Below are 72089 nucleotides of genomic sequence, written 5' to 3'. Positions count from 1 at the left end.
TGTAAAACACCAATAAATAACAGAACCGTTAGTACATAATGAAGGAGAAATAAAGTAGCCTTAGAGTTAAGAAACTTCCGCAAAGCCATTCGAGAAGAATGCATTTGCTGTAGAATTTCATGCGGTGGACTCGATAACATCAGATGAAGAAGCAGACCAAGCAAAGAGAGTCAGAAAACTGAGATCATTAAAAATGGCAGCAGAGACATGGTGAGAAAATAGTAGCCATTGTGACAAAACAGTGACTAAACCGAGAGGAATGGATAGTTGAAAAGAGCAAATGATGATTCAAAATAACAAACAAACATTGTGAAAAACAATAGTGTGTTATAAAGAAATGAATACACGGCCAAAAAAGACAGAAGAAAAGGGTTAAATTAACATGATGTGTTTGAGCATAGGAGACATACACAACAGTAGTGAGAAATGGGATGCTTTATATGGTTAGTGAGCATTTTAGACATAAAAAATTAATGTATAATAGCAAAAAATAAAACAGCAAAATTAGACAGAATGAGATGGATATGAATAGGGAGAAAACAGAGTAGCCATTGCAGATTATATATTGTGAAAAACAAATAAGAAGAAAAAAATTTGATGCACATACCAAAGAGCAATGAAAATAGACCAAATATGGAACACAGTCGGGAAAGGAATGCAAGAAGGGGAAGGGCCAAATATATAGTAAAGGGAAGATAGTAATAAATAGGGCAACAAGCATATTAAAGATGAAAGTGAATCCCATAAAATAGGGGATTTGACAAACAAGGGTGACAATTGAATAGAAGTTACAGTCAAACTTGAAGAAAGTAGCCATGGTCATATTTTTCAACACAAGCACACAGTAGGCATGACATACACATCTTCAAAACAGAATGGCAATGAATACAAAATTCAATCACAAACCAGAAGGTATGTAACAACAAGTGAATGCAACCATGGAAATGGAAGACCTAAAAAAATTCATACATGAGAGCATTAAAACAGAGTGTAACAAGGTTTATAACCATACGAAAAAAGGTTCTTCAGATGCAAGGTTTATAAAATGGAAACGGGGATGCAGGACACAATTTATCACATAGGGAGGCAAATCAAACGAAATTTTTTTCAGAACACAATAATAGAATCATATCATATAGTGCCCAACATTAAACTCATCATTGGTAATGGGAAAAAATTGTATATTGGAACCAAACAATAAACAAATATGAAATAAAAATCAGAGACACCACAAATTTACTCATCATAGGCTGATCATACCTTCGGTGTAGACCGACGACCCTGCCATGCTCCGCCATGCCCCTACTTTGCTTCCTTTCACCATTTCAGTATAGCATCTGTCACCCTAATGGCCGTTCAGTGGAAAGAAAAGTGCAATAAACTAATTTTGGGATCGGCAAGGGATAGGAAGCGACAAGGGTTCATTGGAAGACCAAACGTATGGATGGAGAGAGGATGAGAAACATTTCGGAGGTAACGACATGTATCGCAATCGGTCAACGAAACAGAAGATGGATATCGATCGAACCGTTTTGGAGGTAGCGTCGAAGCGCAACCGTCGTAAAACGAAAATGAGATTCAAGGGCATGGACAAAAGAATCAGAGAGAGTAGAATGTGAGTCGAAGACGAACAACACGACCTGATGCTTCGAAAAAAGGAGGAAAATATTTCCTTTTGCTTAAGACTGAAGAGGAAGGAGAAGAGATCAGAAAAGGTGAAGATAATCGGAGGGAAAGGGAAGAAAAAGGAACGGAAATGGAGAAGAAAACGGGGATTTCAGCCGGCAGATCGCTAGGGTTACGAAGGGTGTACGACAGAATGAGGGGTAGAGAAATATAGGGTAATGGGGATTAGGATAACCCTAATCCCCGTTTTACACAAAATTGTTTGGCCCAAAATCTTTTTCTTTTTCCCCCTAAATCTGAAGCCCAAACACACCCTTAAAGTCTTTCATTTAATTTTTTTACCTACAAAATCATTAAAAAAAATTATGATTTCACATTTATAATTTCATAATTTCAAAAGAAATATGATTTTGATGGATATTTTATCATTTCGTTATAACTTTTTTTAGTCTTGTTTTAGTGGTAATTTTGTCATTCACATAGATTTAATATTTGTACTCATTTTTATATTCAACAAGATATAGAAGTTACATTTCACTAACTTTTCATCTCCTTATTAATTTTTTTTTGATTCCATAGCCAATATTAGTTAATATTCTATGTTGTTAGGGTCATAATGTACCTTTTCCATTTTCTGTAACTGATATTACATAATGATATATGTTATTACATAACTAACAACATTTCTATCTTCTACTTTATTTGGATATATTAGATGGTTAGTTTGCAACGTATAAGCTCAAGATGTTAAGTAATAAAATTTGAATTATGCAAATAAATCAATTCAAATATACATTCAAAAGATGACAAAAAGGTCTCTTTACTAAATAAATTCATTTTCCACTCATTACAATGTGAATATAAAAATGAAATAAATATGAAAGTCATAAAATGACTGTTCAAATTTTATAAAATAGAGCTAAAACTATAATTTTTTCGTGTGTGATTTTCACGTGCATTGCACGCATTTTCTTCACTAGTATATTATAAAAGAGGGGAATGATTAGTTAGTATAAATGTACAACGTTTTATTTTCATGGATTTTCATATCGATATATATTATTGATACAAATTATCAATGCTTCATATGGAAAATAAGGACTGATTGGTACAAGATCCATATTCATTTTTATGTTTTGAAAAATAGAAATTTGTAAGAATGACAAAAACGGAGGTGACAGTTCAATGTACCAAAAATTTAGGGGAATAGGTTTTTTTTTTTGGCAAGAGTGAGCTGCACACATGTCGGACTATTTGAATAATTCAATTTTGCCCCTAGGTTTAGGGTATATCATAATTTTCGAATACAGTGTATTTTATAAATCATTTATTTTAATTCAATTTATCTTGGGTTTATAATTGTGACAAAGTAGCCGAATTTTTTAAAGACAGTATTTTTGTCCGTTGGTTCTAGAATTATAACATAATTGAAGTAAGATTTAAGTATCGGATTTTAGCATATATTTCATCTATATTTTGAATTTAAAATCAATATTAAATATGATATTTGTTTTGATTTTGTTAGATTACGAAAATATCTCTTAAATAAGTCTTATTTTAATTCATTGTATTTTGAGTTTATACTTATAATGGACTAAATGGATGAGGTAGCAAATTTTTTGAAACATAATATATTTTTATCAATTGGTTCTGGAATTATAATATAACTGAATTGAGGTTTAACTGCCGGATTTTAAAGTCATAAACTAATTTTTATACTATATCTTACATGTTTAACATACAATATTTTAGAATTAGTGGGATTGAACTAAGAAAGGATTTACCCTAATATCCTTTCCCTTTTTTATTTTTTTATTTTTTACTTTTTATTTTTTATCATAAGTTGTAACCTATTTATCTTCTCTCTTGTATCTTTTGTTAATATGAGAAATTAATAAGAAAGTTAATAGTGATTTTTCTCCCGGTACTCAGGTTTTCACGTAACTCGGTATTTACTTTACTTTACCGCTCTTAACATGATATTAGAGTGAGGTAAAGACGGAATCCTAGGCACATGCATGTGTAGATAAAACCCGAACAAATACAGTCACCGTCGAGATCGCTACCACAATGGAAAAGTTGCCCTACTAGCTTTAGAAGACGTTGGCAGTCATAGTGGGCCTACCCTCAGAGTCAGCCACGTAGCCCAATGGTAGAAACCAGTCGCACGCGCTTCAATTAACTACCCATGCGTCGCCACTGCTAGGTGCGTACCTTCACGCACCGCCGTGCAACGCCTCTACTGCTTAGTCGGTCTACTTCCACTTGCCTTCCCAAGTCCAGTCGAAATACCCTTCTAGCTAGAGGCACATCCATGCGCCACTGCTTCCCTCGATTTATGGACTACCATCGTTTCACACACCGCTGTTCTTTAAAGCTTTACACAACAGTTGCATGTCCATGGTACTAGGATCGATCAAGGTTTGAAGTTAGTGAATCTTCGACGCAATTCAAACCAACCGACTTGTTAATGTATTCCAAGAATCCAGTAACTTCGCTCCCTAACTTATCCTCAAATTATATAATGAGTTCTTTGGCACCATCTACAGGTACATTTCCAAGAGAGAAGCTGAATGACCATAATTACTTTTTCTAGTCTCAATTGATCAAGATGTTTGTCGTACCCTACCCTGCACACGTTCTATGCCAGATGCGACATGACTTGAGCATCCTTGATGCGTTTAAATGCCAAAGACACTTAGTCTTGAGGTCTTTAAGCTTTGTTAAATCGCCTACTCTTTTCTTTCCTAACTATAATCATAATTTTAGGCGATAAAACAACTTAACAAAGAGAATAAGACAAACAAATACTTTTATTAACTTGAATCAAACATTCTACAACTCTTTATATAAATTACATAAGTACAAAACTTAAGTTTAATATAAATGCCTTGGCAGCCTCTTCTCGTCTTCTCGCCTAGCAAGCCCTTTCACCTTTTCCTTACTTGGCCTTAACGCTTGAAACATGGAAGGTAAAACTCTAAAAATAAGCCTTAAAAGACTCGGTGAGGTTTTATGAAATCCTTTTCATAAAATACCTTTTGTAAACATCATTTCGCCAAACATATCAAATCACATAAATTCATCTCTTATATAAACATATCATTTCGCATATCACATCAATATACATTTCACATATCACACATTAGTCAAGTCATTCTTTTCGCCAAGAATCCCAAATCATTTTCTATGCAAGGACTCATCATCCCGCATTTAGACTACAGAGATGACCTTTTCATCGTCAACATCCGAGGATATCCTAATTCGTTCTTGTTGCTCAGGCCGCTAAACACAATGCAGTCTTTTTCTACCTTGGCCAACTTCACTCCACCATGTAGTCCTTTTCTATATAGCTACCTTTACTGCTTATATGCACATAACAATCAACTCATCTATTAGGAAGTAGACTAATGGTTTAAACACCATTTCATAATCATTGAAACACATCACATGCTTTAAAACATAATAAACATGCTTTAAACATAGAATAGACTTTAATTAGAAATCCCTTTAGAAACATTTGTATTGAAATCACCACTTCAAATCAATAAACACTTTAATAAAGAAGGCTTGAAAGCATTTAAATACTTTGAAGAAAACACCCACAACACTTTAAGAACTAAACCCGAAATGCCTTTCTTCTTCCTCTTCTCGCGTAGTCTAGCAGCAGAAACTTCAACACTTTGCCTTTTCCTCTTTAAACTTTTAGAATAACAACCCTTTAACATTCTAATATCATCTATTTATACTAGTCTTAAAATAGCTTAGTCACCCTTAAATCCACAATAAGTCGTTAGCTCCTCCTTCTTAGTGGTACACGTGTAAACTTAAGGTTTAACTTAATCATGCTTAACTTAAACCTTACACATGACCCATAAGTAAATTTAAAAAATTTCTAAGAAGTTTCCTTGTTTCTTCTCACCAAGTTTCATTTCATGAAAAACTCTAATCGCTTAACCTTTCAAAAGTCTTTTCGCATAACCTTTCTCGCGGAGTAACCTACCTCTTCTCGCATAGACCACCTAAAATGCCTATTTTAGAACACTTAGTCAAATTTTACTTTTGGTCTTAACTACGGATCTTACAATGTTTCTCGAGAGTTATCACCAATTCGATTTTCTGATAGGTGAGACTTTTCGTCCTCTACTTGGTGATGCATTGGAACATTTCTGGAGAGGAGATGACTCCTTTATTTGGTCCATATTGATTAATAGTATGGAACCACAAATAGGCAAGCTTTGCTTTATGTAGCAATTGGGAAGAATCTATGAGACACAACTCAGAAACTCTATTCAAAGCATCAGAACGCTTCTCGTTTGTATACACTGAGGAAACAAGTCCATGATTGCAAGCAAAGAACTCTGGATGTAATCTTCTACTTCAATAAACTTTCTCTACTTTGGAAATAGTTGAACTTGTGCAAAGAAAAAGTATGGGATACTCTGAATGATGGTATACAATATACTCGACTTAAAGAAGCTGATCAGATTAATTATGATTTCTTTGTAGGTCTCAATCCCAAGTTTGACATTGTTTTTTGTTGTGTGCTTGGATAGAGACCTCTTCCCTCCTTAATGGAAGTCTGTTATGAAGTTCGTCTTGAAGAAGATCGTATGAGTGCCATGAGTGTTCTGACTACTCCTGTTATTGACTCCTCTGCCTTCGGTGCTAGATCCTGAACCCATGATAGTAAGAAGAATAATGAAAAATCAATCCGTATTTGTGAGCATTGCAATAAACAGTGGCGCACTAAGGATCAATGTTGGAAACTTCATGGTCATCCCCTTGGAGGTAAGAAACGTTCCTCTAGTAATAAACATAATTTAGGGCGTGTTTATATGAGTGAGTCTGCTGACACTTCTCAACCATCTGGCCCTATAGTAAACCAGAATGGTCCTAGTTCACCCTCCACTCTAAGAGCCTTTGCTCAATCAGGTATGTCTCAGTCCTTTAGTCTTGTAAGTGTTTGATGGGAAGAATCCCTGAATCCTAGATTCGGGGGCTACAGATCACTTAGTAAGTTCATTTGAGAATTTTTTTTCTTATATTCCATGTGCTAGTAATGAAAAGATCAGAATAGCTGATGGTTCTTTAACTATATAATTATTGGGAAGGGACAAAATTTTCATTTTGATGAAGGGATATCCCTCTAGAATGTTTTTCATGTGCTTAAGATTTCCTATAATTTACTATTTATGAGCAAGATCACTCGTGAGTTGAATTGCAAAGCTTGACATAGTAGTCTCAGGGAGGATGATTGGCACTGCTTGACATAGTAGGGGATTCTATCTCCTCCCTCCAATAGTAGTATCTCTAGAATTAGTTTATTGTCTTCATATTTTTACTATTTCCGAACAAGATTGTATGTTGTGACATTTCTGGTCGGGCCACCCAAACTTTACATATATGAAGTATTTATTTTCCAATCTCTTCTCTAAAGTTGATGTCTCCTCCTTACTATATGAAGTATTTATTGTTTTCATTTACCACAACCAACTTCTTTCTCCCTATTTTCACTCTTTATTTTTAAGTCTTTTTTTTTTCTCCTCTCCATTTTCCACATTTCACTCTCTAGGGTTTTCATCTTCCCATATTGTTCTTAAGATATACTCTCTTTTTTATACTTTTTTTTTGCTTACATTCTCTAGGAAGAACAAAAATTTCTTTCTTAATATCCTTTTTTCTTCCTAGCTTGTGCTAGGATAACAATGACATGAAAAGAAGGAAAAAGTTATTGAGTAACTAATCAAATTAATTAGATTTTTTTTTGTTGGATTTTTTATTTAACTTATTTAGCTCTGTTTTGGAACATTAGACTTAGATTTATATTCAGGATTTTAGTTTTAATTAAACATTACAGTACACTTCTGCATTTTGTACTTAAACACAACTATTTTTCAATTTGTGCTCTAAACAAAAGTATGATTTTGCAAATCTTTTTTTTTGTTTCTTTGGACTGAGTCTTTATTAACATTTTTTTAGTTTGGTTTTGTTTTTTTTATTTCCTTCTTTTCTCGAAGTTTGATTCTATTTGATCCTAATTTTGAAATACTAGGATGTAAACGTATGATATGTCATCTTCATTTAACAAAATAGATTCAGTGTGGAACTTTGAAATGAAAACATTAAAAACACATCATTCAATTTTTATTTTAATTGAATTTTTTATTTTTAAATTTACATTTTTGATCACCAACCAAGCCAATATAAATTTAATATAAACTTAAACTCAATTCGAAACTTATTCGAAGAAAATGAAGTTAAAACTTATTTAAAGAGAATGAAGTTGAAACTTATTTAAAGAGAATGAAATTAAGAAAAGATTATCGAAGATACAAACTTAAAAATGAAATATACACTAAATTTGACGAACGCGGCTACTTGTGATAATTTTTCTTATTGCTATTTAACAATCATTTTTCTTTTTAGATTTAGCTAAGAATAAACCAATAAGAAAAATTTAAAACTGATCGATAAAAGTATGATATAGAACACATTTTTTTTATGATACACATATGTATAACTAAATTACGAGTTTAGTTAGAAATTGATGTTTACTTTTAGTGCATTTGAATCATATTCATTCCCGTATTGTTGAAAGCTGTTACAAGAAAGCTGTTACAAGTTTATTATCGACAAAGTCGGCACAAAGTTATTCAATATAATCAAGAAAATAGTTAAAAGTTCATTATTGACGAAGTCCACGTACACAAAGTTATTCAAAATAATCAAAGAGGGAAAATTTACTTGCTTGACCTCATAAGACCATCTCACACTGTTCAATGGATGGAGGCCGAGCTATAGGTGCCTTGAAAAGATAGTAACTTAAGTTGAAAGCCTAAACCAATCTTCCCAATCTCCATCTACTCAAAATTTAATAAACCTAACTGCATGTTTTGACCCATTTGACTCCAACATTTTGTTATATACATATATTTCAAACTTAAATATATTGGAACTTAGCTATATACTTTTTAATACTCAGCTTAATAACTAAAATAACAATATGGTAAAAAGAAAAACAAACGAAACAAATGAAATAGCACTAATAACCCAGCTTCGGTATAATCACACCTAAATTCGATAATCTATTGAAAAAATCATTTATAAATATTTAAAGGAACTGGTTTATCACACCTACCTCCGATAGGCTATATTCGATAATCTATTAAAAACATAATTTATAAATATTTAAAGGACTATTTAAAGAAACTGGTCCGGTACTCTTTAAAGATAACCAGTAGACGCTAATAACTGTGTAATCACAAAAAAGATTATTTATAAATATTTAATAGGATCATTTATAAATATTTAAAAAATCAACCTTGAATTACATGACGTTTACGAGATAAAAGTTATCGCACCCAATGTCCCCCTTCTTCCCAATGTCCAAATGTGAGAGAATCCTCAAAATAAAATCTTCTCAAACAAGAATATAACCAAATGTTTAACACTACACATAACACAAAACTACTACGGTCATTACATAATCTTTTTCAATCCAACTTATTAATAAATATTAACCAACAAACATATTTTTACCTTCAATTAATATACAAAATAAGCCCTCCGACTATTGCTCTTTTGAGCTTTTAAAAATTATGTAAAGTAAGTATTGCAAACAATTATTAAATATAAAATCCATCCAATCAAATATTTATTAAATTAATAAAAAGATTTCCTCTTAGTTTTTCTCCGCTTAACACAATGTGATGCCCTCTCGGTTTACCAAATCAAAACTTGCTTATTCCTTTCTTCCCCAACACTTGTGATGCCCTCCTACTCCATCGGTTTGATTTTGTTCCTTTTACAGCTAACCAAAAAACTATTATAATTAACTATTCTTTCCCAATAAAAACTATAAAATCGGATAAACACCAACCCATTGTTTTGCTGATTTATTCTCCACACTTTTAATTTATCTTCATCCACAAAACACATCCATACTCCACCTTCAAATCCCTTCATCATTTGGCTCAAGAAAAAAAAAAAAAAAAAAGAAGTAACAATTCCTCTTGTGATTTATCCTCCAAATAGGAACAAAGTAAACAAAAAAAAAAAAAAAAAAAAAAAAAAAAAAAGAAACCCACTTAAGTCAAACCAACCACATATAACTTTTTTTCCCACTTTCAAAAGAAATCACTAACACGTTTTAAATTATTCAAAATAATTAGAAATTGCTATGTTCGTTTATATTATATTTAAAAGTATTTTAATTTATTTTGTTATATTTGAAAAACTATTTTACTTTAAAAAAAAATACCCAAAAAAGAGTTCTAATAGCTTCATATATATATATATATATAAAATCTTTGCAAAAAGAGAAACAAAACCTCACAGACAACATATTATAACTCTCACCAAAAGAAAAAGGAAAAAGAAAAAGAGAGAACATATATTTATGTTACAAGAAACAGTACGATCAAATTTAGATTTAAAAAGTATAGGTAGAGCTACTATAGGTTTTTGGTGATCTTATCCAGTGCCCGTAACTCCAAGGTCTTGCTTTTTGTCTTCTTTCCCAGCACCGAACACCGGACCCCCTTTCCCTGCGGCGTCTTCCACTTTATCCTGAAGTTTATCGATCTGAATCATTCCCGCGTCCTCCCGGGAACGGATATCGGTTCTCGTGCGGTTCTCTCCACCGGACACCGACTCGTAAGTGGTGGCCGTGAACGATTCCTTCGGCTGGGCGCCCTGAGCTCCTGACATTATTATTACTATTATCTTCGGATTTTGATTTCTAATACTCAGACAGAATTGAATTAAATTGATGGAAAACGAAATTGGGTATTATAATATATATATATATATATTAGTAATAATGGGATTTTATTGAAGATTATGAGTGAGTCATTTCGTGGCGGACATGCGAAAGGAGAGAGTCAAATTTGTATCGTGGCGGGGCCATGGATGAAACTCCAAATTCTGCTTTCTTTCACCTGCCACCTGCCACCTCTTTCTTCTGATCTTCACTTTTAAAATCCATTTCTGGCCACGTTTATCCAATAATGTCTATTTCATTTTTTTTCTTATTTTACTGACATGTGGAATGATCAGTTCATTAAATACTTTACTGATTAGATGGTTAAAAATGGTTACAAATTTAGAAGTTCGAACAAAGTTAACAATTAGTTAAGTTGAGGCGTGAATTTTATGATGTTTGTTGTATCTTTATATCAACCATCGATGCCACATATAAGATAAGAAAGAAATATATAATTTTTTTTAGTTGTATGTCGATCGAAGTTGTGTGTTTTGGGAGCAATGTGATGAGACCTATTTATTGTAAAATTACACTTCTAAAATTTAATATATAATAAATAAAAACTTGTTTCCATTCAAACAAATGAGCATTTTCCTTTTTTCTTTTTTTTTTTTCCTTTTCAAGAATTAAAACTCCTTCATTATTTCCTTAAAATGAAACCTCAATTTAGAGAAAAAAAAAAAAGAACAACTTATCAAATATTAGAAAATTAGGCTTTGTGTCTAATTTGGAGAAGAGTATGGTTGAGGTAAGATTTTGATCACCAGGAAACTATTGTAGTTGAATTCTTGGGTTAAGAATGAGACGAACTAGTGCTTGAAAAAATGAGACTATCCATTGGTGTGGTGTGAGTTGAAGATTTAACACAATCTTTACTTGTGGGTTAGTCTTTTATCTTGGTTATGACAATTGATTTAGATATATTAATTTCAATCATAACATGTTATGTTCTATAAACTTCTAGTTTATGTATCTAATAAAATGTCCAAATAAGTTTTAAAATCTTTTTAAAAGAAGTTTTATTTTAGCTACCCGTATTAATTTATTTTTTTAAAAATGTCATGAACTCTATTATTAATTACTTGATTCTAAGAACCTATTAGAAATCAAATTGGAATCCAGAAAACTTATTCATTATTTGAATGCTCAAGACTTACTTAAGAAAATTGCATCGATTTAGAAAATAAATGAAATGTACAGCATAAGAAAACAATATTTGACAGGTCAGATGTTAAAATTTTTAAAATTTTCAATTTTGCCTTCGACTGCCCTTCCTTTTCTTCTCCATCTGTAAGTTCTTTCTTTCTTCTTTTTCCTTCAATTCTTTCTTCTCCTTCCTTAACATCCCTCGACTGTCCTTCCATTTTTGTCCCTTTTATCTCTTTTTTCCCTTTTCATTTCTCCCTTTGTTGCGATCATCTTCCAGGTTAGTTATCAATTTTCTTTCTTCTTTATCTTCTTATACCTTTAGTTATGTTATAATACTTTTTTATCTATATAAGAAAAGAAATCACAACTTTTACCTCTTTGCCTACAACATGCATACATTCCAAACTTGCGTCTAAAAGTTCCAAAGTAGATGATGGAGCCTTCTTATTTTCAAGTGATTCTTGAGACTGTATCCTTCTTCTTTTGGAGAAGTCTATCGTGGATAGCTTCTTTCATGTAGCCCATTATGTCAAGAATCTCTTTATGATTTTCATTAATGTGCTTCTTGATGTCTTTTTGTCCTTATTTCAAAATTTCAATACCTTCTTCTAATGAAGCCATTTTTCTTCCCATTGATTTTCTTCGCCTAGCTTCTCCTTCCTTTTCCATCTCTATCTCTCCTTCATTGATTGCTCCACAAAATGGTATAGCAGTTTGATCCTAATTATTGAAGACCGATTCAAATTACGTGATTATTTAAATTAATGTTTTTTAATTTATTTTCTGTTAATCGGTTAAGTTTGTGGGTAAGTGAAGTAAGAACGTGTTTTTTATTTTTAGTAAGTGTCAGTTTTTTTAAAAGCCTTTAATAAGGTATTTTAATTGATTATTCATATATGAAAAAAGAAAATAGTTTTTCTGGCCTGTTGAATTTTTGCTTATGTATCCATAAGGTGTCTAAAATTTCTCCAACGATTTTGGTATCAGAGTTAATTCGAGAGAAACACAGTGAGAAAAGATGGGCAGCAATGGCAATGCTATGCCTACAACACAACCACTCATTCCAATCTTCAAAGGAGAAGGCTACGAGTTTTGGAGTATTCATATGAAGACTCTTCTCAGATCTCAAGACTTATGGGACTTAGTAGAACAAGGTTATGCGGATCCTGACGACGAAGGCACGTTGCGGGAGAACAGGAACAAAGACTCGAAGACGTTGGTGATTATTCAACAATGATAGTGTTTTTTTGCGGATTGCTGCAGCACAACGTCAAACACAAGCGTGGCTGATTTTGCAAAAGGCATTTCAAGGAGATTCAAGAGTACTTGCGGTTAAATTGCAATCACTTAGACGAGACTTTGAGACATTGATGATGAAAAAATGGAGAATCAATTGCTGATTTTTTTGTTACGGACAACGACAATTATTAATTAGATGCGAACATACGGCGACACGGTTACAGATCAGATAGTGGAGAAAGTATTGAGAAGTTTGACTCCAAAGTTTGATCATATTGTGACTGCAATAGAAGAATCAAATGATCTTTCCATATTTACTGAATTAATGGAATCTCTTCAAGCACATGAGTCGAGGATCAATAGATCGATGGAAAGAAACGAAGAAAAAGTGTTTCAGGTAAAGATGTAGTTCCAAAGTATAATGACAGTGATCGTGTGATGACTTGAGGCCGAGGAAGAGGAGGATATTGTGGTCGAGGTCGTGGTACCGGAAAAGGATGTAACTAAAATGAAGAACAAATGTAGTTCAGAGTGCAATCAACCAACAAAGCTAATATTCAATGCTACCATTGCAAGAAGTTTGGTCATGTAAAGGCAGACCGTTGCTACAAAAATCAGAGAGCCAATTTCGCAGCACAAAATGAAGCATCCGATAATAATGGAAAGGGTGAAAATAAGCTTTTTATGATAAACATAACCAGTGATCAAAAGACAGCGGAGGTGTGGTTCATTGATAGTGGTTGTTCGAATAACATGACAGGTTTGAAGCCTGTATTCAAGGAACTTAATGAACGAGAAAAGTTGAAGGTGGAGCTCGGAAACGACAAAGAGCTACAAGTAGAAGGCAAAGGAACGATGGGAATTGAAACTCACCATGAAAATAGAATTCTCACAAATGTTCAGTATGTGCCGATATTGGATATAACTTGTCGAGTGTTGGACAACTAATGGAGAGTGGGCATTCTATCTTGTTTGACGATGGTGCGTGCTTGATAAAAAATAAGCAAACACGACGAGTTTTGGCAAAAGTAAAGATGAGCCAAAGCAAAATATTTCAGCTGGAAGTTTCAAATGTGGAAAACTTTGCTCTTACTAAGTTATGGCATTTAAGGTATGGACATCTTAATATTAAAGGGCTTTCTTTGCTAAATTAAAGAGATATGGTTATTGGGTTACCGAAAATCAGTGCTATTAATATCTTTGAAGGATGTGTTTAGGGAAAACAAACTCGAAAATCTTTTCCTATTGGGAAAGCTTGGAGAGCCTCGAAGTGTCTCAAGCTAATTCATGATCTGTGGGGTCCAATGCAAACAAAGTCTCTTGGTGGGAGCTTTTATTTCTTGATTTTTATAGATGATTATAGCCGTTGGAATATTTTATAGAAAGCAAATCAGAAACATTTGAGAAGTTCAAGCATTTCAAGGCAAAGGTAGAAAAGCAGAGTGGCATGTTCATCAAATCTCTTCTTCTCAAGTGATAGAGGTGGAGAATTTTTGTCCAACAACTTCAACCATTTTTGCGAGGAACATGGCATCCATAGGGAGTTGACAACACCTTATACTTAAGAGCAAAATGGGGTAGCCGAGAGGAAGAATCGAACTATGGTGGAGATGGCAAGAAGCATGTTGCAAATGAAAGGCCTATTGATTTTTGGGCTGAAGCAGTCTCGACTTCCATCTAGCTACTGAACATCTCACCAACAAAAGTTGTCATGAATAAAACTCCATTTGAACCTTGGTATGACAAAAAACCCAAGTCATTTAAGAGTTTTTGGTTGTATTTCTTATGCTTTAGTATCCTCTTAAGTTCGTCAAAAACTTGATAAAAAAAAAAATCTGAAAAATGCATTTTTGTTGGTTATCGTACTCAATCCAAAGCATATAGATTGTATAACCCTTTTAATGGCAAAATTCTCACAAGAAGAGATGTGTTTGATGATGCTAGTTAGGATTGGCAAAATAATGAAGAATATGTTTCTCTGCTGGATGGTGAATTTACAAATGATGGAGAACGAACTGTGTGGTTGAATCCTTAATGGAAACACCTACCTCAACACCTCCGTCGAGTGCTCCATCAACACCACAAAGTTACCATGCTCCATCAAGTAATGATGAAACATCGGATGAACTGCCATCTCAGAGGTTTTGGTCCATGGAAGATATCTATAATTCTTCTCAATTTGCTCTTATGGTTTCTCACCCAATGTGTTATGATGAAGCAGCAAGTAAAGAAGAAAGCAATGAAGGAAGAAATGATAGCTATTGAGAAGAATGGAACATGAAAAATGGTAGACTTACCGGAAGAAAAAAATGCAATTGGCTTGAAGTGGGTGTATAAGACGAAATTTGCTGCAGATGAGAGTTTAGAGAAGCACAAAGCTCGTCTTGTGGCAAAAGGATATGCACAACAACATGGTATTGATTTTGAGGAAACTTTCTCTCATGTAGCTCGTTTCGAAACTGTGAGGATTGTTCTAGCATTGACAGCATAACAACAATGGCTGGTCTATCAATTTGAAGTCAAGTCAGCCTTTCTTAATGGAGAACTGCAAGAAGAAGTCTATGTTGAACAACCGTAAGGTTTTGTTAAAAAGGACAGCGAAGAAAAGGTGTATAAGTTAACAAAGGCGTTGTATGGGTTGAAACAAGCTCATCGAGCGTGGTATAGCAAAATCGACAGATATTTTCAGCAAAATGGATTCAAAAGGAGTGCAAATGAGCCTACCTTGTATGTGAAAAAGGAAGGTAAAAATGATTTCATCATTGTTTGTCTTTATATTGATGATATTATTTATAGTAGTTCATTTAAATCTCTTGTTGCTAACTTCAAATCACATATGAAGAATAAATTTGAGATGACAGATTTAGGTTTGTTGCATTTCTTTCTTGGTTTAGAAGTTTGTCAAACTGATGGTGGGATATTTATCTCACAATAGAAGTATGTCAAGGATCTTCTCATAAAATATGGTATGATCAATTGCAAGCCAGCAACTAAACCAATGAACGTGAATGAGAAGCTGCAACAAAATGATGATGCAAAGATGACCGATGCGCAGAGATTTAGAAGCCTTGTTGGAGGCTTGATTTATCTAACTCATACCTGTCCTGATATTTCGTATTCTATTGGTGTGATTTCTAGGTTTATGCAATGTCCTTCAAGGGATCATTTCGGAGCAGCAAAGCGGGTTATGCGATACATTGCTGGAACTATAGAATATGACATTTGGTACTCTAAAGTTTCTGATTTCAAATTATGTGCATTCACAGTGATTGGGTGAGCTCCTTGGATGATAAGCGAAGTGGGCGAGCTCCTTGGATGATAAGCGAAGTGTTTTAGATAATGTTTTCACTTTAGGGTTGGGAGTTATTACTTGGAGCTCGAAGAAACAAGCAATTGTTGCTTTATCATCTTTGGAAGCAGAATATGTTGCATCAACTTCAGCAGCATGTCAGGAAATTTGGTTGCGAAGAATGCTAACAGAACTCCAACATGAGCAAGAGGGAGCAACTGTGATATTCTGCAACAACAAAGCAACGATCTCAATGACGAAAAATCCGACATTTCATAGCCGGACAAAGCACATTGATATTCACTTTCATTTTATTCATGATTTGGTTGCAAAGGAAGAAGTTTCTCTGTCATATTGCAGCACAAAAGCTTTGTTAGAGGTGAAGTTCTGTTACTTTAAAGCTATGATGGGTATTAGCAAATTTGAATCAAGAGGGAGTATCGAAGACTGATTCAAATTGCGTGATTATTTAAATTAATGTTTTTTAATTTATTTTCTGTTAACCAGTTAAGTTTGTGGGTAAGTGGTGTAAAAACCTGTTTTTTTATTTTTAGCAAGTGTTAGTTTTTTTTGTAAGCCTAAAGAAAGTAGTTTTTCTAGCTTGGCCTACTGAATTTTTGCTTCTGTATCATAAGATGTCTAAAATTTCTCCAACATTTTTCAGATGAAATCAATGAAACAATGCAAAAATCTAAAAGCCAAACAAATTAGATGTGTGTGAGTATGTTTAATTATAGAAACTATCACTTAATTTCAAGCTATCGTTGATTTACTTTTATCACTGATAACATGTTATTAATGATAGAAGTTATACTGATAATTTGAAATTTAAAATTAGTCACAGATTCTATCATCGATAGTATTAGGTAGAACATGTGATGACATAAAATTCGTGACAAATCCTATCGGTGGTAACATATTGATAATAAGATAAATAAGGGACAGTAATAAAAATGACCGATGGTTAATATTATTGATGTGTTGCCTATTGTCGGGTTCCTGTGACTCATATTGAACAATATTCTTGGCCCATCATTTCTACAAAAGATACCTGAATGGATAAGATATAAAATTTCTTTTTATCGTCAAGCATTTTTAGGTGCTTCCAACTTACTTTATTGTATCCTTGTGTAGGAATTAGGAAGGTCTTCAAAAAGTACAAGTTTGCAAGTTTGACTTTTAGATGAGTGGGTACAATGAGATTACAAGCTAAGCAATTAATTTAAAGGTAGGTTGAAGCTTGTTCCTTACAATTTTCTTATTGGTCCCTAATCGTGCTTTCCATTGTTTCCTTTTCACTAAAACAAACAATCTATATGCCACTCATCAATTCAAACCCCATTATTAAACAAAAATCTTTGTGGGAAAAATTCTAAAATGTGACCTATATTAAAGGCCAAGATGTTTTGTTTTTTTGGTTGTGCGCTGCCTTTTAATAAGGTGCAAAATATGAGTTGGATAGGCACCCTTTTCATTTTTATTTCTAAAAGTTGTCCATATGATAGATCATTTAAAGTCTGTATATTGGCTAAGACTTCTAATGTTAGATAGAAGCTCACTTTAAACAAGTTTATCTGTTCATATTCAGGAAAAATTAAAACATTTTCATGTTTATACAAAAACTATATTGTCTTGATATCATTGAGAGTGTTATCAGTGATATCCTTTTAATGATTTCACTTATAGATGCTATTAATGATTTCTTAATCAAGTATCTTTATAAAGATATCACTTATAGATGCTATCAGTGATATCCTTTTAAGTATTTCACTAATAGATGCTATCAATGATATCATTAGAAGGATTCCATTGATAGATGATATTCAAATATTCAAGGGATTTTCTTTTTGCCGACTATCTTCTTCATCAAAACGATTCCAAATTCAGGTGAGCTTCTTCATCGATGTAAAGGTTTGTTTTTGCTTGTTCATTTGAACTCTGATTCTTAGGAAAATTTATTCTCAACACCATTATACATCTCAATTGTGGCATGCACAATAATATTAACTGAAAATTTTTCACTGTTATCAAAAGCACATTCAAGCGATCCTTGAAATTTTGCCAAGGTCAGAAAGAAACATGTAAAATGTATATTATTATTGTTTTTAACTATAGTTTATACTTCGTAGAAAATTAAGAATGAAAAAGAGTAGGAGGAAGGAAGAACAAGAACCAGTGATAGATTACGAGTTGCTGGGAATCACTCATTCCAAAAAACCATTAACAAAGGAGGTTGAATATCTTTCGAGTTCTTCCGAGGAGGTATTAATGAAATTTTTTTTTCAATTACACAAAAGTTGTTAATGTGCTGATAACTTGATCTTGTCTAAATACTTACAATAGAAACCACAAGACTCAATAGTTGAGGGGTCGGGAAGCAAGCATGGAAGTCCAAACACTTCAAAAAAGAGGGAAGGAATAATGAACCTCCAAAGGAAGCTACTAACTGCCAACCAGAAAAGTCCATCTTCGTATCAAAGGAATGCAAAACTACCAGTTAATGGAATCTATAAGTTAATTACACTTCAAAGTATCCTACTCCACAACGTATAACACCCCAAACAGAATACACAAATACATTGTAATTTACCACAATCGGATTCAACATATTTCAAAATACATGGGTCATAGACAAAAGATATTCACAAATAGTATGAAGTGCAAAGCAATGCCAAACTATCCGTCAGTGAGTAAAAACAATGGAACAAAATCTACAAGTTAACTACACTTCAAAGTATCTCACTCCATAAAGCATAACCCTCCAAACATAATACACAAATACACTATAATTCACATTGACGAAAACTGCTAAACAAAAAATAGAACGTTTAATGTAAAAAATGCAAATAACATGAATATTGGTATTTCAAATATTTTTTTTAAATGCACATCTTTGCATTTTCTAGAACATTTCAAAATAATAAACGTAATTTGTATATAGATTTAAATATATTTTCTATTTATTTTTTTAAATCTATATAACTGTCGGAAGAATATAATTTTTTAAAAATAAAAATCAACGATAAATAAATAAATAAATAAACGTAATTTGCATTATTTTAGAGGAGGGTCTAAAATTTAAATTTAAATTATTATTATTAAAAATATATATTATGTATGATTTAATAAATTGTTTAAAATGTAACAAAAGCAAAAATCTTGTATATATATTTGATATTATTTTAGGGGATGTTAAATATATATGTTATGTATTATTTAATAAATTGTTTAAAATATAACAAAGAGAAAATCTTGTATATATATTTGACATTATTTAGGGGACAGTTTGTATATATATCTGGCAAATTTGAACGTTGTTTGTAAAATATACTGTATTCGTGAAATCTGCAATATCTTACCTCATTTTTTAAGCTATTCAAAGAATATGTGGATTATCCTATGCCGATGGTATATTCAAGTTTAATATAATTAAAAATAAAAATAAAAAAGGCATGCGACGTTTTCGTCATTCCGTTTAGGGTAATTATAATAGGTAGCAATTTTTAGAATAATTATTAAGTATGTAGCAATATTTTTAAAAAATTACAAATATAGCAAATTCTATCAGTGATAGAGTCTATCGTTGATAGACTTTTATGGTTTATCAGTGATAGACCAACATTTATTATATGGTCTATCAATGATAGACTCCTATGATTGATAGATTTTGACAGATTTTGCTATATTTGAATTTTTTTTAAAATGTTGCTATATACTTAATTATTTTGAATATAATTGCTACATTTGCAACTATCCGTTTTGTTTAAATATTTTCTGTTTTTTTTTTTTTTTTTTTTTTTGTTCATTTTTCAATTTGTGGTATTTGGACGTTTTTCAAAATTGGAGTCATCGTAATTGTAAATGAATGATATGGGCTGGGCCCGTTCCAGCTAGACAAACCGTCCGGCCCAATACATTGCTTTGGTCGATGCAAATGGTTTGAAGGCGACGTGTCCAGTTGACTAAATAGATGAGCTGTCAACAACGATTGCTGTTATGGACGTGGAGTCTTGAGTTGACTTTAATGTTCCAGGTTGTCTTTTATATCTCTGTATTTACATTTGTACGACGAAAACATCCAAGTTGTCCTTCCCATTCACTACCTTATATACGTTGTAAACCTCTAAACCTAGTACTCATATCATATCATTATTGTGTCTTCCCATTTGAGTTGTAATTGAACATGTCAAATGATGTCCCAGCTGAATCAACCACATCGGTTCCTTCTACTCCCAATGTCGAAACACCCCCTATCCAAATTGAATCTACCACTGCAACAGTAAAGAAAATGAAGAGAGAAAACATGTTGAAGATATTGTCTCTAAGTTTGAGATGGTTGAGTTTTGTATTCTCGTTTGTCGCTTTTGTTGTCATGGCCTCCAATCGACATGGAGAGAGGTTTAATTTTGAAGATTTTGAAGAATACAGGTACTCTATGAATACACCTCATTTTATTTCCATTATGTGTAAGTATTTGTCGACCTAATAAATGAAATAAAGGATATAAAAAATGAGCTAAATTTTTTTCTTTTAATTCAATAGTAATTAATATACTTTTAGTACAACAAGATTTGTAAACACATCTAACTTTTACTAAAAATATATAATATCTTTTTTAGTTAACTTATTACTTCACTAATGATAAAAATGTTTGAAATGAACAGTTACTTGTTGGCAATTGCAATTATCTCCGTTGTATACACAGCCTACCAAGGAATTCGAGAAGTCATTCAATTTGTTACTAAAAAAGATACGTTCCCTCAACCAGCTTTTGTCATCATTGACTTTGTTGCAGATCAGGTGCAACTTACACTTTTTTTTTTCTTTTTTTTCTTTTTTAATGGATGTAAGGATAGAAAATTGAAGCTCTAGCGAGATGGTTTGATACCAATTACTATTAAACTATATACTTAATTTTCCACATCTTTCTTTCTTTAGTTTTCTCTCACAAACTCTATAAATATTAGGTCTAATATGAACTTTGTGTATTGATAAAAACTCAAACTAATAAAACTCTAAACTTTAATAAATAAATCAACTCTTTTTTTTTTTAGTGTTTTGATAGATGATTCCATTTAAAATCTAACTCTCTATATATTTTTGACTTTTCTTTCCTAAATGTTATGTAATAATACTCTTTTAAAAAAGCTAAATATTATAAGAAATACTCTGTTCTTTTGTGTTGATTAATAAACTTTTATAAATATCACACAAAATCGACTCTTGGAACTGAGTGTAGTAATGTTTTTGTACCAAATTATTAGTTACAAGTGATCACAGACGATACTGTTTTAGGTCGTTTTAGTTTTCATGCAACATTCTAATGGATATGATCCGTTAAAATAGAGACGAATTGACCGAAGTTATTAACGAATAGAAATGGTGAAATGACAGGTTTTGGCATATTTATTGATATCTGCAGCATCAGCAGCAGTTCCATCGACAAATAGAGGAAGAAAAACAGATGATTTGGTGTTCACAATTATAAAGAAGTTTTTTGATATGGCAGCTGCTTCCATTAGCATGGCTTTCTTGGCCTTCTTTACCTCTGCACTTTCTCTCCTCATTTCTGGATACAAACTTTCTGCTCACTTTTTTCGCTAAATTGTGTATCAAATAATATCCTCAAACCTTTACCGTTAATTTCTTTTTAAAATGTCCTAATCATACTTTTCAAAGTTGCAATATTATAACCCTTCAACTTTTATAAATATTTCAATTCAAACATAAAATAAAATTTACTTGAAAACTATTTGATCATTATCTAAAATGATGTGATCATCTAAATTTTCAATCAAAAAGGTTACTATCACACAATTTCATTTCTCAATTTCCTTCAACTCCAACGTATTTTTAAACTGGCAATATTGTAATTTTTTAAAGTAAAGAGGTGGGTGTTTTTTATTTTTTTTTTAATTTTAAATTTTATGATTGTAACAGTTTTTTTCATATAATTTGGTCAGTAATGTCTTGATTGGATTGTTCTTATGTTTAAATATCTCTTATTCTGATTGGATTGTTAATAAGGATTATTTTCTTTTTCTTTTTTTGTTAATTAGAACTTCATTCTGTTTGTAATTATTCAGACTAGTTTTTGGTAATAATGATTTTGTTTTTTGTTTTTTTATTTTGAATTTTGGTTGCGTTTATTATAATTTAATTTAGTATATTTTTAGAATTAGCTTTTGATAAGTCTTCTTTTAAGTTGATAGAACCATATATTTTATAGGTTTTTTATATTCAATGGGGATTTCAAACATTTTTCTTTTTATTACAACTTCGTAGTGGCTATTTATAATTAAAAAAAAAAGTAGGCAAATAACTAATTAATCACCAATTATAATAACTTATGTTTCTAAACAATATATTTATTCTAAATTAACAACTAAACAACTATTACTAAAGTATACTAATTAAATTGGTGTCTTTCCATACCAAAATAGCCAACTCATTACAAATAAATAGTAAGATGGAAAAAAAAAACATCTTGTTATTTTGTCATTTCACTATATTTAAAAGTATTTTTAAGGTTATGTTATTTAAAATAATTTTTTTTAATTTTAATTTATATGACTTTTCTTCCCATCGTAACCATCGTCAAATAACAAATGAAGTCATGCTAATAACCATTAAGAAATATTTGAAATAATGAGTGAGTTATTATAATTTGTGTTTGTGACATAGATTATTTGAATTTGAATTATAATAATATGTGTGTTTGTAGTGTAAATTATTTTAGTTTGAGAGAAAAATAGTTGTAGTCAAGAATAAAAAGTTATGAATATTAAATAGTAAAAGTTGTAGCAAATAATAAATACTATAGCAACCGAGGGATTTTGAAATAGTGTATATTTATTGAGAATTTTTAAATAATTACAGTCTTCCATAATTCAAATGCATTCTTACATTTTAACCGGCAGAGGTTAAATTTTGTTAACTAACTTTTTACTCATATTTGAAAATTTCAATTTGTTAATAAGATTACGAAGATTTCACTAACTTACTACTTGCGGTTTAAATAAGGATTGTGAATAGGCCATTCTAAACAAAAAAGTGGTTCTATGGTGTAGTGGTTAGCACTCTGGACTTTGAATCCAGCGACCTGGGTTCGACTCCCGGTAGGACCTCTTTTTTTTCCCTTATTTTTTAAACACTCTCAAAATGTTTGATTTAATCTTTTTAACATTTTGGTATTCTATTTTAACACAAATATATAAGTCATACTTTAAGCGACACTATTATTCTTGTTTAGACAATTTTAATATAAAGTTGTCCATTTATGCACAACCAAGTCTATTAACTTATAACTTTATTTCATTTAATTTTGGTGAATAAAGCATTATATTTGATGGAATATGGTACATGCACATCGAAATAAACTAAACATTTTAGAGATTAATCATGCTTAAAGAACCCTAATTAAATGAAATTAGAAATAAAGTGAGAAACATACATTCAAAGTCTCTCGATGTTCACAATCTCCTCCCAACATGAAATCGGGACCACCACTAGTGTTGATCACCTGCTATTTTTCGGACTTAGAACTGGGTTATGAGACTCATAATTTGGAGGAATTAAAGATAGATATGAAAATTTGGAGAGAATTTAGGATTGAGAATTGAGAGAAAAAATTGGTAAAATTTTGCGAAAACCAAAACAATCAATTTTGCCAAAAGTCCTCGTAAATTTGAAAATTTCCCTTTAAAAATACTAATTACATGCAAAATTGTATGTGATTAGTTTATTAATCTCAACGCTTAATAATCCACTAACACTTAGTGCAACTTAGTGGGCGGTGTCTACACCTCATGCACTCACTTATCCCATTAAGTGTCAGTGAGATTATCCAACAAAATATTGTATTTTTCCACTTAGTCCAAGGGCATTTTGGTCATTTGATCGTTAAAGTCAAATTCAAAAGTCAACATTTTGACTTTTTATCATTTTGTTTATCTTGACCAACTTTGACCTCCCGAGCATGAATCTATATTCCTTTTTCTAAAATTTAAATCAAATTTGAATATAAAATCGGTCAAACTGTGACTTTTCAAAGTCAAAAAGTCAACATTTTAACTTTTTATAACTTTGACCATTTCCATCAATTTTGAGCTTTTGAATACGAATCTGTATTCATATTTTTAATATTTAAATCATATTTAAACATAAAACTCTTTCTCAAAGTTATAACCGACGACTATATCACATATACTTATCGATTTCTCTCTTTACTTAATTCGAACAATTCGAATTATTCTAACATGTTGTTCTAAGTCAATTTTGTATGAGCTAGTAAGGGAACCTAATGGACCTATAGATCATGGACTCCAACGATCCGAAATTAACTGGTTAAACACTTTTAGACCAAGCTAATCAACATTCATTAACTAACAAGTCATTCCACTAAAGTCCCATAGTTGCACTCCCCTCGCTATAGATATATTTATGTTCATCTAATATAACCATGATCAGTAAGTTAATCCTTCACAAGTTGTTCATAATCTCAATTGGGTAAAAATATCATTTTACCCCCGAGATTACATCTTGTTCCTTAAGTCCCACTGATCCACTATTGGACAATTGGTTTAAGGTCCAACCTATAAATCGAATCCCTCTTAGGTCAATGAGAGGGTGGGGCCCCTTTGTTCAAGACTTGGATTCAGTCATCGACGGAATAACTTATCTACTAATCCTAAAGTGGCTTAGAGTGAATTCCGTCTTGCACCTTATGTCTCTAGCTATCCACTCGGTCTTACCCCTGAAATGAGAGGCTTTGCTGGGCCAACGTCGTTGAACTGCCCTCACCCGTTGTTTGAACAGAAGTCCATAGTTAGCTCAGGATTAAAATTAAGTTACCTAGGCCATCAAAAATGAAATAGTCAGTTTTATATAGTCAACGGTGTTATAACTTAAAAGTGGCTATTTCATGGTTCAGTCTTATGTAAATTTTTTACATAAGATGCCCTTACTCCTATGTCTTTACATGAACGACTCAGGATCACTTCGTTTGTACTAACTACAAAGCGGATCGCATCCATAGTGATTTCAGAATAAGTGTCCAACCTTATTTATACACTATAGATCGTTTGGGATGTATACTTGAACTTAATCCACATTTATGTTTCTACGTAGTCTATATTAGATAGCCTCGTGATCTAAGTTTATTGGATTCAAAATTGTAGTATTCTATTTCGCTCATAAGTCCTCAATAACCATTTTGTTGAATAGAATATTATTTAAACTACAAAAAACGATTTATGAGATAAATTCCAACAATATTTTTTTTTGTCACCTTTGAAAAATATAAGAAATAAGTTGAAGTTGGATAGATCAAATTTTTATACCAAATTAGTATTTATTCTTATCTTTTAACATCAGAAGTGATAATTAATTAAGATTCGACTTTCGAGAGAAGATGTATGATTGGAACCTTTTAATCTAAAAATTATGACTTGTTCTGGTGACGAGAGTTGATGTAGATAGACAAAGTTTAATGGCATTGGATGGATGCCACAAAATATATTTAAAATAATAACAAAATTACTTGAAATAGGTATATCAAAAAACAACACATTTCAAAACAAAATCTATACATTATATGACAAACGTAAGAGAAAAATAGAAAGAACTCAAAATAAAATACTTTATCATTATCGTAACTATCATTTATGTCATGGCTGATGTTATTTTGTATTGAAACAAGAGAACAAATTCTAAAAAATTCTTTAAAATGTTCCCACAAAGACTATTGGACCCCCATAATCAAATTGAGCACATACACATTCACAATCCCACTACAAATTTCATTGGAGATTCCATAGTTCATTACAATTACAAAATATAAACCCCACATTCCGTATTATGATCGATCGATTACATTTACAAGGCATAGTTAATTAAGTTACTAAATTTGATTGTTTTTCTTTTTAACCAAAAATTATGTGCCTAGTGGTCTATGTATTTTCAGAGTTGGCTTTAGGTGATTTTAAGCCTTAACTTGAATTTTTTATTAATCTAGTTTCCTTCCTCGCCATTAACTAATACCAAACAATTTGGGAAGCAAAGGGAAGAAACTATATTCTTCACTTTCAGTAGAGAGAAGAATGTACAGTAAAACTTAACGGCCATCTTGAGCAGCAAGAAGCCAACTTCTCCATGTGAAACAGATGCTTTCGGATGCGGTAGAGGTGGACGGTGTAGAGCAACGCCGCCAAAGTCACTGCTGTGAACGATATCAGAACCAACTTCCAAAAGTCCTGCAAAAGTGGCCACCATAACATACAGTCATGCACACATAATACATCATAGACTGTTCTTCAATAATGATAAGGATGGCTTCACCTGGGGGTTCGAGATGACGACTCCCATAACGTATCCCATCAAGTCCATGGTTGATTGGAGAGCATTTTGTGCACCTCCAACAACACATCGATCAGATTCTGGTACTTGATCCTAATGATATGGGCAGCAAGAAAGCCAAAGAAGAGCATCAGTCATAGTAGATTCATTCAATAAGGGAAACTTCCCCATTGCATTACATCTAACTACATTACTGATATTATGAAGCAAATTTTATGCTGTGATTTGGATGTTGTGTTTCGTACCTGCATTTGTTGGATTACAGCCAAATCGAACATCCAAAGTCCGAGCCGAGACACTGCCACTCCCATCATCAGCATGTATGCTGACAAGAGGCTGTTTTGTATCCATATTGAAACAACACACACTAGTAAGCAGGTCCACTGTATATCATTGACAACAAATATTAATGACTTTTTGGTTGGTCTATTCGAGAGATTTTCAATTCAATGTTTGTTAGCAAAAAGCCACTACGATGCTCGAGCGTACCTGAGACCAAATAGACCAGAGTCCTGTTCGAAGCGTCAAGATTCGAGACTGTACAATAGGATAAACAAGTGTTGCAGCAATGCCGATTGTAGCGCTTACTCCACGTGCAATTCCAATGATATAGGCAGGTATACCTTCCCATTCTAAGGTTGCAGTCATTAAAGTTCCGAAGCTGGAAGAACAAAATTAAACCAGACATTTTATGCATAAACATCGGGAGTGTTTATAACAAACTTTGAAGTATAATATCTCAGAGAAAGCTTTAGGCATTAACATCGATTTTCTTTCTGACACAAAAGTGAATTTAAATGTTTCTAAAGACAACTTGACTTTTAAAAGTGGATATACATACATAGCAATCTCTAATGAGTACAAGTCTAATGATTACCTAAGGACTGTGAAGAATAACAGAGCGAGAGCGACCCCCGGGAGTACGGTGTCTTGCTCCAAATACACCTTCCATGCACTAACAAAAGGGACCTTTGAGAACCAGTTAAACACTTTCACTTTCCAGCTCCTTTCAGCCGATCGTGCATCAACATCGTTTGGAAGTAACCTCTCTATTTGCTGAGATACAGAACTACTCTCTCCCATATCCCTTAAAGCAAGTCTTGAGACCCTTCTTTGGCTGCTTTCTTCCAAAGCGGGAATCCCATCATATACAGAAGTGAATAGCCAATACTCTAACCAAACTGATATGATATTCCAAACCGCCAACGTCATAGCAGATGCTTTCAAAGAAATGAAACTAATGATGAAACCAGATATTACAGGACTAAGCAGCTTGCAGACTAGATCGATACGTCTCATCATAGAGTTTATATTTGTCAGTACTTCTGGAGGACGGCGTTCTGATATCACCACCACCCTGAGTAAAAACCAAAGTTACAATTTGAAGATCACTTGGTTGGAACTTTCTTGTTGTGATCTCTTTAAAACAACAATCAATTACCATTCTCTTTCAATTAAGATGGTACCCGCAAGAGACGAAAGAGCGCCAACAGCTCCAGTGATATTTGTCAATATCACAAGCAAAATGAATCCTGTGAAATAGGTGGATTTCAAATCTGAGTAGAACAGTAATGCCACCACGGTCACTCCAGCAATAATGTATGAAATATTTTGTGTCGCGAGCCAAATTTTCAGAACCTAATAACATATTACTGAAATTATAAGACTACTTACACTTGCAACAATTTAAATGAAGCAATCAACAACTGCTTCAACAAGAGGATGTTTGAAGAGACTAATTTGATAATTTCATTGATCCACATTCACTGTTGTTTCATTTCATTCATGTAGATGATTATAATGAATCCATATACTCATAACAGCAACTATGCTCATTAAATCTTATCAGCCTGCTTTCTAATCATTGATTATAATGAAAAAGAGTTAAACAGGAGGAAAATATTATCAGCCTTCTCATAACAGCAACTATATTCATTAAATTCACCTTCAAGTCTTCAACTGACTGTAGGAAGCAGAGCAAAGTGATACATACCGCATATATATTAAAATCTCAAACATAATAAATATATTTTTTTATCATTCTTTCTTAAAATCATGTAAAGTAAGTGTTAGAATGCTTTGAATCCGCTATCTGCCGCTCTGAAAGACCAAGCACAGGTGGTCTCCCTGAGTTGTATTCATATTTATGTAATTTACATTGTTTATGATTTTGGCCATATAATTAGAGTAGTGCACCATGTAAACTATCCAACTCTACTAGTGTGGCGCTCTCCGTATTTGTAATATGATAAATTCTTTCCAATAATAAACTTTTTCTCTATCCATGGATATAGCCAACACACTGTTGACCATGTATATTTCTATGTGGATTCTCTGTTTATGTTTTTTGTTTCCTTTTTTTTTTTTTTGTCGATTTCATAACAGTAAGCAAGATGGATGGAGTTTTAAAGTGACGAAAAGAGAGAAAACCTTGACGTATGCTAACTTATCAACCAAGTCTCCAACAATTGGACCAAAGAAAGCAGTGGAAGCAGATTCCACAACACCATAAATGGCCGCAAAGAGTAGAGAATTAGGCCACACACTGATCATATACAGACCAACAGAAAATTCCCACATTCTGCAATGCAACAAAATCAAACGCAATAGGAACAGATCAAAATCCAATTAAAAGAGTAAAAACATATTTTCATTATTAAAAAATATTGACAAAAAATAGCCAATAACCAAAACAGCAATCCGATCAAAGAAACAAATACAGAAATACATCATCTGCAAGTGCATATTCTACAAAGCAATCAAACAGTACAAAAACCAAACAAAAAACAGGGTTTCAAATAATTCCATTCAACAAGCAATAGGATTCATCTAAAATCACAAATGAGGAACAAATAATGAAGAAGACCTAGCACCCCATCTGGCCAGAAAATGTCCAATGTAAAGACACCGAAGAAGAGAAGAAGAAAGAGGTAGCAGTGAAGAAGGAGGAGGGGACAGAAGCGGCTCCTTCACCATTACTGTTTTCTTCAATCAATCTCAACTAAATCGTTATACCCAAGAAAAGGGTAAACAAATCCAAATCGATAGTATGTTGTTTAACTTTGAAATTAACAGAAGGGGTTGTGTTCTTTTTCTTGGTTTTGAACTTGGGGAACTGCTTACCACTGTTGGATGAATGATTAGAAAAAGGTGGGTCTCTTTATTTTTGTCTGTATTTGAAGATGGAGATTCAGAAAACAACTGATCTGAGTAATTCTTTAATGGGTTCTCTTTAAAGAAATGGATGGATGATTGGATGTTGTGATATTATATGAGCTGAAGAAAGACTTGGAGAGAACCGACAAGAAGAAGAAAGGATTATTTAGAGAAGGTTGGGTATGTTTGTACTTTGTAGTTCGACACTCCGATTCTATTTTATAATCAAAGTTCATTCATATGACTCAGTCCCATCCTCATAGCCGCAGTATCTCATCTACGTGTTTAAATTATATTTTGGTTTCTAAAATTTATATTTAGTTCTTTTTGAGTATCTAAACTTCTTTTAGTTTCTTTAACTCTAAGAAAAAAGGTTTATCTAATGAAACGATTACATAAGTTTTTAGATTTGAATGATTAGACTTTAAATTTATTCTATTAAGAAAATAAATTTATCTACGACTTAGTAAAGTTTATTTTCTAAATGGATGGTTCTTAATTTTATATTTTTAATTTTGTTTCACCTTACAATATGTTAATTCTGTTTTATTATATTTAATGTTCTTATGATTTGCTTTAAAATTTTATTTTTTCTAAAAGATATATAATATGGAGTCGAGAAGAGGAATGAAAGAGTTGGGGGCCGTTTGGGGGAAGGGTTGGGTTATGGGGGGTTAGGGTTATGATAAACCTAGTATTATGATAAACCTAGGATTATAATAAGATGTGTTTGGGGGAAGGGTTATAAGGAAGTGTTATGATAAGATGTGTTTGGGGGAAAGGTTATGAAGGAAGTGTTACGATAATGTTGTGATAAGATGTGTTTGGGAGAAGGTTATGTGGGTAGGATTAAGGAAAAGTTGAAGAGAGTTAAGGAAAAGTTGAAAAAGGGTTAAGAAGTGTTGAAGAAGGGTTAAGGAAGGGTTAAGTAGTTAAAACTAGGGTTACATAACCCTTCCCCCAAACGAGGGTTGGATTACATAACCCTAACCCCCATAATCTAACCCTTCCCCCAAATGTCCCCTTGAGTTTTAGGAGGAAAAAAGACAAAATTAATTTTATAATTTATTTAATTAAGTATTTTGATAATGTTTTTGTATTGGCATAAACATTTACAGAAAGAATTAAAAATTTATTATAAAAATAATGTTATTCTAAAACAATTTATTAAAATACTTTTTTTTAATCTCTTAAAGTAGGGCGAGTTTTCAAAAAAAATAAAAAAACACAAAACGGTGTAAGAGATGGGCGAGTTTTGAAGACTCCCCTCTTCAAAATTTTTTTTTTCTTTTCTATCATTTAAAAAATTTTATTTAAATATTTCTATTTTCTATCGTATAAAAAAACTTATTTAAATATTTTTCTTTTCTATCATTCTCTTAATTATTTGTTTTTGATAAAAATATATTTAAACAGTTCTTTTAAAAATTCAATTTTAACTATTTTAGAATCATTATTAATATTAATATAGTTGAGAGAGAAAATAAGACCACCTAAAGATAATTTCAAATTTGATCATAGCCTACTAAATATTAGGAAATTCTTTTCTTAATTGTGGTAGGATAAAAATAAATCCTACTAAAATCTCGTATAATGGTTCCATATGAGTTATCTAATAATTTCTTACTTCTTCTTTAATATTCAATTTCCTTACTAACTTAGACACTGTTAATGTAATGTGAGGGTACCAAATCAAAATGATTTTACTAAACGATCGTTGAGATTTATAGTGAAAGAATAAATTAAGAAAGACACAATACCTAACAAGGAAAAAAGAATAAGGAGATGACACGAATATGAGAAATGACGAAGAAGAAAAAAAAAATTAAGGAACGTGATATGAAGAAATTACAAGAATAAATGAGAATATGAGGAAGGAGAAGTACTAATACGATGAAGATGCACATGTATTCACCGAGAATTTCAAAACCAACAAGAAAATTAAATGACACGTTCACTTTTTATGAATTTTAAATTTGATTTTTCTTTTATTTTATATTTCAATATTTTGTAACATAAAACTTAAACCTAATTACAAATATAATAAAATTCATATAATAAATGTTGAAATGTGTATTGACTATTGAGGCCAAGACGACATTGGGGGCATGAAATTCATGATTTTAGTGATACATTTTTATCCCTCTTTAACGATAGAAGTATAAATGATATAACTACAAGTAAATGACTATTAAAGGAGTTTGCTAATATTAGATTGTAATAAAATTATATATGCAATTTGACAATAAAATGACATTAATCTATTAAGGTCCGAGTTTGATTTGTGACCCAATGATATTTGATTTCTATCGTCATATATCATGTTTGTATTTTAGTTTGATCTTGTTTTATTATCGAAGTCAAAACTTATGTGATACTTTATTTGTTTAAAATTTGTGTTTAATGACAAATAGATCGTTTGTCTTTACATACCTCGATAATTTAAAGCTAAAGAGACAACCAAAACCTACCCTACATTGGTAGGCTCTAATAAATATATAGAGAATTATTAATGATAGAATTATAAGCATATGGTTTTATTGAAGTGTGTCATAGACGAACTCCAATAAAATTAGATGTTCAATCTAATTATTATTACTCATATGGTATGATAGAAGTATACAAAGTCTCCAATATACTAGTAGATCTTGATAAAAATATATGCGAGTATCATTGATAAAATCATAATTTATAAGTATGTGACATGGTTTTTTGTTTAACATAAGTATCTCACTTATATGATAGAATTATATACAATTTGATAATTAAATTATATAAATTTATCAAATTTAAAAAGAAGAGATTTTATGAAAAGATTAAAACAAAAAAAAAAATGAAAATGGGTGTAAAATGTAGGAGAAGAAGTGAAGGAAGAGGGTCGAGATGAGCTTAGTTCACTTTTAATTGACATGTTCTTCGTCCTTTGAGGTTGAAAGTTTGATCTCTCATTGTCGACTATCGTACTAAAAAAAAGGAAGGTGAAGTAGGAAGATGAAAAAAAAGAAAATACATGAAGGATAATAAAGAGATAAGGTGTTATTATTGTCAATATAATCCAAACTTCATCTCTTGTTTAATGGAGACATAAGTTTGGTAACCAAGAGTACAATTAATTAATTAAGTAGTAATTAACAAAGAAGTAGGTACCACAAGCACTAGCTCATATGAAAACAATGTAGTGTGAAATTGTAAAAACTAATTAAATTATAGTAATTGAAGTAGGTAGCTCTAATGTCAACTAAAAAAAATGATAGACAGTGTGTTGTTAATAGAAAAAGGATTGGTTATACAAATATATTCCAACTTCCAAGCAAAGCAAAGGGTTTGATGTTGTGTGGAATGAAAAGAGATATTTGATTTAGGCAACTACACATACATGGATCGATAAAATTGTCTATCTCTCCAATTTAGGAGAGTCTCAATAAAGGATCCCTGCATTAGGTCAAGTTATCCTATCTTTTTCTCGTTTGAGAAAATTTCTAGTACTACAATAGTGTGATCCAAACTATTTTAAATTTTAGTACTATCGCAATACCTACTCTTCTCATTCTTTATTTATCACATCACTAAAAGTGGTTGTTTGCCATAAAAATAGTATTTAAAATTATGTAGGACATCTACAAGGTAAATAAATAATAATTTATTAAGTTATTTTATGACGCACTAAATAATAAACGAGAATAGTAGGTATTATAGAAATACTAGATAACTTTTTTTTCTTTTTCCTCTTAACTTTTTACCTTTATCAAAAAAAACTTTATCTCATAACATTGAATGGATTATTAAAAAACCAAACCAAGTGAAAGAAAAGGACATCATTTTCAAAGTGTATCTTAATTATCCAAATTGTTTATATGTATTATATTGGAAACCATGGGTTGACCATTTAATTAGCCGTCTAAAATTGGTTGTATATTTTGCCCCGGTTTTAAGGTGGAAGTTACCTTTAACTCCTTTCACATTTTCCCCACAATTTTGATATAAATTATTTAGGATGCGTTTGGATTGCCTATGAAAAAATTTAAAAATACATTTTTAAAAGATATTTTTTAAAAAAATATATTTAAAAAAAGTGTAAAATGAGTTTAAAATCTAAACACTTATATGTTTGGTTTGATCTCTTTATAAATGTTTATATGCAAAATTGTGTTTGGTTTGTCCTATACTAACAAAATGTTTATAGTTATGAACTAATTTCATAAAAAAATACACATATTTTGAATATTTTTTCATAAATATATTTTAAAATTAATTGTACGTTATCTCGAAATTATTAATTTTTTAGTTATTTGAAACTAAACATTAATTTCATTTTTTAAATTTTTATTTTTGAAAAATTCAATTTTAGAAGTACAAATATCAAATGTAAATACATAACCATAAAAAAAATTGATAATTTCCATCAACAAAATATAAATAAGATAAATAATTTTTTCGAAACAATATAATATCAACTAGACAAAAAGATAATAACATATAATATTAAAGCAGAAAATATGAAAGAAGTTGTAAAGATAATTAATAATGGAGAGAGAGAGAAACCCAAAACAAATCCAAATGAAGAGAGAGAAAACCCTCCCCTCCACTCAGCAGAAGAAAGAGAAAACCCTTTCCTTTCCCCAAAGATCAAGTAGTGGGCGCCGACGATCATTAATCTCACAATTAGTCTCAATCAATGCCAAATCAAAACAACAGTAAAGCCACACAACCACCAATCTCTTCTTTTTCTTTTTATATTCACCTGCTTCCCTATTTTGAGACATCTTCATCGTCAAACACTTTTCTTTATTTGAAAATTCCCTTTTCCCAACCCTACCATGTCGCTCTCACAAATCTTCCCTTGATACTACCAAATAGAAAAAAAAAAGTTTTTACTTGATCTGGACAAAAAGACAAATTAACAACATGCGCTTTGTATTAACGGATTCAACTCGAGAAAGACTTACGTAATAGTACTTACCTTAGAGGAACTGTCCTGGCTGAAAATAGTTATCTATGCTCTAATCAACACTCCAAAGAACAACAAGTTCTTTATGGAAAATCGAGGAGAAGTGCAATGTCTGTGGCTGAGTAGAACTCAAAATAAAAAGGGCCTCTTAGCTGAAATTTTTAAAGTAGACAGTAAAGAGAGAAAAGGCTGCCTTCTGGTACTTGAGAGTGTGAAGAAAACGGGGGTGGCGATTTTTTTTCAATATGCTAAACTACAAAGAAGATGCAGAAAAATACTTTTCATCCTCCTCAACAAAAACACAAGCCAACAAGGAAGATCACTCATCCTTCTCTTCGTCGGAGACAAAACTTGAAAAAAAATATTCAAGAAAAGATCCTATGCGGAAGTCCTGACCTCTTAAAGCTTCAGTGACGACTCCTCCTTTGACTCTGGAAAAACAAGATACAACCATTATGAAAAGGTTCAAATAGAGTGGGAAAAAGCGATTATCGTAACAAGAAGATACCTTCATGACGACTGGGACCGTATCTTTGATAAGCTGGCAAAACAAATAGAATCAAACTTCACCTATAAGCCTTTCCATGTGGAGAAAGTGATCATCCTGTTACAAGAAAAGGAACAGGTCAAGCTCCTCTATAGTAACAGAGAATGGACTACAATAGGAAAGTTCTATGTTAAGTTTGAAGTTTGGATGGAAGACATTCATGCTTGCCCAAAAATGGTACCAAGCTATAGAGGATGGAAAAGCTTCAGAGGACTACCCTTAATCGCTTGGAACATGAACTCCTACAGATAGATTGGAGACGCATGTGGAGGTTTAGTGGAAGTTTCAAAATCAACAATGAGGAAATCAGATCTTATTGAAGTCAGACTGAAGATCAGACACAACTACATAAGCTTCATACCAGCACAAATTAACATTATGAATAGTAAAGGTAACATTTTCACAGTCCAAACAGTTTCTTTCACTGAAGGAAGATGGTTCAAAGAAAGAAATGCAAACATACACGGATCTTTCACTAGACAAGCCGCTTTGGAATTTAATGAATTTGATTTTGAGGCTGAAAAATACTCTTTCATGGGTTTTGTTGCCACACCACCAGAGAAGAAAGATAAGAAGCCAAAGAAATCTCTCAAACACAGCCAGAACAGTAACAAACGTCCGACCATTTCAAATTCTCTAGACTCTACATCAAAGGCCATCATTATTTTTAACAACTCTGACGGAGGTAGAAGTAGTGATGGAAGACTTAAGTTTGTCATATCAGGAAGGATGGACAAAGGGAAAGGCATAATGGTATTTACAAACCAGCAAGATGAGATACAGACAGCAAATTTTCCAAAGAGAAAAGTGAGCTTTCCCTCTCCAAAAAACAAGACTTTTTTCTACAATCCTAAAATAGCCCCAGCGAAAACACTTCGTATTGAAAGCCTAATTTTCAAAGATAGCTCACCAAGCTATGACAGAACACTAAAGCCTCTAAAAATCAGCCTACCAAAATCTACCCTCCTTCAGAAGAAAAGGAAAAGTCCTCGGATGATATACAGAGTTAAAAATAACAACAACAAGGTTATTGAACTAAATGCTAAAGAATTGATAGACACAGAGAAGAAGGAGATGGCCATTAACTTGGCAGTGGATTTGGGAAACATATCACCTCTCTCAGAAGAAATGGAAGTTAAGCATGTCTCAAGCCCGAACTCTCCAATTATGACTCCAATTCAAATTTCCCCTTCACAATCAAAGATCATAAAAAATAGCATGGTTACGTTAGTGGAGTGAAGAAGAAGAAGAAGAACAGAACGAAGGATGAAGGGGCAAGAATGAGATTAGTGAAGACCTCTTCAAGAAGCAACTCATCAACTGGCTTAAGGACAACAATCTCAAACTTGCACCAGCTTTTGAAAACAACGCCAACAGCTCTAAAATCAATATGGATAATGAAAACAATGTTGAAATAGGCTATAAGCTTTCAGGATCAAATAACTCTCCATGAAATGCTGAACTTGGAATGTAAGAGGGATTAGCTCTTCCCAAAAAAGAGCCTAAATAAATAAAAAAAAAAATCTAGCTATACTTCTGACTTCATTTGCCTTACTGAAAAAAACTGATGAATGTTAATTTTAAAATCATCAAATCATTGTGGAGTTCTATTAGTATCAAATTCCTTCCTAAAAAAGCTAAAGGTATATTGGGAGGTATCCTTCTAATGTGGGATGATCTGAAATACAAGGTTGTGAATTATATAGAGGGGAAATTTTTTATCTCTGCAAATGTCATTGAGCATGATGGTTACAATTGGTGGTTCTCTGCTGTGTATGGTCCTGCAAATAAAAAAAAAAAGCAAGTTATGGGAGGAATTAAATGGTCTAGCTAACCTTTGTGAACCTAACTGGTTAATTGGTGGGGATTTCAATGTGTTTAGATGGAACACAAAAACATCTTTCCCTAATCCAGCCAAATACAACATGAAAAAGTTCAATACATTCATCCTAAGATCTCAACTCATTGATCCCCCCCTGATCAATGGTTCATTCACATGGTCCAACCTGAGAGAGGAGCCAGTACTATCAAGGTTAGACAGATTCCTTTATTCTCCAAACTGGGAACAGGATTCTATAGCCATCAGTGTAGGCTTCTCACAAGAATTACCTCAGAACACTACCCTATTGTCTTAGAAGCTTCCTCCACTCCTTGGGGCCCCACCCCTTTCAGATTCAACAACCTTTGGATCAAAGAAGACAACCTCAATACGATCATAGAAAATTGGTGGGGAGAAATCCATCAGGAAGGCCACCCTAGTTTCTCTTTTATATTGAGGCTCAAACAACTTGCAAAAAGGACCAAAACATGGCAACATGACAAAAAATGCACTCAAGATCAAGATATAATTCTTTGGAGATCTGAGATTGAAAAGATAGATGCATTAGAATCTCAAAATTGTATAACCAAAGAAGACATGGACAAAAGGAAGATTCCCAAACTTGATCTTCAAAATTCCACCATAAAGGAAGCTCAATACTGAGCTCAAAGAGCTAAAAGAATCTGGATCAAGGAGGAAGATGAAAATACAAACTTCTTCCACAAAGTGTGCACTGCTAGAAGAAGAAGAAGTCAAATATCAGGTATTTATGATAATGAGGGCAAGAATCACAGCACTAATGAAGACATCCAAAAGGCCTTTATAAACCATTTCAAAGATTTATACACTCTCACCAATAAGATAAATTGGCTCATCGAAAGCCTCAATTGGAATCCTGTAGACAGAATTTCTTCAGACTGCCTCATTACTCCTTTTAATGAAGAAGAAATTAGAAATGCCATCTTTTCCTTTGAAGGCAACAAAGCACCATGCCCAAATGGTTTCACTATCGATTTTTTTTTAAAATTCTGGAACATTTTTAAGAATGATGTAAAGAAAGTGTTCCAGGATTTTTTTTCAGAATACAAGGATCAACAAGATCACCAATGAAACCTACATTGCCCTTATAGCCAAAAAGGAAAAGATCATCACTACAGCTGACTACAGACCAATCAGTTTGATAACGTCTTTGTACAAAATCATAGCCAAAGTCCTCTCATCAAGGATCAGAAAAGCTTTACAGAACACTATATCAGAAAACCAATTGTCTTTTGTCAAAGAAAGGCAGATCACAGATGCTATCCTGACGGCAAATAAAGCAATAGATCTCTGGAGAAAACAAAAAAACCAAAGGCTTTGTATTCAAAATAGACATAGAAAAAGCTTTTGACAGAATAAGTTGGGATTTCATAGCTAGACTACATTCTGCATCACAACGATACAATACTCCATTATAATAAATGGAAAACCTTGTGAAAAGATACAGCCAGAATCAAACAAGGAGATCCCATATCTCCCTTTATTTTTGTTTTGGCCATGGACTATCTCAGCTGCCTGCTAAAACATTGGAGAACTCAAACAAGATCAAAGGAGTAATTATTAAAGATATTAATCTCACACATCTTCTTTTTACAGATGATATTCTCCTTTTTGTCCAAGATGAGGATGAAAGCATCAGAAACCTCAAGTTTTCCATACATCTCTTTGAATCAGTCATTGGTCTAAACCTCAATCTCACAAAATCTTCAATAACCCCTGTAAATGTAAGCAAAGAAAGATATGAAAAGGTGGCAAAAAGCTGGGGTATAAGCACACAATTTTTCCCTATGTCATACCTAGGGATGGCTCTTGGGGGCAAACCAAGAACAAGAGCTTTCAGGGACAACATTATAGGAAAGATTCACAAAAAACTAAACAACTGGAAGTATGCCCTCATCTCCAAAGGAGGTAGACTAACGATGACCAACTCCTCTTTAGCAAGCTTTCCTACATATCAACTCTCAATCTTCAAAGCTCCAAAGTCTTGTTGTAAAGAGATAGAAAAACATTGGAGAAATTTTCTATGGAAAGGAAACTTCAAAAATAGTTGTCTTAAAGACACAGAGAAAGTTTATGATTCCAGTCTCTTGGAAGATAGCTACTCACCCAAAAGAAAAAGGAGGCCTCGACATAAATACTATAGAATCAGTAAATTTTGCTCTTCTCAACAAATGGCTATGGAGATACCACAATGAGCCGCAAGCTCTTTGGAGAAAAATCATTGATGCTAAATATGAAAAAGAGTATAAGGGAGACTTGCCTACACAAAGTAAATACAGCAGCTCAAATGCCCTATGGAAGGCCATCACAAGCAAATACAGCTGGTTCAAGGAAAACTTAAATTGAAAAGTTCAAAATGGCGAATCCTTATCATTTTGGAATCACAAGTGGAGTGGTAATAATGCCCTTAAAATAAGTTTTCCTAGACTTTATGCTCTCTCTAGATCAAAAGAAGCATCCATCAAAGATATGTGAAATGAAAGAACAAAGGATTGGGATTTGAATCCAAGAAGACATCTAAACAATAGGAAACAAAAACAATGGAGGGAGATCAAATCAAATTTGCTCAGCTCCTTGAACCAAAATGGCAGAGATACCCCATTATGGAAGCTAAATAGCAATCAAAGTTTTTCTGTCCCATCAGTAAAAATTGCTTTAAACACACATCAATCAGCCCACCCTCAAAACACATATGAGCAAGCCTACATAAACCTGTGGAAAACAAACATTTCCAAAAAATATAAAGTTTTCCTTTGGACTATAATCAATGATGGTCTGCTAATAAATGATAAAATCCAGATGAGAATGAAATCCATGTGTCTGAACCCAAACTGGCGTGTAATGTGTAAAAAAGAAAGCGAGACGGATAACCACATCTTTCTATCTTGCCAAACAGCCTCTCTTCTCTGGCACAAGACAAACGATATTCTAAGCAGAAGTGGTAGCTACGACAGCCTCAACTCTCTTATCTCTTTCATAACCAATCAAAAAACAAAGACAAAAAAAGGTATCATCTCTTTCAATATATTGGTGGCTCTCATATAGAATATTTGGCTGGAAAGAAACAGAAGAATTTTTAAAGGCTCATTGTAAAAAACAGACTCCATATGGGACTCTTTATGCAACCAAACTACCACTTGGTTTGCAAAAGACAAGATGTTCAGAAACTACTCATCTTCTACAATAACTTTGAATCTTAAAACTAATTTTAGTTTTTAATTGGCTTATCTTAAGCCTTTTTTATCAATGTATCTTGCTTGCCCTTGTTCTTCATTGATAAAATTTTGGGCTAATGCAATCTTTAGAATACCAAGACTACCAAGGCTCTTTGCTGAGGTAGCTCTAAAGCTCTGCTTTGGTTTCCTTCTAAAAAACAAAAAAGACAAAAAGATGTGGAATCTAATCATGCTCTTTATTCATTTTTATTTCATGAACTAAACGATCATGTTCTTCGTTAACATCCTCATGATTTCTTTCACAGATATTAAGGCGAAGTAGATTTGGCTGAGAGAGGAACATTTACTAATTTCTATATTTAAATGTGTGTTCATATACATTGAAAAAAAGTATTTAAAGTATTTAAAAATAGAAAAAAAAAAAAAAAAGAAAAAGAAAAATAAATATTTTAAAGATATGAAAAATAGATGTAAAAATGAATAGAAAAAATAGAGGAAGAAAAATAAATATTTGAAAGGATTCCTCATTAAACATCAAACAAACATTTATTCTAAAATTTGGTTGCACGTGTTTTTTCTAAAATGATTTATTTCATACTCATTTTTCTAAAAATTATTTCAAACAAATGTTACCTCAATTTAGCTTAAAATGAATTATTTTAAAAATTAAACACTTCAAAAATCAATCCAAACATACTCTTAATTAACCAGATATTACAGTTGTATGAAAATTTGTACATAGTTTTAGTTAGGTTAAAAACAACCATTAACCCCTAAACATTTATAGAAGTAACAATTTAGAACATAAATTTGGTTAATAACAATTTAGTCTTTAAATTTTCAATTTTGTAACAATTTAGTTCTTAAATTCTAAATTTTACTATATAACTATTTAGTTCTTGTACTTTAAAATTCATAACGGTTTAGTATCTAGTGTAGAAATTAATTTAAAGGTTTCATGAAATTTCTTATAAATAAATTGATAAACTATCTAAAGACTAGATGATTTCAAAAAATATAGTCTACATCATAAAATAATAAAATTTAATGATTATTTTAATGTTAGAGAACTAAATTGTTACAAATTTGAAAGTATAAGAATCAAATTGTTACGCAATAAAGTATAGGGGCTAAATTGATATAAAATTGAAAGTTTATAAACTAAACCGTTACAAACTAGTTCAAGAACTAAATTATTACTTTTAGAAAAGTTTAGAGACAAAAAAATGTTCTTATTCCATTTCTGAGGTCAGTTTTCTTTGTCATCTATGCAAGAAAAACAAATCTAATTTCATATAATTTATGTCCCCGAATAATATTGGTTGTACAAAATTTTCTCAATATGGTTATCAGACAAAATATAAATAATATGACACAGAATTTAAAACTTGATTGTAATGGTGATTGTTCAACCAATCTTAACATATACCATCTAACCATGGATTTAGAGATTCAAAATTCCCAAAGTTGGAGATCTGAAAAAGACAACTAATAATTTAAATACATTAAAATGAAAGAAGATTTTCTTCTAAACTCTCAAGTTCTCCTGTAAAGCAGTTCTTTTAGTGGAAAAAAAAATCAAACGCAATTAAAATTTGAAGGTTATATAAGTTTAATTTAAATACCTTGAGCTTGCATCAGTTTATCTAAATGTGTTTATTAAAACAGAATTGAAACAATTATTAATTTTGAGTTATTTAATTTTATAAAATTATTAGTTTTAAGATTTTACAAAAAAGAAAAAAAAATCAATCTGAAATGAAATGTGATTTCTTATAAATCGGTTGAGTTATTCATTTCAACGTGTACTTTTGGTCAACATATGAAACCCTTCCTTTACATGAATCACTTACAATTAAAAACAACACTTGATGATTATCTAAAATCTCACGCAAAGGACAAGTGTACCAAAATACCAAATTGATGTTTTCTTTCAAAAAAAATTCCATAACCAATCAAGGGGAGGGGGTGATGATTATGTGACAATACATCATAAAAGATAAAGCTAAGTCTGTATATAACATAAATACATATTGGTATAAAGTGTCACATTACCAAAGAATTTCACTATACTAAGAAAGGGGGCCATTATAATATACGAGGCCGGAACAGAAGTAAAAAGGTGATGATGACACAAAGACGCTACAATTACAAAAATTACATCAAAAGTATGTCTACATACCAAAATTTAATCCCATTCCAATACCATTTACATTTGCCAAGATTTTACCAAATACTCAGAAAAACACTGACTCTGATCGGTGGTCCACCTCTTGTTGAGTAATACTCTACCTCGTATCGTATGTTGTATACCGTTTGTTTGCCCAGGTGGTACTGTTTTGTTGATGAACCAGAGCTAGGGACCAAAAGATCAAACCAAAATAGAGAGAACAGAGAGGGGTGCGGGAGGACATGTGACGTATGATTTACATATATGAAGAAGCTTAGACAAGAAGAGTGCGCTAAACTACTCCAATTACCATGCAAGGGAGAAGAGCAAGAAACCTCAGCCCAGTTTCATGGCAAAGAAATGATGGAGTATTTATGGAAGGAGCTGAAAGTTTATTCAGAGTCACTCCAACTATCACTGTTGTCATCTTCATCATCGCTTCCAGCAAATGCCTGTTTTCAACAGTTTCCAAATAAGTTTCAATTCCAAGAGAAAGAGGCAGTCAGAGTCGGGGGAGCTAGAGAGATACCTGTCGAATTGCATTTGCTTTCTCCAAGATAGCAGCGACCCTCAAATTGGTTTTCGGACCCTGAATGCTGGGTCTTGTTACCACTGCGGGCTTCAAGCTAAAGGACTGAATAGTACAATCAGAATATTCTGTTAGCTAAGCACTACGGAATTCATTTAAATGTATTAGCAATATAAAAGCTCAATATGGTAAGGGCAGAGTTCGCTTCAACCTTGGTTCGAATCTGCGCTAGAAGTGAATCTCTTTCATCTACCTTGGGTCCCATTTCAGGCAGTATCCGATCAGAAACTTTTCTCAACTGCAAATTGGTTGAGTAAGTTAATTCCAAGTATTGTTTAAACTCACCACCAAATAATTTCTCAAAATACGTAAAGAAATATTTTAGAACCTTGCTTTTATCGTGAGCAGCAACAGCATCTATGAGAGGGCTTCGTGGACGAAGTAGCTTACTACTGGTAGGTGGATTTCCATTTGGCATCTCGACCCCAGAGGTTGACGGCATAAGAGCTGTGTTAGAAGATGAAGCTAGTTCCTCCTCTGTATTTGGTAAGTCATCCCGAGACTGTTCATTCTTCATCAACGATGGAGGCACCATCATAGCATGGGAAGTTCTCTGTCCCCCTTCAAAATCTTGTGGCTTTAAGACTGTTTCTGATGCTGAGTAACTAAACGGTTGGAATGACTGCAAATATGAAGATTCGTTATCATTTTTACAATTTGCATCATCATTAGTCGGTCCTAGTGAAGGTAGTTTCGGATCAGAGTGTAGTTCTTGTTCATCAGACTTGAGAGAATCATGCTTCGGGGTTTCCTTGGCCATTGGCGGTAAATTTAAAAATGGGTTATTATATTGTTTCTCCATGATTGCAGAACTATATTGAAAGTTTTCGTTGTTAATCATGGGCGATTGCAGTGAGAATGGAGGAGGCTGCATTGTGTTATGTACCATGTTACCAGATATGTTCGTGAGCTTGTTATCTTGAAAGCAAGTGTAGGGGTTCTCAGGTTGTAAAGGCGGTGCAATTGATGATGGAAATATCAATTTAAGTGGATCGTCATTTCTAGGTGGAGCAGGAAAAGCTTGTTGAATCTTCCCTAACCTCCATTGCATTGGAGGTAGAGGGGGCAATGGTGGCATCTCGTTCAAACTGACTTGAGGTACCTCAGGCAGCAACATGTAACTAGGTAGGACGGGTTGTAATGTATTCATTGCAGGACCTGTCACGTTGTGTTCACCAATCGGATGTTGTTTATATAACTCTGAAAGAGAATGTCCAGCTTCAATGGTTGCTCCATCAGATTTACCTTTGAAACTTTGATCCTGCAGGAATGGGTCTGAAGACTGTACCAGCTCAACTTTCTCTTCATCTAATTGACTAGTAGATCGTTGTCCAATGAGTGCAGAAGTGGAAACATCAAGATCTTCCTGCACAAGCTCCATTTCCTTGTGTTTAGTTTGCAAATCTGGTTTTGGTCTACTGGAAGTCTCAATGGCAGAGGAGAAACATAGAGGGGGAGGGGATATAAATTCGATGCCCTCTTTAAGATCATCCTGATGATAAGAATTGGGCTTTGATTCTAGATTTCTTAATTCCAAATATTTTGGTCCAAAAGAAAGAACATCCACAACTGAATCTTGGTAGCCGGAAATCGATTCATCTTTGGATTCTAAAGGTGCAGAAACTTCCATGTGCTTTACTTTGTCTCCAGAGTAATCTGAAACATCTTTAAATCCATTCTGATTTGGATATGAGTTCTCTAAGCCACTATGGTTTTCTGACAAATCACTCGAGTTCTCTAAGGCAAGATGGTTTTCTGATAAATCACCCCTAACATTCTCTGATGTAGATAAAATATCATTCAAGGGTGTGCCAACAATTCCATTCATATCATTACTAGTTGTGTGATCAGCATCAAAAGCAAGTCCATGTTCTTCACATGCTCCAGTTGGAAGCTTATCTATGCTCATATTCTCTTCATCACCAGACTGAGATAAATTCTTGGGTATAACTTCAGCCCGTTGAACAACAATCTCATCTGCTCGAACCTTGTCTGCCACAACATGACTACAGTTAACAAAATCAACCAACTTTTCTGATCGAACCTTTTCAGTCCAAATGTCACTACAGGCTACAGAATCAACTGCCCCGTCTGCTTGAACCTTTTCAGTCACAATGTCACTAAAGGCTTCAGAATCAGCCACCTTATCTGCTGGAACCTTTTCAGTCACAATGTCACTATAGCTTCCAGAATCAACAACCTCATCTGCTTTAACCTTTCCAGTTGCAAAATTACTATAACTCACAGAAGCCTCATGGTCCAGATCACCTGGTGGAGTGATTTCATCATGGGAGGAAACAGAAGTGCTAGACAAAGTCACACCTTCGTAATTAACTGTTTCAACGAAGCCTCGTGAGTTCAAATGCTCAGGAACAGTATCATTTGGATAACAAAGTTGCTTTTCTTCTGAGGTATCATCAGCATGGGTGAATATGGTTACTTTTCCATCATCATCTGCCCTTGTTATATCTACAACATTTGGATCCCTCACAGAATATGTTACATCAGTTTCTGTCCTACCATCTTCAACTAGAAGAACATCATCTGCTGCATTTTCCACTTGATCCTTCAAATCTTGTGTCTGGGAGAAATCTGCTGCAAGAGGCAAGTCTTCATATTTTGCTCCAGCAACTATGTTGTCATCCTTCAAATCCTGGATCTGCAATAAATCTACTGCAAGAGGTGAGTTTTCACATTTTGCTTCATCTATCACAATTTTATCATCGCCTTTCAGAGCAATGGCATCGTATTTGTAATCTGAAGAATCATTTGTAGAAACACTTGAAGTCTCAGAGGGCAATAAAGAACTAGGAGACGGTTCAATTTCTTGCTTGTCAATAGTTCTATCATCTTGGTATTCTTTTTGCAGCATTGTATCCTCAACTTTTTCTACAGCTTGAATCTCAACAGCTTGCCCCAAGACATTCGGAAGATGTAATGAATTTTCAGATGTGGCATCTACATCCACACCCTTCCTGTCTTTAATACCTTCAGATGGAATTGTGTAGTTACCGCTACTAACAGCCTTGGAGGGAACATCAAGGTAAACATCTTCATCACAACCTAAGTCTGTCTCTGTAATTGATGCTTGCAGACTATTAGCAAAGTCAGTAGATGATTTTTTATACAACTTCGGGTCCCCCAATAAGGATGGAGATGAGCATGATTCTGGGTCTAACTGCGGTTGAGGAGAAATAGAATCCAAAAAACGAGAATCTCCAGATACTTCAGATTTTGACTTTCTTTCCTCATCAACACTAGTATCATCAAGCACTCCATGTTCATCAGCATGGTTTTCATGAGAAAGAGAGGTATAATCAGTATTACATGGCATATTTTCAATATCCACCATGCATGCTTTAGGAATTGAAGGTAATACTTTAGCTGTTTCTTCCGAATCAAATTGAATATTGTCAACCAAACTACTTAGTGTATCAGAGCATGAAAAACTTGATCTCTCTCTCTTGAATGAACTGATACCATTATCTGATCCTGAGGAGTTTACAAAGGATTGTGAATCTGATAGTTGAGCTTGGGTTTCTAGGCATTCACCATTAGCATCAGGCTCACCTCTATGTCTACCAAAATTAACAGTTTTAGATCTAGGTTCATTATCTGTTTCTATTTCTGACTCCATAGTAGCAAGAGCATCCACATAATTGTCTACTTCACTAATTACCTCATCAGAACGATACCCATCAATACTGCTCCCTGTTTTCCCTTCTCCATATTCTAAGTGGTTTTCGACCACCACCATTTGAAGATTGGAAGTTGTCTCAATCTCTTCATCTGCAGTTGATTCAGGCATCTTGAAAATCTCGTCACCAGAAGCATCACCGTTGATTGGTCTTTTTAACTCTTCTTCTTGGGCTAAACAAGAAGAGCATGTACTTCCTCTTCCAGGAGACTTGCTTGCAGGACTCACTGTAGTGATATCAAGTATTCTAAGCCCCAGATCATTGGTATTATCTGCTATTGAATGCAAGGTTGGTGCAGCAACTGATGCTTCATAAACCATCTTATGCTCCGGAGAAGGAGTCTCCAGAAATTTCTCCATGTAGCTTTTGCCATTTTTGGAGTCAATACATCCATTGAATTGCCTTTTCTTCAATTTTACAAGCCGCAAAGGGTCATTAAAACAACTTTCAATGCGCTCCTCCAAGAACAATTGATGTAGTCTGCAGAAATGGTTGAGTTGACGTTACCAATCAAACATCTATAAGTGACCATATGCAGTAGAACAAGTCAAGAAAATTTCCAGAAGAAATAAGGAATTAAACACCCTACTTGGTATGGGATGCTGGTCCAATTTCTGGCGTCCCTCCATTCCTCCAACGTGGTCCTTTCTTCTGCTAAGAGTCAAAGCAGCCATATTTAATATGAACTAAATAGAACATAGTCATGCACAGATAAGTTTCAATTAGTAGTAAGAGTCCGTGTGTATAGCATCCATTAACGTAAGTCCTAGAATTGATAGTTAAAATGGGCCCAAACGAACATGTTTTCTCTAAGAATTTAAGAACCCCATTATTGTAAAGCATAAGTAAACTTGATGAATTTTAAAGTGATCCAACATTTGCAACTCAGCACATGGAAAGGCTCAAACATAAGCCACCCATTATGCAAATTAGTTTTCCAATGCAAGTATTTTATGGATGAATAATAAGTATTCAATTAATGTTATCTTTCGAGAAGCTGAAAGATACAAATTACAAACTAATGACTTGTGCATGATCTGACAGAATTTCCAAGTATCGTACTGACCACACTGGTCCATTGAGTAACAATCATCGGCCAAATACATTAAATAAATAAACTAATTAATTAACTGAAAAAAAAAAAGGAGCCCAAAAGCACATGTAATTTGAGGTCCTTGAAATCTCCCTCTCTTTAGTATTCACACGCAAGCCAAAGTTTCCTAAGAATTTGTCTTACATCCATCCATTTCCAAATCACCCACTCTATTCATAACAAATCCTCACTAACAATGTACCTCACTGATAAATTCCTAAATCCTAATATTACCCTTAATACCTTAACAATATTCCTAAACCCTAAGTACTCAAATGAAATTCCTATCACATTGACCACTTACAAAGAAACGAGCTTCGTAGAAATAAAATAAGAAGAAAGAAGACATCTAAATGAACTAATTAACCAGTCAAATTAGTGAGAAAGTGTATTATTAAGAAATGGATGAGCTGAATTGAATTGACTACAATATTGAATATACCTTCACTTTACGAATTTTCTTCTCCCTTTGAGGCTCAATATTTGATCTCTCCACTTTAAATACTGAAGGGTCAGTGTATCGCTTCAAACATGCCCCCGCACCTGCAACATCAAACCTATTCAAAGGCAGACAGTCAAAGGATTTCCATTTAAATTCTCTACAACATATGCAATAAAAAATATTGCTTTTCCAGTTATCAGATGTGTAGCATACTTGTCTAAAAGGAATAGACGTGGGGGGCCCCTGCATTCTTCATAGGAATCCATGACAAACCGAGGTAAGTCTCCACGAGCAACATGACTTTGCTCCGACTGCAAATTAGGATGCCAGTCAAGTCCTGCAATATAACTCATGATTGTGATTTAATAGCTTTTCCATCAGGTGTTAAACCCTCTAAATACAAACCACATTTCATTTTAGATGAACTTCAATCACTTTCAGACACCCAAAAAGCATAAAACAAATTTGTTGGATGGTCTAATCTAATGTTACTAGCTCTATATCTAAAGAAACAACAGAATCTGAGTCATTCCAATGATGTAGGATCAAAATGATTCGATAAAATAAATAATCACATGCACCACATAAATAATTAAATGCCTAGATACATGCTACCTTCTAGTATGTATATCAAGTACACAGGGTAACTAGATCTTGCAATATCCACTCCAACCTTCCTATCAAACTGTGATTCTTTCACAATTAATATCTCACTTAAAGAAAATGGTCTGAGTTATTTTATGGAACTTGGACAATACATTTACTTTGCTAGTCTTGAGTTTTCAATGGAACTTGGACGATACGTTTAATATACTAGTCATGATCAGGATACATGCAGATGCAGCTCTCAAGAAACAAAAAACAATATGTTAATCTGTATTCAGATCATATGTGCACTTAAAGTACATAAATCAATAACCACGTAGCTAGACGATTTAAATAAATATTTTTTTTTAATTAAATAAATGAATAAACATGATAAAGTGCTACAGTGAGCGTGAACATGAATTTTTTTGTAGCAGTAGTTTGAAATGAGGGGGAAACCTTGAAATTAGAATCTTCTAAGCCCCTACATCACATTCTTTAAAATAATCGAAAAATAAAGTTGAAAATTACAACATTGAACCAGTTCATGATCTCTAATCAATTGTTCAAATCCATCAATATAAACAATGTGGTGACCATGATTGTTGGCAAAAATATAACAATATATACGATAGACTGACCTGTACTAGTGAAGAAAGATGTATGATTTGTCTGGGACAGAAATGCTTTCTCAATTGAAGGAACCTCTGCCTCAAGTTGTTGCACCCGAATCATAAGACTATGGCCTCTTGCAGCTGTTGAAATGACCTCTTCGTGTAAATCATGGAATACCTCAGCAGCAAACCTTTCAACAAATAAAAAGACACGGATGAGGGCATGTTTCTGGAGGCGTGAAATTTCCATTAATATGAAGGTAAAAAGGGGTCTTAGAGCCGATCTTTTCAGTTTTTCACGTACCAATTAAGATAGCTAATGTATTATCAGTTATCTTTCAGACTCTCCAACAGAAATACAAGAATCGTATTTCTAAAAAATATAACATTTGCGTCATTGGAATTGAATCCGAATATTATAGGTGAAATATCATTCATAAAATTAAAATCCTTCCAAATGAGTAACTTTGGGCCAATTGCCAGAACAGGAAAGAAAATTAAAGAAGCTCGGTTGCTGAAGTTAACAAATAGTAACAAAGTTGCAAATAGAAGTGCTCGAAATTTACAAAGGTGAAGATCAGAATACATGTAAATATTTTACCCATAACAAACGGCGAATCCAAGATTACTATAAACTCCTACGAATTGCCAAGTACTTTATCAGCTATTAATCAACTAGCGTTTAGTAACATACAAATCGCAAGTCGTAAACTACCAGTCTTGAGAACGTAATAAGGAAAGAAAAGAATCTGAAAGAACTAAAAGGAATGCGCAGCCACTAGATAAGATGAATCTTCTAATTGAAGCTGATAATTCCAAGAACTATTATGAATCCCTCGCTTCCAGCATTTAACTCGCTCCATTAATTCAAATTAAAGGAAAGGTCAACTAATTATACAATCAACTCTTAAAACTCTGATTCAAAGACAAACTTCTCAATTCAACGCTCATTTCAAATCACTCAACTAACAAACCATCTCTCACACCTCTCAATTCCAAGAAAAAAAGACTCATCCATCACTAAACATCCACAATTAAGAAGAATCAGAACTATCCATAAAAAGAAAAAACAAAACAGCAGTAAAAAAAAAAAAAAAAAAAGATACAAAGAAAATCTCACTCGGCAAGATCACCGAGCTGGCGCAAGACGCCGACAAGGCCGGCCATGGCAACGCCTTCAAGAAGAGCTTCGGGATCATCTTTATCGGCGGCCTTGTAGAGGTCCGGATCCGCTAAGGCGTACTCGTTCCTAATTTGGTAACGAGTAAGGGGCATTTCTTGAGTTTGGTTGAAAGTGAAATTTAGGTAGTGAAATAGGGGGGGGGGCGTAGTCCGATGATGGTGGTTTTTCTTCTACATTTGTCACCGGCGAAATACCGATTTGAGATAGAGAGGGAGAAAGGTGAGTTTAATTGAGAGTGGAAGAAGAAAAGATGTGAAGAGATGAAGTAATATACGGTTGTCTGTCTCTCACCCTCCGTTACAACACACAGTATATTTAATGTCACCTTAACTTCTTATTTCAATTATACTTTATACAAACTTTCTTTTTTTTTTTTTTAATTTACACTTAAATATAATTACTAATTATTACAATAATTTTGTTTTCTTCCTAAGTATCTTCTCTGTCTATATTTATATATATATATATATATATATTACTTTTGTCTATTTGTCCAATATGTACATCATTTGTTTTCAAAATATTTATAAATGATTGATTTTTGGTGTATAAATTAAATTTTGGTTTCTAAAAAAATTAATTTTAGTTAATGATAATGAGTTTTGTCTTTCTTTATTTAAGAAAAGATAAAATCAAAAAAAAAATAATGGTGATTTTCCTCTCTATACCTAAGGAATGTGATTTAAATTTATGTTAGGTGTGATAAAATTTATATCCTACTCTTTCAAGTTTTCTATTAGTAGATATAGTCCATCATACACATAAATTTTCATAAATATAACAAACTATTAAAATATTTAAGATTCGGGTAATAAAGTCTTAGCTTTTTTTTTTTTTTGTCCTTTCATTTTCTATTCTTTCGTTATCATTTTTTTCCTTTTGTCTTTCTTCCTTTTTTTTATTCATCGTCTTTCTTCTTTCCTTTTTTTTATGTCTAGATTAGGTAAACAAATTTAAAACATCGTGTATAAAAAATTTTAAAAAAAAATTGTTTAAATTGAATAGCCAAATCTAAACTATTGTGTACCAAATATTGCGGATTTCCTTAAAAAAGAAATATCAAATGGAAATGGATAGACTATTTGTTCTATTATATATAAAACTAAAAATTCAAGATGGATGGAGTTGAAATTGAAATTTTAATGATGTATATATGCTTCTTAAAGTTTATGGACCCATTGAACACGTAATTAGTACCTAAAGAAATACTTATGAAAATTCCTTATCAATTAGATTTAATAATATAATCTAAAATAAAATAATAATAAATATTTTCTTTTGATAAAAAAATAAAAATTACTTTCAATTGAGTACTAATTTATAATGTTATTTTGGAAATACATTTTAAAGTTGGAATCGTTCAATCTATTTTTTAAATATATATATTAAATATAACTATTGAAAAGTCAAATATAGAGGATTCTTCTTCTTCTTCTTCTTCTTCTTCTAAAGATGACACTTTATCATTCTCTCTTTTATTTCACAAAAGTTGGTACTTTTGAATATGACAATTTTTGTTTTCAACTCAATGGTAGAATAAATGTCCAAACATTTTATTTGTCATATTATAAAATACTTAATATATATGTCAAACAATTGTCCAGGTATTTCATTTGTCATGTTATAAAAACACTTATTGGGAACTTTTGTGTGTGTTTTTTAGTCATTAAAATAAAATATAAACTCAAAATTTTACTACAACACTCTACCTTTTCACTACCCTACTAATGAGGGCTTCAAATGACAAAATGTTACTCTTAAACTTGGAAAAAAAAAGGGTAAAATTTTATATATTTTAGCGAAAGAAATTATATCAATCAACTTTCTAAAAACGTTTAATTCTTATGGTTGTTTATTAAACCAATAATTTGTTTGTACAAATCATTTTCATTTTAGAACTTTTAGTTTTAGGTGTTTAAATTAAAAATTGATGTGGTTAGCTTAATGAATGTGATGTTTAAGTGTTACGCTAAGTATATTAATTAAAAGATTATATGATATGACATACTACTATTTTTAAATGGCTATAGTATTAGAGTGAGGCTTAATTTCTTTCCCTTTTTTTTTCTTCTTTTTTCATTTTTGTTGATCAACAGTCAACATATTATGTGGAGTTTGATGGACTCAAACTTCTAATTTATCCATATCTACCTAGATTGATTATATTATATTCAAATTGATTAGTAATAAGATGAGATTAGAGAATTGAAAAGGAAAATCATGACGCATTGTTCACTACAAGAGTTTTTGGCAATTCGATATTTTTTATTCCAACACATCATTTTACGTGCACAAAATCGTGTTTATTCCGACGAAATTCTAATTTGTCGACAAAGTTTTAGAATTCTATACATATTTATGCCGACACAAAATTTATACATATGGCTATGCAAATAACGTTGCCTAAGTTTTAAAAATGAAAACTCGATAAATTTTTATATATATTTATGCCGACTCAAGATTTGTACACTTGGCGATGCAAAAATTGTCGGCATATATTTTAAAAACATAACGCCCATACTTTTTCTTACATATTTATGTCGATGCAAAAATATTTTGTCATGAATTAAAAAAAAATCCATACATCTTTTTACGTACTCATGCCGACGCATAATTTATACATTTGGCGACATAAGGAACGTCGACATAAGTTTTAAAAACAAAAAATTCATGCATCTTTTTATATATATTTATGTCAACACAAAATTTATACATATAGCGACGAAAAAACGTCAACATAAATTTTAAAAACAAAAGATCCATACATTTTTTACATATTTATGCTGACACAAAATTAATATATGGCGATGAAAAAAATTCAGCATAGGTTTTTAATTAATATTGTCAATATGCAACTAATGAAATTAGAAGCATTAAACTAACACGAGCTCAACTCAGCTTAACTGACATCTATATGTATCCGATGATAAAAAATCTTGGTTTTACACTCTCTGCCTCAAATTATATTATAGCATATTTTCAAAAAATAAAAAGGAAATTAGAAATATTAATAGTGTGTTTGTGAGTTTTTTTTGAAAGGAAAAGAAATTATTTGATCTGATGGCTTATAAAATGTTAAACTTTCCTTAAAATAATTTATAGTTAGAATTTATATTTTATAACTTGATATAATTCTTGTAAATAAGATTCAATCAAAACAATAAGAATTATTTATGATTTCTTATCGAACTGAACTAATTTATATCATTCAAACTATATAAATTAAATTCTGACTTTTTTTAATCATATGGGTTAATATTATAATTAAAAATATTAAATTATGAATTTTGCTTTTTAGTTTAAAGAAAGTCAAAATTACTAATCGACTACGTGTGTAAAATTAGAATTTAGTTCGTATGGATGAATAACATCGGATAAGTATGTGAAAGCAAGTATGGTTGTATTTGAAACCAGTTAGTTATCTGGTGTTCCCAACTCCACCGAATTATTCTGTTCCTAACTTCATCACTACCGTCCATTATATTGACTTTAAATTATTTCACTTTTCTTTTCTTGCATCCTAAATTAAGGAAACCAATTGGTTAAGGAAAAGAAAAAGGGACAACCATGCCCATTCTACTTAACAACTAATTCTTTTCCACTAATTAGTGTTGTTGTTCCTTTTTTAATTACAAAAAGTTTGTCCCAAATTTCACTCATACCCTTCTCCCTCTCTCTTTTTTTCATTATTAGAATTAGAAGACTACAATTTCAGCAAGGTGAAATTTTCCTTTAGAGTATCAAACAAAGTTTGAATGTAATTGGGAAAAGAAATGAATGAAAAAATGTTGATGATTAACATTTCAACATTTGTTCATCACAATGTTTCCTATTATATATAGTTGCAAGAAAGTCAAATTCTCTAGGAATATAGGGGCTTAGTTTGCAACCAAAATATGTATATATACCAATAATAAAACCATACTCTTTTCCTTTTTTTTCTTCTTTTTTTTTTTAATTTCTACAACTATAAAGGTGAGAGATCTCATTCCACCCTTAATTTTATTGATTTCTAATTTACTCTTTTTTTAATTTTAAATCAAGCTAGAATTTAGAAACTGAAAAAATTGTTATTGTTTTTAGAACAAACTCAATCTTTGTTCTAAAGTAAAACACAACTTAAAAAAAAAAATAGTTTTTTCCATTGCATTTAATTTTTTTCCCCTAAAATTAAAATCTCACAAAAAGGAAAAGAAAATAGATCCCAAAAGAAGCATATGGTCCATTTTAGATAATGTATGATTTTGTTCATAATTGATGATTTAGCATTTCAACAATCGTTGCACATTCAAAGAAAGGTGACTATAAAATTGGTAGAAGGCCAGTTTTTATAAGGAATGACATAAAAAGTAAATGAAAAATGACATATCAAGCTCCTTTTCATGATCTCCCACATGGAGCACATCAAATATTAGTACCATGTCACTATTATAGACCTCATACAATTAAATTAAAAAAACAAAACAATTGTTGAAGCAAGCTTGATAGTCTTTTTCGAAAAATCTCTAAAGCTTTGTTTGATAATCATTTCGTTTTTTGTTTTTTAAAAGTAAGCTTATTTTCTCTATATTTCTTGCCATGATTTGTTTCTTTAAGTATTATAGTTCATTTCTTATTTAAGAAATTAAAAGAAAAGAAAATAAAAAATACTTTTTCAAAATTATTTAGTTTTCAAATTATTGGTAAAATTGTAAATAACACCGATAAAAATTTGAGGATGAAAATAGTGTTTATAGATTTAATTTTAAATAAAAACCAAAAACATGAAATGGGGGGCTACATGTTAAGTTTTCTAATTTGTTTTTTCCATTTGGTCTCCCATCTTTTTGAAGTTTCAATTTCATCTCTTTATGGAGTTGCTTTTCTTCTCTTTTTTTTTCTTTTCTTTTTACTAAATTAAGTTCTTATGTACTCCCAAACTTAGAAATAGTCAACAAATTAGTATTTAATAAAAGAAAAAATCAATAAGTAACATGTTTAAGATTAATAATCAAGAGGACAACAACATTTTTAAATAATTATAAGCATAACAAAATCTATTGGTGATAGACTATCATTAATATACTTCTATTAGTGATATGGTGATCACTAATAGACTCATACTATCAATCTAGTCATCACTGATCGACTAAAAGAGTTATTAGACCTAAATTTTAGTATCTTTATGGGTTTATTTTCATTGTACTATATTATGTAATATTTTAATTTTAATTGTTATATTCATAGTTATCCCATTTTAAATTTACCCATTTTTTATGACCTGGTATGTAGTTTTTTTTTCAAATATTATTCTTCTCATCATTCTTATGAAGAACTATGGACGTAAGTTCTTTTACTCTCCAATTATTTTGTTAAGTACTTAATTGTAAAAAACAATACGATGAATTAAAATTGAAACTCTTAAAACATTAGAAACTAAATTGAAAATGCATATTTAACCTAAAAAAAATCTATGTTTAACATTAAACTAAAATGAATGTATAATTTGATTATTTTTTAAAAGCCAATCCAAAGTAAATACTCATGGAGCTTAGTGAGACCCATGAAGAGAGTTTAGGAAAGGTTAGAGAACCTACAAGAAGAGCTTGTGAAGTTTAGAGGACCCATAAGAAAAATCCGTTGGAGCTTAGAGAACTCGTGAGAGAAGCCTAGGAGAGCTAAAAACCCATGAATGAGCTTGGGAGAGCTTAAGTGACTCATGATGAGAGCTTAAATGACCCACGAAGAGAGCCTAGAAAATCATACACAACCTATGAAGAGAGCTTAGAGAGACCTATAAAACCATGTGAAGGTTTGAAGACTCAAGATTAGAAACCTAATGGAGCTTAGAGTGAGCTTTATATAAAATAGTTACAAACGACCAAGATCGTTGTTCGAAAGTACGCCTAAATTAAAATACCCTACCATGGTTTATGGTCAAGTGATTCATAAACATTGATTTTGGCATTGAAGCAAGATGACATCATAATGATGATCATTTTCTTTTGGACTATCTTTTTCAATAATACAAATTTACGGTTGATTTTTTTTTTTATCAACAATGAACACCCTATATTTATCATTTTATATTAAAAGAAAAAAAGAGAGATTTTTTGATATTGTAAAGAGAGATTTTGTGATATTGTAATATTGAAAACTTAGTGTTAACGTAAATATTATAATTTATGCAAATTAGGCAAATCTAGATCCTACTTTCTAGTCTTTCCTTTAGTATGAGTACATATTTTATGGAGTATAGAGACTCCAAACTCCTCTCCTAAATCTCTCAACAAGACACTCTTACTCAATGTTTTTGTCCCCATACCTTTCAACAAAATGAGCGAGCAAAACATAAACACCACCATATTATGGACTCTGTTCATATCCAACTCCTTTCTGCTTTTTGTCTAGAAAAATTTTGGGGTGAGGCTGCTCTTAATTCATCTCCAAGATTATCATTGTTTTTCTACTATTGTTTCCTTAATTGAACCTACTTCTTATCAAGGGATAAGTACTAACCTTCTATAGCAGCAAGCAATGAATAAGAAACTTTAGGCTCTTGAAAAGACGCACACATGACATTATGTTGATTTACCACCTGGCAAATGATCAATTGGATGTAAATGAATTTATAAAATAAAAGCTCATTCAAATGGTTCTATTGAGCATTGTAAAGCACGAATCCTAGTGAAAGGATATTCTCAGGAATATGGGACAAATCATGAAAAGACATTTGCTCATGTGGCTCAGATGGCATCTGTTCGAACCTTGTTGGCAGTGGTTGTTGCTAAACAATGACCCCTTTTACAAATGGACGCCAAGAATGCATTCCTCGACGGGATCCTATCAGAGGAAGTTTATATGAAGCCACTCCTAGGTACCTGGTCAAAAATAGGTTCCACGTGCTTAATTTGCCACTTTTAGTTCTACCATCACTCAACTTGACTTTGCCTCAAGTTCTCATGATACTACATTCTTCGCTCGTTAGTCTCATCATGGTCTTGTTGTTCCTTCTTCTCTATCTTGATGATATGATCATTATTGGTGATGATTCTCAGACTATATGAGACCTACAACGTTATCTTGGTGAACACTTTGAGATGAAAGACCTTGGTTCTCTTAATTACTTTCTTGGTCTTGAGGTTTCAATATGCCTTGATGGATACTTGTTGTCTCAAGCCAAATATGCCTTTGACCTTTTAATTCGCTTAGGCATCACAGCCTCCATGATAGCATCAACACCTCTAGATCCCAATGTGCACTTGACTTCATTCGATGGTGTTCCTCCTGATGATGCTAGTCTATATTGGTAACTAGTTAGCAGTCTCATTTATCTTATAGCGAATCCTCCCGACATTGCATATGTTGTGCATATGGTTAGCCAATTCATGGCTACTTTGCAAACCATTCAATTTATTATCGTTCTTTGTATCCTTCGTTATATCAAGGGTACTTTGGGACATGAATTTCAATTCTCTTGTCAATCTTCTCTAGTGTTATCTGGCTACTTTGATGCCAATTGGGTTGGTGATCCTATTGATCGACGATCTACCACTAGTTGCTATTCTATTTTTGGTGATTCTCTCATCTCGTGGTGAAGTAAGAAGCAAAGTGTTGTTTCTTGCTCTAGCACCGAATAAGAATATCGTGCTCTTGTTGATGCAACTTTTGAAGTTTTCTGGCTCTGTTGGCTCCTTGCTAGTATAGGAATACCTCAACAATCTGCAACTGTTCTTCACTGTGATACTTGTAATGCCATTCAAATTGCTCACAATGACGTGTTCCATGAGTGCATCAAACATATTGAAAATGATTGTCACTTTTTTTGTCATCACCTTTTGAGCAACATTTGTCTCTTACACTCCATTTCCACTATTGAGCAACTAGTTGATATCTTCACTAAAGCTTTATCTTCTAGTCATTTTCGTCGGATGATTACCAAACTCAAGTTGATTGCTACACTACCACCTTAAGTTTGAGGAAGGGTGTTAATGTAAATATTGTAATTTAGGCAAATCATGCAAAATGTAGATCCTACTTTCTAGTGTTTCCTTTTGTGTGGGTAGAAAAATATAAGTATGAACAAAATATTCAATTAGGATGAAATTAAAAGAAATATGGATTTAATAGGGGAGGTTGAAGTTGAAAAGAAAAGGATATAGTAGTAGGAGCAAATATTATAGTTAGAGGGTTAGAAAAAAAGTGGAAGAAGAGAGAGGATTATTTATATAGATAGTTAGTTAGTTATTAAAGAGGGGAAGTAATGATGGAAAATTATTTATAAAGGCAATGGTTATGCCAGGAAAAGAACAAAATGAGGGTTTTCATTAATAATATTTAATAGTATATTATTATGGGGAATCAAAACTGTAATGCTCTCCCACACTCCCCCATGTAAACAATTTAGTATTCACTTTTGCGAAAAACAATAGAAATAATATATAAATATTTACACGTGGCGTTCTCATGTACGTACAAGAAGACAGGGTCATACATGTCATTTAGGCCCCTTGTGGGAAATGGAAAGACGAAACCCGTGAAGGGGTGATGAGAAGCGGACAAAGCGCGTCTACTCTGGAAACGTGGACGCCCCTGGGCCTACATGATTATTTCTTTTTTTCTAAAAAAAATTTGACTCTATTATTCATAATTCACTTACCATAATAAATAAATAAATAAATAAATAATGTAACCATCATACTAAACTTCCGTCTATGTATTCTATTCATGTTATATGTCCATATAAAATTTAACAGATTTTATTTTTTATTTTTAAATAATTATTATTTTAACTGGTTTAAAAATCATAAAAATAATTCTTTTTTATTAATCCAAAACCTTTTTTCTTCCATTTCTAATTTTTTGCAACCTTTTTATAAAATATTAATCCTTTTTAATATTTATTGACATCCACCACTTTCATGGTAACTATTTTAACGATTTTGGATCGTTTAGAATATGACAAATAGTTTGAATGAGATTATTTTTCTAAATCTTGTTAGAGTCTTTGTATTTAAAAGAATTTGTGTGTTTGGTTTATAATTTTAAAAAATATATAATTCTTAGTCTCCAAATTTATAAGAATAGATCCATTTGTCCTCTAAATTTCTAAAATGTAACTTTTTAATATCAAAGGTTTAAAAATATATTTAAAAGGTCTTTTAAATAAATTTATTTGAAATAATTATATGACATTTCAAGGTTAATTTTCATAAATATAATAAAACAAAAAAAATATATATATAGTAATAACATAAAAATTGCAATGAAATTAGACTTTTTTTTTTTTTTAATATTTCAGGTTTATCTTCGTTAGTTTTGAATTTCGCACAGCTCCAATTTCTTCTCTTTTTCTTCAACTTTTTTGAAAAATCATGATATTTGTTTTCAATCCATCATAAATCTTATTATTTTTTCAAAGTGTTATTTGATTTAAGATCATGTACAAAATATAAAAAATCTTGGTACACAATAGTTTAAATTTGACTACAATATCGTGTACTAAACAATGATATTAGTATTGATTAGGGCATTTTTGTATTTTTTTTTCATTTATGTCTGTGAACTTTTTCTGTTTTCGAAATTATTCTATAAATATTTTGTCGGTTTGTTACATTTTCTAAAAAAAACCACATTTCAAATTAGAAGAATAATTTCTGAAATTCAAATTTTTTATAAAACTATTTTTTTAAAATTTAAATTTCATATAATTATTTGAAAAACAACTAAAGAAAATACTTATGAAATCTTTTTAAACATATTTTTGAAAATTCAAAACTAAAAAGATAAATTTTGAAAATTAATGAACCAAATAGATTTATCGTCATAAACGTAAAAACTAAAGATATATATTTTTAAAATTGGAGGACCAAAAACAAAAGTTGATCAAAGGAACTAAAAAGACATTTTTTTTTCAATAAAAGAAATTGATGTATTGATAAAATTATTGTTTCAAACCATTCTGCTTTTCTCATAAGAAAAGAGTACATTGCTCATCATCAACTCATCTTTTCCATCAAGTATAACAAGAAAATTTATTTGTTTTAGGGTTAATGTATCGACAAAATCATTATTATCTTTTGTTTAAACATGTTAATAAAACAATAATTTAATAACAAATTTCAACTTTTTTTACAACCTAATTGATAGTGTTTATCAGGTTTAATTAGGGTAATGTTGAAAAGTTTAAATGATTAAGTCCTAAAAAACTCATATTTTAGTTCTTAATTTTTTCTAACAAAAAACATTTTGATTATAATTATAAGTTATATTGAAGCTGCATAAGTTGTCCAATACAGATATTGGGATAATATTTATTGTTTAAACAATAGAAATACCTAATATAAGTTTTCTTTTCCTCAAAGAAAAAAAAAACTAATAAAAATTGTATGAAAAATAATTGAGGATACAACAAATATTTTAATAGTTTAAAGTTAAAGTTAAAATGTGTTTGACTCAATATTATAAGTATCTATGGATGATAATTAAAAAATTATTCTATTTTTTAATTGAGGATGAAATTAAAATTAATAACGTTAATTCTTTTTCACATAATAAATAAAGGGGTAAAAATAAGTATTTCTCGACCTCGTTTTTAAAATTGTTGTTAAAGAAATAATATATTAATTTTAGTAATGCACAGCTTCAATTTCCAACGTGGACCCCGTCGGAGGAAATCTCGACCGTTTGATGTTTTAGATTAATTTATACGATTGTTATGTTGCATGAGCGAAAGCATACAAATTTAACGATGTTGTCGTTAGTGATAAAAATAAATAATTGAGTTGAGTTGGTAATTATTATAAGAAAATAATTGAATGAGTTGATACAAATAAGAAAACGAAAAATGTGTGTCAATGCAAATAACGAGGTAATAAACCTCCTAATTATTTATTGGTGAATTGGTTTTTTTATTCACCTAACTCAACTCTCTCAAATTATTCAAGTTATCAAAACACTTATTTAATTTTATTTCTTAAAAGAAAATTTCCGTCAAAATCTTTTTCGATTTAAATTTTAAGTTTATTTTTAGTTTGGATTTTAAATTTATAAATATAATATTATCTTATGATTTGATTTTGTTTTAATTTCATCGTTATATTTTATGATTTTCACTGAAAAGTTTATGAAATATAAATAATTTTGTGAATGTTATTATAAATGAAAAAAAGGTTAAAATATTTATAAAATATAACAAAATTTTAAGTTCTACTAATAATAATCTCTGTAACATAAATGGATAGATGATTGATAAAATTTGAAAATTTATTATTTTATAAATATTTTGATTCATTTTGCTATATTAGAAAATATCTCTTTATTTAAAACATTTTAATTATTTAAAATCAACGAACTACTTTAAGTATTTAATTAAAAATTGATTTAATAATGTAAATCTTAAAATCCAATGATCGAGTTGACCGGAAATTCAAATGTTAGAAATAAAATGGAAAGAAATCTCAAAATTATTGGAGCCATATAATATTTGGAAGTCGAAAAACTAAAAATGGACTTTGACCTAGAAGAAAGAAGAATAAAAATATATAGAAGAAATCTTCTAAAGTAAATGAAAGTGAAATTAATTTAATTATAAAACGGCGTCGTCGGAGGAGATACGGGTAAAGAGATAACAAAAAGAATAATAATAAAAATATAAATGAAAAGTGGTGAAAGGCATCATATAAACGTAGCTTTAAAGAGTTGAGTTAGAAAGGTAGGAAGAAAGCCATCAGCTTTAAGATTTAGTTATAGCGATCCAAAACCCTTTCCCACTTCCCCAAAACTTCACCCACCATAATAAACAAATAACATTCAGAACCATCCTTTTAAAAAGCCAAAGCCAATTTGCTTTACCATCTATCTATCTTTATAGATTTATGTGAAACTCTAAAATATATATATATATATATATATGTATATATTTCACCTGCATTATTTCGTATTGGATTTATCAAACTATCATGAATCAACAATAAATAAGAATCAACCTCACATGCACGTGCATATAGCATTCTTACTAACCTCTCTCAAATACTAACAAATGTGTCTGGGTGTCAACTAATTCTAGATAATCATTAGACATCTATCTTTAATTTTTTTTTTTTGGAAATTCTTGGTTATTATCTTGAGTCTAATTAATCTCTTATCTTTTGCCATTTATTACTTAATAGGTTGGAAACATTGACATGATAAATATTTTAACTGCAATGGCAAGGGATCCACTACAGGGGAGTTTGTTCACGCAGAGATGCGTCGACAAAAATCAAGATTGCATCGAAAGAGGCTACACCAACGCAGAAACGAACGTCGGTAAGAGTGTCGTAAGAGACGTGTCATGAGAGGCACTCCCGACGCACCAACGAGACGATGTCGACAAAGGGTTACTGTCGACTCACTGTTCGGTGACATGGTCAACACGACGACAGTGAAAAACTGCCAATGTTTGGTAATGGCGTTGCAAATAGGTTACTGTCGATGCCTTCAAGTACGTTGGCGTACATGAACCACCGATGCAGCGTCAATAGAACGTCTATTTGTAACACATAAGGTGCGTCGCAAAAACTTTATTATAATATTTTTAAAATTTTTTTATTCAATTTCAATATTTTTTTGTAAATCAAAATCAAATCGATTTAAATTCATTCAAATATTAAAAACAATTAACGTAAATTTAACAAAATACAAAATGAAACTTGTATTAAAAATAATTCAAAAATACACATTCGTAGTTCAGAAATTACATAAATAACAAAATCTAAAAACTTAAAACTAAAAACAGAAAACTAAACACGTAATCTAAGTGTCGGAGTCCCATGAAAGTTTCTTATGCCTTCGAACCTACAATGACACCAAATTAAGTTTAAATATTATCACCAATAATATGAAACTAAAGAACGTAAAAGTTGAAAATTACGTACCTCAGCGAAATCAAGGTCCTCTCAAAGCTCGGGAGAGTTCTTCAATTATTTTTTTCATTTCTTCCATCTACCGAGCTTGTGCTTCTATTAAACGAGCACTTTCTTCATGCTTTCTGTTACTCTCTTCTTCTACTACCTCAAGACGAGGTTTTAGCTTGTTAACTTTTCTAGCATGCGTCAGCTCTTGCTCAACAGATGTAGATGAAGAACTGCCAGCAGTGCGTCGGGACTTTGGCTTGGGGCCCCAACCAAGACCTTTTGAGTATCCTTGGTCATCTACCTAAAATTGTCTCGCATATCTCGTCCCTAGAGAGTGGTTGAGAACCCTCTAGGGTAGGCTGGGACTGGAATTCTAACATTTGATTATGCAAGTAAATATTTTTATTAATAAAGTAAAACGTGTAAATTAACTGTTGTGTGAAATAAGACAAATGACAATTTATAAACTTACATGCATATCTGTAGCCGCTTGCGAAACGAATTGGCCACATCTAGCGTGTGTTTCCTTGAATAATTCCACACGGTCAATCAGATGACCTTATTGTTTAGCGAGCTCATGCTTCATTGTAGAAACGACTTAGCACCGCTGCTGTGGTTGTAAGGCTGCTTCGCTCTAACAGCCCTGTTCATTGACGATTGCTCCTACATGTGCAAAGAATCAAAATGTTACATAAAAAAACAAATGAAGTACCATTTCGAGAACATTAAAAGTTATAAATCATAGGAAATTGTCGAGTGAGGTAGTGGTCGCAAAGGAAGTGTCAATCTTGCATCCAATTTCTTAATCTGGGAGGTGGGTTGGCACGAACCTACTCAGGATCATCAAATTTTTTGAAATGGAAATGGTTCTAGCCCCTGAACTCCTTTCGCAAGGGTGAACATTTGATGCTTAACAAATCGAGTAAGTGTTGGATAAGTGAAATCCAACACAAACCATTGCTGTAAAAGAAAAGTACACACAGATTATGATTGAGTCTATGTACATATGTATCTGTAACATATATGTACGAGTGATTTAAAAACTTATCTGTAAACTGCTCTTCATGAGCTCGATGTACTCCGTTATCATATCAGCCCACTTAAGAAAGCGAACTAGAAAAGTGTCTCCCGTTAACACGCCAAAGGTATTACTAAAGTGAACGACGTGTGGCGAGATACGCTTGTCCTGGCCTGGAACAATAGATATGAGGATCTTTCCATTTTGTGCAACATATCTATCCAACTCTAGGTTCCTTGAGTGCTCACATCTCCTAGGAGTACGAGCAACAGGTTGAGAGGCATCTACGAAAACAAAGTAATTTCAGAAACATAACAAAAAGACTTGTGCAAATAATTGTTTATGTAACGGTGACTAACCAAATGTGTTGCCAACTGATGACGTGCCTAGAACCTATTAAACTCCTTGACATTAAAATCGAGTAGATCATCACTCTCATCGAAACCGATGGAGAATTTAGATATAATACTTGAGGACATATAAACCAAAATTAATTAAACATATTAGAGTACTTGAAAATGAATATACAAAAAAACAAAAAAACAGTGAATATGTGATTCGTCAGTTATACACTATATAATATACAATATACACATATAATATTTATACAATATACAATTTATACAATAACATTCACAATTTTAATAATAATTATTCCATAACATACACATATAATATTTATACAATATACAATATACAATTTATACAACATTCACAATTTTAATAATAACTATTCCATAACATACACATATAATATTTATAGAATATATAATATACAATTTATACATACAATATAATATATATTTTTTAGAAACAAAAAAAGAGAACTAAATACACTATTTTTACCGGTAGAGATGGCGAACCAATTGAAGGACGACACGAGGATGGTGGGCGGCAGACCGTGATGGTGGCAAACAAGAAAGTGGGGAACAAAAAAGCGATGGATGATAGTTCCTCTCTTCTCTTTTCTTCCTTTTCTCTTTTCTTCTTTGAGTGATTTTGTGAACACAGAACTAAAATAAGAGGGGATCTCCTGTCGCAACCTAAAAACGTCGGGAGAACCCCCTCACTCGCAACACCGTCACATATGACATCATCGTTTCTCCAAGAACTGTCGATGCCATCACTTATAATGTTATGAGAACCTTGTCAAAAGCAGTCGAAACGTCACATTTCTTGCGACGTTACCTACCCTACGTTGGAAAAGTTGTGACCTCTCATGTCGCCATGCATTTTGGCGTCATGAAATGGTTGTCAAATTTTTTTAAATGTGCAATATTTGCCGACGCGGTGAAAGCAACGTCGGCAAAAGGTCGACCTCTCACGATGACATACATGCAACGTCGGCAATTGTTGGGGCAACGGCGACGTGTACATACATGACATCGCGAAAAGTCTATATTATTATTTAAATTAAACGCTTTCGCAATGTCTCTTCACTTGGCGTTGTGGAAGCCTCATCCGTTGTCAACGTCATCTATACGATCTCGATAGAGCTCCATATTGCCGATGCCTTCTTCATGGCGTCGCGAAAAGATTCTTCTTACGACGTCCCTTTTTCCAAAGTTTGTTTCTACGTCAGCATAGTTCCGATTTTTTTGTAATGATCAAACCTTAACTTATAAAGAGGAAGATTATGTCAACTATTGTTTATCTAAGCTCACTTTAACTACTTAATTTAGCTAGCTTTATGAATTGGTTCAATAATCATATTTACGTACTACGATTAAATGATAAAAAATAATAAGATATTGAGTAGGTTGAAATATTATTTATAAATATGTAATTTAGGAAAGGATACACTACACAAAACAACGAGAAATACCTTTTTCTCAAATTAAAACAACATAAAAGAAGATACTATTGACACATTAATCAAATTCATGTATATACTTTACATGAATAAAAGATACTTATTTTACATTTTTCTTTTATCTTATTCTTCACTACTTACACAAATCTATCTATATAATTATAGATAATGTAAGACAAACTCAAATGTTTTTGTGGGAGTGGATGTAGGTTGTTTAGGTATGAGGAAAAGACTAAATAATAAAAGTTTGAACAATCATGATGGGTTCACTAACACTAAAACATTGGGGTAGTTTCAACTTTGGTCCCAACATAAATAAAATATTAGTTCATAAATTAACAACTCTTCCTACTTTTAGTTGAAAAACTAAACTGTTGTTTATCCAACAATCTTTCTTTCCAATTTATTAATTATCTTTTTATTATTAATTTTTCATTTTTAAAATTATTTAAGGTTGTTTGTTAACTATTTTTTCTTTTTCCCCTTCAACTTTTCTAACATTAATTAAGTGTAATTGTACGAGTTGATAGGGTGATATCAATAAAACTAAATGATATATGAATTAGAGAGATTTAAATTATATGAAAGTATGGTAATTAAAAAGTATTATTTGTACCAATAATGTACATATTTCTTTTCAATGACATAGTTATAGACACTCCACATTTAAGAGGCTTTATGTTGAGCGACCTCTTGGATTTTTTTTAGAATACAAACATGTTGAAAGAATTCGTCAATTGCCAAAATCGTTCGAATTCGGATCGAATCTTGGTCTAAATTCTTGGGCTTGGGGTTTACGTTAAATCTATTTCCTTTGAATTTTTTTACCGCAATTTGTAGATTTTTAAAACAAAAACAATTTTTGTTTAGTTTCCAAATTTTAACTTGATTTTTTGACGAGATAAGTAAAAAGTTGATGAAAGCGATACATTTAAGTTAAGGGTAAAAAGAGATGTTAGGCTTGAACCAAAAAATCAGAACAGAAAACGAATGTTTTAGCAAACTGGGCCTTGAAAATTTTATTTCTTTTCAAATTCTAAATCATAATTTTTACATTATTTTTAAAGAATCATATGTAGTCAAAATTCTAAAGATTACAAAAACCTAAAAGTTGATTTTTTTAGTTTTTACAATTCGGATTGTTTTTTAAAAATATTTGTAAAGAAATATATGATAAATAAAAACAGTTTCTCTAGATAGCTCAAACATGAAACTCTACTTTCATAAATGTCCAAAATTACTAGTTTTACATAAGGTAGAAAATTGAATATTAACTGAAACCAAGAAAATTGAGAGTTAATTTTATACCAGATATATATATATTTTTTTGCATTTAAAAAAAATAAAAGACATGGGAAAACGTACCATTAAGGGAACAAATTGAAGGAAAAAAAAGCTACAAAAGTCTATGAGTTCAAGATTAAATTGGTCCAAATTTACCTGAAAAGTTTACCATTGATTTTTTTTTAAATTGTGAATATTTATGAAACTAAGTTTGTAATTAGATTTTATTGACAACCATCATGAATTTATTTACATAGTTTTAACATAAATTAAATAAAATGATTTTGGGGGAATATGTCGGGGAAAGGAATTAGAAGCGGTGTTTGTACATATGGGCTTGAAAACTTATTAGCCCATTATTGAGTTAGAGCTTGCTATTGGGCCTCCACGTTTCATTTCTTTTCTCTTTGGCAACGCTGGTCATAGTTCTAGTTCACGTATGATTGATTTTAAAAGAAAAAGAAAAGTACTTCCTATGAAATTTCAAAAGAGAAAAAAAAAAATATATATATATCCATGCTTATTTACTATCCTATACCTCAAGTTTACCTAGAAGTGAGCATGAAAGATTGGATAATTGAGCCAACTCAACTAAAGATGATTGGTCAAATATAAGGAGAGTTGGCTACCATTGATTTAGGAAAAAATCAAAACCAATAACACCTATCAAAAAATTTAAAGGCCTAAACCGACGTAAATCGATTTGACCAACCAACAATCAATTTGTATTTATATATGATTGAAGTTGGTTTGAATATTTACTAAACTAATGTTTGGTTAAAAAAACGATTTTGGATTAATTGATGCTCAGCCCTACCTTTACCTATGACATATTGTCGAGCTATATATATATATATAAAGTTATACTAAACCAATCTAAATTTATATTATTAATCCTCGTATAAGTGAGATTAAATAAGGTAAATTGATGTGTGTTTGCTAAATTGGATGTTGCACGGTTTAAATATAACAAACTTATAATTATGCATTAAATTTTTTTGTTTAATGTGGATTTGTCAAATATTAAGCTTTGAAACAGGTTTTATTATTATTATTACTTAAAAAAAAAAGTGGTTTTAAAAACTTGTTGAAAAAATAAAATTTTAAAATAATATAAGAAACTAATAAAACCTAAATCTATTATTGAACCAAGAATTTTATTAAAATTAATAATTTTCTTTATACATATACTTTATTTCAATTTTGAAACAACAATATGAGATAACCAAATAATCTTCAGTTAAATCATAAGTTAATAACTATTGTAATAGCTAGAGGGACAATGGGAGAGAATAACATAAAAAACTTTAGTAACCCAGCTCGACCAATGATACCTACGTCTGAGGAGCTGCGCACTGCCCTGATGAGTAATTTTATTAAGATTCATTTTTAGTCAAAATACATAGAACCGGCATATGAACTTTGTTCTACTATATGACTATTTGACATGCTCAATAGCTTCAGACTTCAGGTTCCCCTGAATACATGAGTAATCATTCTCAATGGTGTCTGACTTCAAGCTCCCCTTGAGTGCATGAGTGAATCTCACAGACGATATCTTCATACACTACTGAAGTTTCTGCTATGATCACTCAAATCACTTCTTTGTCTTTTTTATTACTCATCTTATAAATCAACTTAGATCAACATCAAAATCTTTAGACAAAAGATCGCACTACCTCTTTGTACCTGCAACTTCGAAAATCAGCTAATCGTTAGTCTATCGACCTTCAACAATGTATCCTTACGTTTTTTGGTTAGTCACCCTTTTCGATAACCATCTATATATATATATATATATATATATATATATATATATATATATTTTCACAAAGATATCTTGCAAGATTCCTAAAATAAAGGAGAATTTTTTTATCTTTTGATTATCTTATATTTAGAAAAATAATCTCATATTTTCTTTTAGACAAAATCTTTAACAAACTCCCCATTTTGTCTAAAAGAAGAGATTTCTTTCCTGGTTCAATACCACGATTTTTCAGAGCCATCTTATGGATCAGTTAGCTAGTGTAGATACATCAGCACGCCATACCAATCTTCCCAAAACATTATATCTAACACCACAAGCTTCCAACAACAACTAAACAGATCATCAATTCAAAAACAGTGGGTTTTTTTTTAATCAACAGAACAAAAGTTCTAGAAACAACATACTTTCTTTCAAAAATATTAAACAAAACTAAATAAGAAACTTCTAAAATAAAAACAATAAAAGCAAAGATCCAGCATTCTGGTACAAAAACAATCAACCACCCATCATCCAACATTCAACATTTAACCTTGCCACTTCTCCCCCTTTGGACCATAAAGAAATATCATTCAGGATCACGATCCCCCTACTGGTAAAAGGAGCAAACGTCTTTAAATGATGAATTAGAGAGTCAACTTCCAACCGGCGTTCAGATAACAAATTTATGAAAGCAGAGAGAGCTCGAGACTCAGTAGTAAGAGAATTAACAATTTTGGAAGCTAGCTCCCGATCAACAAAGAACCCAACAACATCCTCCTCCCAATCATTTGTGTTGAAAATGCATGGACCTCGAGAAGGATGCATGTCATGAACTATATCAAGCACATGACTCCCTTGAAATAGTCTGTAACTGAGGGATAAGGTCTTAGGTGCAGGTCCAGGGGCATTAGATTCTCTTAATACCTCAGCATTAAAATGAAGTAAAAGACCAGAGAAGAACCGTGGCAAAGCAATTGGAATTTTAACCCCAAACGATTCCACATGCCTCAGGAGTTGATTATATATAAACGTTCTCGTGTCTACAATGTCGTCGTTACAAATTTGATATAAGAAAGCTCCCAAGGTAATAGACACACTAAAAGCATGGGAAGAAGGAAACCAATTTGCAATGTCGATCTTATGCAATATATCATATTTAACACTCAGAGCAACTACTAGAATACCATTAATAGGCCAAGAAGATAAGTTCCCACCAGATAAGATAAATGCCAAAACTTCATTCGATGGAACAGTCGGAGAGCAATTAGGAGCAAGATTGTTTCCCAAAAAACCATTAATGACAGCTGGAGAAATTTTGAATTTGAAACCTCTAATGTGAATAGTCTGAAAATCTGGGCTACTAGGATCATTAAAATCAGTTGGCAAGTTAACTATAAATTTTCTAATTAACTGAGGATAAAATGGTCCAACATTCGAAATGGTCTTCGATAATCCAACCTTTTCAATAAGACTCATGATACTTAAGCAAGAATGATGTTTATCCGAGACATTCACCTCATCAGCTATTCTTCACTGGACAACAAACTTCCAACGCTGAACATTTTCTTCGAGATGAAAAGATATTCCATCAATTGGAACAGATGGAACGTTAGAAGGGATCTTCTTTCTTCCAGTCTTGGTAGTAATATTTCGTCGGTTTTGCTGAAATTTCTTCTTTGTTTGCTTGGACTCCTCAGGAAATGCATGAGTCTCAAGTTGAGTAGTCGAGTTATTATTGTCATCAATAGGGATCTTACCAGTATGATCGTTAGTGTTGGCAGGTTCAACCTCATCTTCATCATTATGAACATCAGTCCTTCCCTCAATTGCAATGGACTCATTAGCAAGAGCAGGTGCAGGGTCATTATGTGGACTAGATGTAGTAGTATTGTCTAGATGGAAGACCTAACTAGAGAGAAGTAAAGTGATGGACCTGGTTCGACATTTGAAGTATCCTGAAGGCCAGGAGTAGGAACAAATACACCGTCAGTCGACGAGCTTTCCTGAGAATGAACTGATACAGAAGGATCAATAGACTTTTCAGCTGCAACATCAGGAATAAAATTCTTCTTTAACAATCAGGCTAGAGGAACATCATCTAGGTCATCGGAATCCATATCGGACATATGAGTCTCAGGAGCACTTGGTGCATGTTTAGCATTTGTTGCAGGATGTCGAGAATCAACATCGTCTTGCATACGCTCATGAATTCTGTTGGAAACATGTTGTCGCCACGTGCTCGAGACGATGCAGAGTGGCCAACGTCCTCAAAATGGGTTAGTTTTAAAACAAAATAGAAGTCGCCACCAATCATCTTTTTACGATATGATTGACACCAAAATATAGTAAAAACCTTTTAAATAAAATCATTAAAAAATAGTTTGCAAAAACTAGAGTTGAGTTCGGGAGTCATTTGTGTATGAGGAAGGTGTTAGCATCCCACAACACCCGTTTAGAAAACAATGGCCCAAATTCCAAATCTTGAATTGAAAATATTCTTTAATATCTTTAAAAACTAATGTCTCATTTTACCCCTCATTACTCCAATATTTGAAGCAATTATCTCATAAAATAAGTGGAGAGCATTCCACCAATTAGACTATATTGAAGAAAATCTTCTCACCTCAAGAAAGTGAGAAATTAGTATAATTTCTCAAAATCCGTCGTATGAATAACCTTCTAATAAATAGATTTTTTAAAAAACATTAATTAAAATCATTTTTTTCTTGGAATCAAATCTTGGACTTCCAAAGATGTGATCCCTCACCTCAAGAATTCTAGAAAACCGGACTCCCAAATTTTCTAGATTCCGTCGTAAGATTTCGTTTAGGGAAAACGGTATAAGTTATTAGTAAAGATTGATTAGT

General features: G+C 32.0%; 5 protein-coding genes and 1 non-coding gene across 8 annotated transcripts; 2 read left to right on the top strand and 4 right to left on the bottom strand.

The window, feature by feature from the left end:
* Positions 1-9949: 9949 nt before the first annotated feature.
* Positions 9950-10628, bottom strand: LOC103502173 (uncharacterized). The gene has a single exon (XM_008466021.3). It carries the CDS (start codon positions 10336-10338, stop codon positions 10102-10104), a length of 237 nt encoding a protein of 78 aa, XP_008464243.1. The 5' UTR covers positions 10339-10628; the 3' UTR covers positions 9950-10101.
* A 9533-nt stretch (positions 10629-20161) lies between these two features.
* Positions 20162-22052, top strand: LOC103502174 (CASP-like protein 4B1). Its single transcript, XM_008466022.3, has 3 exons — positions 20162-20498; positions 20735-20870; positions 21465-22052. Exons 1-3 carry the CDS (start codon positions 20254-20256, stop codon positions 21672-21674), a joined length of 591 nt encoding a protein of 196 aa, XP_008464244.1. The 5' UTR covers positions 20162-20253; the 3' UTR covers positions 21675-22052.
* A 1073-nt stretch (positions 22053-23125) lies between these two features.
* On the top strand, positions 23126-23197 carry TRNAQ-UUG (transfer RNA glutamine (anticodon UUG)). Its single transcript has one exon. It is a non-coding gene; the product is annotated as a tRNA-Gln (tRNA).
* Positions 23198-25826: 2629 nt separating this feature from the next.
* On the bottom strand, positions 25827-29770 carry LOC103502175 (solute carrier family 40 member 2). 2 transcript variants are annotated; one of them, XM_008466024.3, is made up of 8 exons: positions 29550-29770; positions 28857-29007; positions 27868-28064; positions 27304-27783; positions 26916-27087; positions 26672-26809; positions 26409-26519; positions 25827-26323 (listed from the first exon to the last, which is right to left on the bottom strand). In XM_008466024.3, exons 2-8 carry the CDS (start codon positions 29004-29006, stop codon positions 26156-26158), a joined length of 1416 nt encoding a protein of 471 aa, XP_008464246.2. In that variant the 5' UTR covers position 29007; positions 29550-29770; the 3' UTR covers positions 25827-26155. The 2 variants fall into 2 exon arrangements, with proteins under 2 accessions (XP_008464246.2, XP_008464245.2); XM_008466023.3 differs by lacking the exon at positions 29550-29770 and adding an exon at positions 29293-29543.
* Positions 29771-42104: 12334 nt separating this feature from the next.
* LOC103502176 (protein SCAR2) lies at positions 42105-50789 on the bottom strand. 2 transcript variants are annotated; one of them, XM_008466025.3, is made up of 9 exons: positions 50423-50789; positions 49330-49493; positions 48317-48440; positions 48104-48218; positions 47158-47222; positions 43199-47048; positions 43022-43108; positions 42811-42915; positions 42105-42733 (listed from the first exon to the last, which is right to left on the bottom strand). In XM_008466025.3, exons 1-9 carry the CDS (start codon positions 50575-50577, stop codon positions 42674-42676), a joined length of 4725 nt encoding a protein of 1574 aa, XP_008464247.2. In that variant the 5' UTR covers positions 50578-50789; the 3' UTR covers positions 42105-42673. The 2 variants fall into 2 exon arrangements, with proteins under 2 accessions (XP_008464247.2, XP_008464248.2); XM_008466026.3 differs by having other exon boundaries at positions 47158-47219.
* Positions 50790-69738: 18949 nt separating this feature from the next.
* Positions 69739-70698, bottom strand: LOC107992057 (uncharacterized). The gene has a single exon (XM_017047675.2). The coding sequence runs from the start codon at positions 70696-70698 to the stop codon at positions 69739-69741; it is 960 nt and encodes a 319-aa protein (XP_016903164.2).
* Positions 70699-72089: the final 1391 nt, after the last annotated feature.

The sequence above is a fragment of the Cucumis melo genome, chromosome 8 (assembly GCF_025177605.1).
Source record: "Cucumis melo cultivar AY chromosome 8, USDA_Cmelo_AY_1.0, whole genome shotgun sequence".
NCBI classification, from domain to species: Eukaryota; Viridiplantae; Streptophyta; class Magnoliopsida; order Cucurbitales; family Cucurbitaceae; genus Cucumis; species Cucumis melo.
Note: the sequence above shows the minus strand (reverse complement) of the source record. Positions and strands in the feature narration are given on the sequence as shown.

Excerpts from the sequence above, each read along its gene's own strand:
- LOC103502173 (XM_008466021.3), bottom strand. The coding sequence starts at position 10,338 with ATGTCAGGAGCTCAGGGCGCCCAGCCGAAGGAATCGTTCACGGCCACC.
- LOC103502174 (XM_008466022.3), top strand. The coding sequence starts at position 20,254 with ATGTCAAATGATGTCCCAGCTGAATCAACCACATCGGTTCCTTCTACT. Across the intron at positions 20,499-20,734 it reads GAAGATTTTGAAGAATACAG|TTACTTGTTGGCAATTGCAA; the intron begins GTACTCTATGAA and ends TGAAATGAACAG. Across the intron at positions 20,871-21,464 it reads TTGACTTTGTTGCAGATCAG|GTTTTGGCATATTTATTGAT; the intron begins GTGCAACTTACA and ends GTGAAATGACAG.
- LOC103502175 (XM_008466023.3), bottom strand. The coding sequence starts at position 29,402 with ATGGTGAAGGAGCCGCTTCTGTCCCCTCCTCCTTCTTCACTGCTACCT. Across the intron at positions 28,065-28,856 it reads ATAAGTTAGCATACGTCAAG|GTTCTGAAAATTTGGCTCGC; the intron begins GTTTTCTCTCTT and ends ATATGTTATTAG. Across the intron at positions 26,810-26,915 it reads TCTGGTCTATTTGGTCTCAG|TGGACCTGCTTACTAGTGTG; the intron begins GTACGCTCGAGC and ends AATGATATACAG.
- LOC103502176 (XM_008466025.3), bottom strand. The coding sequence starts at position 50,577 with ATGCCCCTTACTCGTTACCAAATTAGGAACGAGTACGCCTTAGCGGAT. Across the intron at positions 49,494-50,422 it reads CAGCTCGGTGATCTTGCCGA|GTTTGCTGCTGAGGTATTCC; the intron begins GTGAGATTTTCT and ends ATTTGTTGAAAG. Across the intron at positions 47,049-47,157 it reads GGACCAGCATCCCATACCAA|ACTACATCAATTGTTCTTGG; the intron begins GTAGGGTGTTTA and ends CCATTTCTGCAG.
- LOC107992057 (XM_017047675.2), bottom strand. The coding sequence starts at position 70,698 with ATGAGTCTTATTGAAAAGGTTGGATTATCGAAGACCATTTCGAATGTT.